Raw genomic sequence first — 72,089 nt, 5'->3', positions numbered from 1 at the left:
AGGAGCTCGGCATTCCGAAGTTCAATATAAATTAATTAAATTGAGTGGAAGAAACACACAGCATTAGCAAAAAAAAAAAAATTATGATAATTTTCCTGTAAATGTCAATTATCAAATTCTGGAGTCAAGCATAACCTCACACTGAATGTTCTAAAATTTTTTCCAAATCGGTGTTACTCAGTGTTGCCACAGTAACGTAAAATTTTAATGCCATTTTATTAAAATTCTAGACTTTCTTGGAAGACTTTATGTTGGAAAACGACTCAAGGACTTTATTTAGTCCTGGTGCGGTCACGTATTGTTGTTCCAAATAAAGGCAAACAGTCAGTGACAATAGAGTTTGAGGGGAAATGTGACACTATTAATAATTGGCCCAACCACCAGCTGATTGTAATCATGTTGTGTTTGTTTGATTAGATTTGAAGGCGAGTTCATGCAGGGGTGGTTCCACGGCCACGGGGTGTTTTGGAGAGCAGATGGAATGAAGTACGAAGGGGAATTCAGAGGAGGGAGGATTTGGGGTCTTGGTAATATTGTCTTTCTTATTTTAAATCTGATAGTTAATCCTTGAAAATTAATCCACATTTAAATCTGACATTGATGTCCAAATTGATAATAATTTACTTATCTATAAAGGATATTATAATCTATCTGTCTGAAATTTGCATAGTGTTTTTGCTGTGATAATTTCTAAGGTTCATTAGGAACTTTCAGCCCGCAAGATCATTCAATCCCAATATAAGCTGTGTAGCTGAGAAATAACCGTTTAAATAAAAAATAAGATGAGACATTATATTTTATATTATTATTCAATATTTTTTCACTGTGCAGTAAGAAAGTATTATGAAAAAGTAGGTTTTAAAACTCCGGCAAAGCCAGGTATCAAATTATTGTTATAAAAATGATTGTTAAGGTCTAAATTAACACATTAAATCTTTTGGATTGCAGGCATAGTCACATTCAGTGACGGAAGCAATGGATTCCCTAGAAACGAAGGTTTCTTCCAAGACTGTCGACTCATGAGAAAGAAACGATGTGCAGAAATAATTCAGCGTGCACAGAAAGTAGCATACATGGCCAGAGCGCAATGCCAACCTATTTAACAAACAAACATCGTATTATTTATATCTGGGATTCGTAAATCATTCCTAACTTATATAAGGTAGTTATAAATTGTTCGTCTGTTCACAAAAAGTATACCCAATTTAAGATACAAAACAAAAATATTAATTAACTATTGTATTGTTAACGAACTTATACCATGGTCTGTTACATTAAAATTTCGTAATAGTATCACCAGGCTTACCTTGCCAGGGCTCCTACCACATAGCAACTTGACGGACGTAAATATCTCGCTAACGAGGATAAAGAGAATCCGACGTACCGGCCCATAATACAGAAAAAAATGGCGAATATTATAGACCTGATGGCCCGGAACAAAGGTATTTTTTGCAATTGTCAAGGGCGTATAGCTGTAGCATTCACGTGGGAGGGTTGTTGGATTAATTTTTGTTGTGTTTTTCAGGAATGTAATCTACGAGCACTATTTTTTTTGCCTCTATATTATTTACTATACTTACTTGGTAATAGTATAACTAGGCTAATGACTTCTACGGGAGAGCACCTCGACGGGCAATATGAATCTTAGCTAGCCAGAGCAACTGACATACCGGCCCATAATAAACGCAAAAACAAGCAGAATATTTTCAGTTGCATAATATGTGATTGTTATACTAAAATCAGAAACAGTACTTGTTTTGAATGTCAGTATTTTATTTAGAAGTATTTTCAAAACATTTCTCTGGAATCGAATGTACCTAAAGCGAGAATGTTTTTTCAATATTTCTGACAGTTTACATATTTATTTATTTTCGAGTTAGCTTTATTTTTTATTTTTCACATCTTCGTGTGTGCTTTTATAAACATATACACAGCATTTTATAAACAATTTATAAACATATACACAGGTAGATTGTTTGGCAAACATAATCTTTCTTTAAATATTTCAATAAAGTGACAAAAAAGAAACATTAATAATTAATGTTTTATTCCACAGCAAATTCCGGCCTAAAGAAATATGTTTTTGAATATTCTTATTTCATTACTTATAATTGCAGCACTTTTCAAAATTATTCAAAAGGTTATAGAATTTAATAAAAATAAAAATAAAAAAACTGAAATATTGAGAAAGAATGCATCAAAAATGATCAGAACCATTGGTGTAAGTAAATCGTTTTGTAACAAGTTTATCGATTTATTTATACATGTTATCGTTTTAATTTTTTGTTACTACTATTGTTTTCAGCTATCTTTCCACAACCATGATCAAAAAGAACACTGTTTATACCACATTGGAACATGTCCAGAGACAATTAATTTTAAAATCGGAGGCAGCACGCCATTCCTGGTAAAAAAATAATATTTATTTTACAAAATTTAATAATATTTAGATATGTTGTGTTACTCATTTGCCACATCCTAGGACTAATTGATTATTATTTTGTTTTATTTGTTTACTGACATGTTATTTTTCAGAAAGCATGCGCCTCCGGGTGCAAAGAAATAGTGCTGTTAATGCTTAAAAAAGGTAAAGGAATAAAAATTTCTTATCTGGTATTTAAAAATATTTCCCTTGTGAAAATATTTTGCAGAGTTTCACAATAAGTTCTAATAGGTACGTAAATGTTGTGCTTAGATGCAGGCAATGTTTATCACTTAAATATTTTTAGGTGCGGATATAAATACCACGACATCGAGAGGAGACACGCCATTATATCTTGCTGCGTGTGCCGTGATGACCAAAAATTTGATCGATTTTTCCATTTTGGATTTTCTGGTTGTAGCCGGTTAGTACTTATATTTACTTAACGTTAATTATAATTTACCGACTTGCAAACTTATCTGAGGGCATTTTAGGTCCACGGTGTAAGCTCAAGGTTCGAAAGAATATTAAACAAGGTTCGCTCATACATGGTGTAGATCGCTGATTGGTTAGAAAGTCGTAGCTTGAAGTCCGCATTTTACCGGGAGATTTGAATTGACTGCTGTATGACTTATTTATGTATTTACTAACTTACGGGAAGTTAATTGCAAGGAGAAATGTTACAATACAGCATAGGGCACCAAAACACTTATAATAATTAAAGAGAATGTCAAGTGAAGGTTTTGATGGATATGAGTCAATCATACTGTTAATAATTTACAAAATGCAGATGAGATCAAAGTCCGTCCTAAGTTTTTTCTGAAGAAGAAATAATTAATTTTACTACAAGTTCATCGTAAGAGTAATCGCCTCCTTCTAGGCCTAATTTCCATGCAATTCCCGTTAAGAAGCTATGCGGATTGTAATGATTTAGCAAACTATTTCAATATTTACCAAACTATAATGATCTGGATATGAGACAGGGAAAGTAATTTTATTCGTACGAAGAGTCTCAAAAGATGGTAGATAGAAAACGAATTTTATAAAATATATTATGATAAAACTATACTAACAGACCGAGCGATTAGTCATAATAGACCCGATATATTAAAATAGAAAATAAAACATTTTTTAACTTATTTCCACTTGTTTATTTTACCAGTACCGGTTTCATCCTATTATGGACATCTTCAGGCTGGCAATTGAAATTCTTTTGTTACAGAATTTATACAAAATTAGGTACACAATGTCAAGGTAGGTACATATGATTGGGTTATTAAATTACAATGGTTCTTTAAGGTTAATATGTCATAAATAAGAAATAATAATATAACAATGGTCACTTTCAAAAATAATAAAAAATGCTATAATTAATAATAAGTTTTCAAATGAAGCTCATACAATAAAATCAATTAAAAATAAAATTAAAGACAATAATTTAATTATCTCAAAAGCTGATAAAGGGAATAGCACAGTAATTCTACCAAAAAATATTTATATTGAAAAAGTGCAAAATGTACTAAACTCTAGTGATGTAATTTTATTGAATAAAGATCCAACCCCAAAATTTACCGCAGAAATAAATTCAATTCTTAGTACATGCAAAACACTTGTTAAAGATAAATTCCAAAAATCCTACCTCACTGTCATGAACCCCCAATGTCCACGATTGTATGGACAACCTAAAGTTCACAAATTAGATATACCAGTGAGACCCGTCGTAGCTTATAACTCAGCACCAGCCTACAAACTAGCAAAATACGCCAATAGAATCATTAAAAATACTTTAAATTTCAAACCAAAATATGGTATTAAAAATTGTTTACAACTAATACACCTGATAAAAGATATAAATATACCAAACAACGCCTCTCTAGTGTCATTTGACGTTGTTAGTCTATTCACAAGTGTACCTACAGATGAATTAAAAATAATAATCAATAACTACATGGAGAAATCCAACATAAATATTATAAAAAAGAGAGAAATTAATCAAATAATAAATGTGTGCATAAAACAAAACTTTTTTAGATTTGATAATAAATTCTATTTACAATCGAAAGGGTTGGCAATGGGTAGCCCAATCTCTCCAATTTTAGCAGAGATCATGATGGACCACTTAGAAGAGACCATTGAGAGGTTAGTGTCCTTTAAGAATGTTGTTTTCTATCGGAGATACGTGGATGACATTTTGATCGTATGGACTGGTACACAGAGGCAGCTGGATATCTTCATCAAGGAGATAAATCAAATCAATAGGTCGATTCAATTCACTATGGAGATAGGAGGAGATAGAATCAACTTTTTAGATGTAGGAATTAGGATTGTTAATAACAAGTTGGAATTTTCAATATACAGGAAGCCTACATATAGTGATAATATCATCCACAGCTCTTCGAGACATCACATCTCACACAAAATGTCGATATTCCATTGTCTAATCCATAGACTGTTACATGTACCATTGAATGATATAGATTACAATAATGAATTGAATGTTATCAAAGCTATTGCGGTGAATAATGGTTACGATAGCGGAATAATAGATAATTTAATAAAAAAGAAAAATAAAAAACTCACTATAACTTCAATTACATATGGCCTTACACCAGAAAATGAAATTGAAACAAAACAATGGTGTAAAATACCATACCTTGGGAAAGTATCAAATAAAGTTTCGAAATTGATAGACAGTGACAAGAAGTGTAAGACATCTTTTTGTAGCGTGAATTCTTTGGGTAAGATATTAATAAACAATAAGGATAAGAGAGATAAATTGGAGAACTCTGGAATTTACCAAGTGAATTGCTCGAATTGCCCTGCATGTTACGTGGGACAGACAGGAAGAGCAGTATCGACCCGTATAAAGGAGCATTTCGCATGTTGGGTAAATCGAAAGGGAGATTTATCGAACGTAGCCTTGCATTTGCTAGAGAACCAACATACTTTTGACAAGGATAGAGATGTCAAGGTTCTTCACGTTTGTGAAAAGGGACAGAAATTAGACAGATTAGAATTACTAGAAATTAATCGCCTAACGAAGAAAATTGATCGTAAATATGTCATGAATAAACAGTTGGAACATGGTGCTCAGTCACCATTAATATATCCATTGTAATTAATTTTAATAATGTTACCTTAGACTCTGAGGTAACATTTTATTCTAAGTAATTTGCGATGTATGTATTGATGATTATTGAACATTTTGATATTCATGACTTATTTACCTTAAATAACAGTTGTGTAATTTAATTATGTAATCTTCTGATCCTTTGTTACAAACGTTAAGAGTTTTGACATCTCTATCTTGATAGAAATAATTTTTGTTTTCTGGTAAATGCAAAATTATGTTCAATAGATCATAATCCCCCCCCCCCACTTTTTGATTTGCTCAACTAAGGAGGTGTTCTTTTGTACAGTTTGATTCTTCTCTTCCGGATTGTCCTGCATGGTATGCAGGAAAATTCATTATTTTATTTACTAAATTATCGATTATTCTGCTATAGTGACCATTGTTATATTATTATTTCTTAAAATTAAACAGTAACTTTGTGTTTACAAAGTTACTGTTTAATTTTAAATTATAATGTCACATCACAAAGTAACAGCTTCATATGAAGAAATATTATTTCTTATTTATGACATATTAACCTTAAAGAACCATTGTAATTTAATAACCCAATCATATGTACCTACCTTGACATTGTGTACCTAATTTTGTATAAATTCTGTAACAAAAGAATTTCAATTGCCAGCCTGAAGATGTCCATAATAGGATGAAACCGGTAGTGGTAAAATAAACAAGTGGAAATAAGTTAAAAAATGTTTTATTTTCTATTTTAATAATATATAATTCCACCAAGTATAACAGTATAATAAATAAAGTCATAAAAGACCCGATATAGTTTTACATGACAAAATTAAAAAAATAACTTATATCATTGATGTCGCTATACCAAATTCCTGTAATATTCAAAAATCTGTTAGCGAAAAATTAAGAAAATACACAGATTTAGGAAATGAAATAAAAAGAATTTGGCATTCTCAGACTATAAAAATATTACCATTCGTTATTTCGGCTACTGGCATTATACCTAGCTCTCTAATTAAAAATTTAGGCGTATTAGATCTTTCAAAAAATTATATATAAAGATGCAAAAGTCGGTCATTTTGAATACATGTAGGATAACAAAAGATTTTTTAAATATTTATGTTGAGGGATCAGTAGGATTTATAGGCCCTGTTAGAATTTCTACCGAGCCGAACCCTCTGATATGAAAATATCTGGAGTCGGTGAATTATTTTCCCATTTGATCTCTTGTGAGTTGACGTGTTGTTCTTGTATTTATTTTGCTTATATAATGCACTTACATAATGTTGATTGACTAGATCAGGGCTGTCCAAACCACGGCCCGCGGGCCGCGGTTTAGATTATTGCGGCCCATTGAACCTTTTTTTAACCGACTTCAAAAAAAAGTCCGGTTCGGTTACACCGACTACAAAGAGGTCTGTAGGTGTACCCACTGCATATAATAATACTTTATTAACTTCACTTGTATGTATGTTTGTTTGCTTGCTTGCTTGCTTGTTTGCTTGCTTGTATGTAACTCTCCTGCTGCCTTCCTCGGCCCTAGTGGTAGCCGTTTCTCAGGCTCCCTCTCCGGAATAAAAGTTACCTGTTAGAACCATAGTCGGTAATAAAGAAACTACCATTAAATAAATATAGTTTAAAGAAACTAAAAAAACACGCTTTTGTAGCATACGAAACTAAAAAGTGAAAAATAAATATAGTTTAAAAAAACTAAAAAACACGCTTTTAAATAATATCGAACTAAAAACTTCAAAATTATTTTTAAAATAAGCTTAAAGCAATAATGAATGAAAAATGATAGTATTATTGTGAAAAAGCGTCGGGCGCACGATATACGAAAAATATGGCACAAAGCGCCCACGCTTTTTAACAATAATACTATCATTTTTCATTCATTATTGCTTTAAGCTTATTTTAAAAATTATTTTGAAGTTTTTAGTTCGATATTATTTAAAAGCGTGTTTTTTAGTTTTTTTAAACTATATTTATTTTAATTAATAATTGCTTTAACTTAGTCCTTTATTTATTTCGGTAATTTTTGGATAGGGCCTGACATGCTTATTACGAATATTTTTTAGAAAAAAACTTTATATTCGCCTTAATTACTATAAAAGAACACTTTTTGCATTTCGGGCGGCGGAAAATTATGAATTTAAATTTTCAATTGCGTTAACCAAAATTCACTTCGCGAATCGATGCAGCGGCAATCAGCTGCCATTAGGTACGTCACTGTTATGTTGGTATCCCTGATACATTGATTTGTATCACAAACCATGTTACACAAACCTAGCGTAGCCGGTAAACTAGTTGAAAACTGGGATGTTTTTCTTGCCTTGACGCGAGCAGGCGTTATTAAGGGGCACTTTCCTTTGTATCACAAACCATATTGAAGATAGCAACGGTCGTATTTAGCTCTTGAATGCATCAGTGATACCAACATAACAGTGCGTTCCTAATGGCGTCGCGTTGTCGCCACATCGATTCGCGAAGTGAATTTTGGTTTTATGCAATTGAAAATCAAAATGCATAATTTTCCGCCGCCCGAAATGCAAAAAGTGTTCTTTTATAGTAATTAAGGCGAATATAAAGTTTTTTTCTAAAAATTATTCGTAATAAGCGTGTCAGGCCCTATCCAAAATTTACCTTTATTTCTTGTCACATTTTGTATGAAAGCAATTATTATTCAGATTTTAGTTCATTATCTTCTTTGTTCGAAGTTTTAAATACATTAATGAGCAAACTATTTTTCTCGCGACGAAATTCAAACGTTTTGGGTATGTTCGATCACGTCGCTCACATCACTATTGACTCGAGAATTCGGGGAATTCCCCGAACTCAAAATAGGTACCTACCGCGCATCGTTCATTGGGCATTTGTTTGTCACTTGTCATTCAACGCAATGAAAGTTTTGATTGCGCAAGGTTACTCTCAGGTTATTAAAGACTTTTACATTATTTTAAAGTTTGGTATTACGTTGTTCGCTTTGTGTTTGAGTATATTGAACTTTTCATCATGTCTACAAAGAAGAGGAAGTTAAGTGAAGAAAATCGTACATTCAATGCGAAATGGGAGTTAGACTACTTTATCTCCAACAATAACAATAAAATTCAGTGTTTGATTTGTATGCAAGTTTTATCTGTAAGTAAAGAATATAATGTTAAGCGACACTATACTTCTTTACATGAAGAAAAGTATAAAAAACATGTCGGTGAAGCAAGAAAAGTTATGGTGGCTGAGTACAAAAAAAAACTAATACAGCAAACAAGTATGTTTTCAAAAGTAAGTACTGAGAATGAACAAAGCTTGGCTGCCTCATATGAAGTTTCATTACAATTAGCCAGAGCAAAAAAACCATTTAGTGATGGAGTTTTAATAAAAAAATGCGCAGTTGAAATGGCTAAACGCTTTATGCAGCCGAAATTAGCGGAAAAGTTTGAATCTGTTGCATTATCTCATCAAACGGTGGCGCGACGAATAGAGGACATGGGTAATTATATTACAAAAAAAATATGTGATTACTTTGTAGATTGCGAATACTATTCAATATGTTTGGATGAAAGTACCGACCAGACCGATGTCAGTCAATTAATAATCTTTATACGTTGCATTTCCAAAGATTTTACAATCACGGAAGAAATGCTGGATTTAATACCATTTCATGGAACAACTAAAGGCAGTGATATATTTGAAGCGGTTAACAAAACTATAGTAGAATATGGAGGATTTCGTAAGTGTTCTTGTATTGTGACCGATGGGGCAAAAGCTATGACCGGGACAGTGACAGGATTCGCGGGACTTCTAACACAAAATGGCATTGATTGCCCGTTGTTGCATTGTATTATACATCAGGAAGCCTTGTGTGGAAAATCTTTGCGTCAAATGAATGCTATGAAAGTTGTTATAAGGATAACCAATTTGATTAGAGGTGGAAACAGGGCATTGACACATAGAAAATTTAGAGACTTTTTAAGTGAAATCGATGCAAACTATGGAGATTTACTATTGCATTCGGAAATCAGATGGCTAAGTGCTGGCCAGTGCTTGCAACGCTTTTTCGCCTTAAGAAAAGAAATACCTTTATTTCTAAAAAATGAGATATCATCTGACACTTCTGAACTACAAGATAAAATGCAAGATCCTCAGTTTCTGGCTGATCTTGCGTTTTTAACTGATATGACGCAACACTTGAATGAATTTAATTTAAAATTGCAAGGTAAAAACCTCAATATAGCCAACATGTACGGAAATGTGAATGGATTCAGAAGTAAACTGAAATTGTTCAAAACGTCTCTACAACAGCCGGCCAACTACCGCCCCATAGCGATCACATCAGTTCTGTCCAAAGTGATGGAACGTGTGATCAACGACAAACTGCTCACATACCTCGAGAAGAACAAAATTATCAACGACCGTCAATACGGATTCCGGCGGAACCGCTCGTGCGGTGATCTTCTCGCGTATGTGACGCATGTTTGGGGGCGGTGCCTGGAACGTCACGGTGAGACCCAAACGGTCGCACTAGACATATCCAAGGCCTTTGACCGGGTCTGGCACCGAGGACTTGTCAACAAATTGCATTCTTACGGACTTCCCGCATCCCTGTGTACGTGGATTGCTGACTTTTTAAGGGATAGGTCGATTCAGGCGGTTGCTGACGGTTTCACCTCTTCCTCGCACTCCATAAATGCTGGCGTCCCACAGGGATCGGTTCTGTCTCCGACTTTGTTTTTGTTGCACATCAATGACCTTTTGACATGTGCACCGATTCATTGTTACGCGGATGACAGTACAGTTCATGATAGCTTTTTGTTTGACAAGCCCCCAAAGGGCACACAAACTCCAACGGCTCGGAGGGCTTTGAAGCAGAGAATGGACGGTTATCTCGAGAGTATTTCCTCCTGGGGTAAAAATAATCTCGTCGAATTTAATGTTTCAAAGACCCAATCCTGTCTGATTACGTCTAAAAGGGATCCAAATGATAATCTAGTCTCCTTCAACGGAAGCAATCTTCCGAACAGGCCTTCCATTGATATGCTTGGTGTAACTATAAGTGACCAGCTCAGGTACGGGGGCTCCATCGAAGCCAGAGTAAAGTTGGCCTCTCAGAAGCTGGGCGTACTGTACAGGGCCCGCAGATACTTTAATAGTACACAACTGCTCACCCTGTACAAATCGCAAGTGCGCCCTACTGTCGAATTTGGCAGCCATCTCTGGTCTGGAGCCCCAAAATACCTGAAAAAAACCCTTGACTCTGTGCAGAAACGGGCGGTCCGTTTGATAGATTCCCCAATCTTAACAAACGGACTCTTTAGAGCACAGGCGTCAGGTAGGTATGCTGTCCTTGTTCTATCGGTATTACAATGGAAGATGCTCTGAGGAACTAGCGTCATTGATCCCTTCGGCACCGGTGCGTAGCCGGGATACACGCCAAACGCGCGCCCAACATTTGTACACAGTTGACACTTGTCACATGAGAACGGGTCGCTTCTACGATTCGTTCTTAAGTTCAACAGCTCGGCTGTGGAACGAACTGCCGGCCTCTGTGTTTCCTCCCTCCTACAACATGGGACTCTTCAAGACCCATGTTCACTCCTTCCTCTCCACAAAAAGACCCTCCACACAGCATCCCCAAAGATGACATAGGCCCTGAGGGAAATTATTTTCTTCAGGGCCTCCTGTGTGGAGTAAATATAAAAAAAAAAAAAAAAAAAAAAAAAAAAAAATGATTTTTCTTTTTTTTCAAGTTGTAAAGAACATTATTTAGAGATGAAAAATTTTGAAGAATGTAATTTTTTGGACCACCTCAAATACATGGACGAAATAATCGTCGAATTTGAGCGGCGTTTTGCAGATTTTAAAAAAATTGAGAGTGATATAGCTCTCTTTACTCATCCATTAACGATCGCAGTTGCGAGTGTGAAGATTGATTATCAATTGGAACTGTGTGATCTGCAATCAGACCCCTTTTACAAGGGCAGAACAGAAACAGGAATTGATTTTTTTAAGCTCCTCGCTGAACGTTTCCCGAAACTGACGAATTTCGGGCAAAAAATGGGCTCGATGATGGGCAGTACCTACCTTTGTGAAAGTGCATATTCAACAATGAAGTTTATTAAATCGAAATACAGGTCTTCATTGACAGATACTTCACAACCTGTTGAATGCCCGGAAATTCCAAGCTTTTTTGAAAAAAGCCGCGCGCAAATTACTCTCCTGCCTTTTGGTCAAACATCCGTTTAAAAACAAAGAAATTGTTTATTTTGCGATTGTTTTCTGTTTATCAGATAATGTATCTTATTATTCATATATATTACATGATAATATTGTTACAAGTTTTCCCAGAATAGCTAACTTTAACAAAAAAAAAGTGTAAAAATTTTCCCATTCGGCAAACAAATGTAAAAAAAATATATTCATAAGAAAATTAACTGATTTTTTTATTTCTACACAAACCTGAATAAACCCCTCGTGAAAAAAAATAATCCAAAGGTTTTTTCGAAGAAGTAATGCCATTGACACTTCTTTGAAAATGTAAAATATTTTCATTTATTCAAAAAAAAAATCAAACGTCAAGTGTCCACTTAAAAATTTTTTGTGTCGTATTTTATAAGTATATGATAACAATTCTTCCAGATTTCGGTAGTTTATACAACTGTTGTTACTAATAATATTATTTTGTACAAGAAACCTGTAAATAAATAATGCTAATAATAAAATTATTCATTAGGACGTAAAAATTTTGACATTTCTTACGAAGTAAATTTTCATCACTTTTCTTGGGTGAAATATTATAAAAATTACATCAAAATAATGTAGATAAAACTATCTTTCTGATGATACCTCAAATCTATTATTTCCACAATCAATTTATATAAAAAATAATGAAAGAAGTAAGAGGTTACCTTATAAAAATTCGCGACGTTTCTGCATTGTTGTCAATTCGCCCGCTATAAATGGCCGCCGGCATCCGTGTACAGATGTGTTCGAAAGAACAGGGTGACAAAAAAATCATGACTCGAGGAATAAAAATAAAATTTGCTAATATTTTTTTATTAATATTTATTTATTTATTTAAATACGTTTTTTTTTAAATTCAGATACTGTGTGGTTCAAAATAAATAAGAAAAAAAAATCATCATATTTATTTCAGTTTTAGAACAGGTACATGAAACACGTTTTTTTAATCTTTGGTCGAGAGACTGCGAAAAAAATCATTTTTCACATACATAAATTTATTATTATAATATTCAAATTTTTAGACACTGTTTCTGTCCTCCTCAAAAGTGGAAGATACAATGAATGGAAACGAAAATTCAAACAATGCAAAGATGCACAATGCACTTGTTTCAGTAAACATTTTTATTCAAATAATGCACAAATACACCCATTCAATAAATATTTAAAACCATAAATAACAACAACCAGTACCAAATTACAATCACAGATAACAAAATCCAAGTAACAAATGATAACACACATTCAACAAATAACAACCGCAACCAACATTCAAAGAACAATAACATTATAACAAACAATAACATTATGACAAACAATAACATTATAACAAACAATAACATTATAACAAACAATAACATTATAACAAACAACAACACTAATGCAAGAAATAGCGATACAATTCCTGAACTGTAATTATGGGACTGCCACTATTAGGTATGATGAATTTCCTCTTCATGGCAATTTTTAAAATTTTGTATAAAAAAAAGAATCTAAATGGAAAAAAACGATTTGAAAAAATAAATTATAAATGTTCTAGAGTGTGGTATTGTTTAAAACACCCCCCAATGCAAAGGAAAACATCGCACGCTACGCAAATCGTAGAAACATCCTTGCGTATTTTACGATGTGAACATAGTAAGCACCTTCTGCGAATGCGTCGATTCTTACTGTCCATCTTTGGGGTTTCATCTGGAAAATGGTCAAGAGAACGATTTAATCTAAGAGTGGCTCCGACGATGGAAGCGCTCGGTGCGGGTTTAATCAAAGAGGGATAGTGTCGCTCTACAAGCTCAGATGCCAATTTCATCCTGAATGCGCGGTGCAATATTGGCTTCCCTGGGTCTTCTTGGTGAAGCTGCCTAAATATCACCATGCTATTCAGGATGCTGACATTGAGCAGGCGACGAAATACCTTAATGTACCATTTGTAACCCCGCGTTCTCTCCATGCGGTAAGTGGATAACAGCGAATCTTTGGTATCCACTCCCCCCATGAAGCGATTGTACTGGACCACAGATAGAGGCATTTGGTATTTCTCTAACCCTCTTTTACCCTCAACCGTGTCGCTGTTGTGGTAGGTAGACACCATGGTGACAATTTTAATGTCATTCCAGGCAACGACTGACATGTCACCATAGTGTCTACCAATGATAGTAAGCCGTGGCACACTCTTCTTCATGCTTTTAATGATTTGAGGTACCATCTTTCGGCGGCGATTGAGGGTACCGATAAGATCGGTATTCCTTTGTTTCAGGTACCTAGTCAATGGCATGCTATTATAAAAATTGTCCATGTAGAGGCAGTACCCTTTGTCAAAGAGCCCCTCCATGAGTTTGAGTACAACTTTTGAAGTTTTACCCGAAAACCCAAGATGGTTCTCTTCGACTTCTGTATTCTTCCCCGCATACATAATAAAGCGGTACAAGTACCCTGTTGACGATTCGCACAGCTCATAGGTTTTAATGCCGAACCGAGCCGCCTTAGTGCGAATGCACTGCTTGAAACCTAGGCGACCCTTCCAGAGCAACAGGGACTCGTCTATGCTAATATCTTCGTAGGGAGTATACAGACTGGAAAACTTTTCATTCATTATATCCAATAGTGGTTTAACTTTTGCAAGCTTGTTTTGGTAACCGACTTTAGAAATTGTGTTATTGTCAACAAAGTGTAGGAACCGAATTATCAGAAGAAACCTATTACGCGACATTAGAGTCCTAAATTTAGGCATCTCTAAAATGTCTGTTGTCCAGTATTCTGATAACTGAGCTCTGTAACAAATGGACATGTATATAAGCATCGCGAAGAATACATACAGTTCAGCGACTGTAACATCTTGCCAGTCCTTCAGCCTGGAATAAGTTGTTAAATCCAACAGTCCATCCTCAGTGTTCACCTCGTCCAGTGCGCTCCATGCTTGCCTATTGGTCTCCTCCACGATATAGGACATTGTTTCCAAGTCCCATATTTTGGAGAAGATGTCATATGGAGATGTAGCGACTGTCGGAGGGAACACGTCGGGTGATGGGCCAGGTTGAAGGACGGCAAAATGCTCACGCTGACCCGTGAAGGTGGAGAAATCCTCGGACCAGGTGAAGGTCTGCTCCTCTGGATTCTCCTCCTCCCCCTCCTCCAAAGGCTCCAACTCATCCTCAGGAACATCCATATCCACCATTGACGGAAGTTCTACATCACCGGCGAGGGATTCATCCTCGCTATCAGTGAATCCGTAGAACTCCGCAACGATGTGGTCGGTTTCCTATAGACAGAAAGAAAAGAAAAAAAAATATATATACAGCTATGTAAAGCGTCCTTGAGGTAATACAAGACAAAAATGGCGCTGTAAAAGTTAGCCAAGTGTTATTATAATTACCTGAGTATTTGGAGCCCGATGCGTAGAGGAGGTTGATGGTCTCGGGTCAGCCTGCCATCCCGGAATCTGAAACTGTAAACATTAATTGTTACACGAATGTCTTTCAATTTTGGAAAGGATGAAGCGTACAACCACTATAGAACTACTACTAATACACAACATACCGTCGCAATGACTGCAAATCTTTCTTCTGTAGTGTCTTCCTCCGTTGACACGCTTGGAATCTCCATTCTATAACAATAGAAACAATCATGTATATCATTATATAATATAATCATCAATACGCCTGTATTTATAAATATTTTATACCTAAACAAAAAAAAGTTTGTTAGTACTTTTTTGCACACCCTATATAACTGATCTAATTTTGTGATATTTATCACTATTTTTATAAATAAAAAATAATATTTCTAATAAAAATTATTCGAAATAAATATTTCTAATAAATCATGTATTTTTTAAGAACCCTGTACGTCCCATACAAAATTTGAATTTGTAAAAAACGTTGATATCTGCGCGCGCAGCTAGGCGCACGCGCAAATGTCATTTCAAGATGGCCTCTCACACATACATATAAACAGTTCACGTGTATTTGTGCAGGTTTCCGATGTCTCGTATTTATTTAATTAAAAAATATTAACTAAATATTGACGAAACTAGGGCTTTTATACACAATCTCAATAGTTTTCGTTACATAATAATGTACAATCCTTATTAGATTATGCAATATTTACGTAAATATCGATAGAGAAACATAAAAATATTTGTTGGCAGATTTTTAGCGGTCGGAGACATCGGAATATCATTTTTAGTAAAATATTTACTAAATATGGACAAATCGAAGGCTGTGTTATATGTTCTCAATTGATTTATCTGCAAAATGAGATACGAAACAAAGCAAATCACACAATATATGATCCAACATAGCTAGAAATAAAACGAACATTTTTATCACGAAAACATGGCTTATACTTTGACGTAATATTTTGTCGGTTATTTTGAGTTTTCGTATTTTAAATTTACCGAAACACATGCCGTGAACAATAAACTATGTATAAAAAAAACATTACTTACGTTTTATTGATCAATTACTTCGTTTTGGCACTTTAAAATAGAACCGCGATGCGACACCTGCGACCATAAATATACCACTCTCTAGATCGATATCTTCCGGCTTTTTGTATCCAACAGAATTATACAGTACTTAACCACAGATATACAAGCAGTACCTACCGTGCGGAGCAAAACAGTAGACAAGGTAGAGGAAACTCAAGGCCATTTAAAAAAAGATGCGACCATAGACAACATAATTGCTCTCAGCCTACTCTATTCATTCACTAGCCCAAAAAAACTATTATAAAAATAAAAATGTCCTTGAAGCAGAAAAATGTCGAAATGTTTTCCAAGGGCAAGGTTCATCTGACTAAGAAAATAAACTTTTACAATGCATTTCCTTAAGATGAAACTTGTTAATCTGAGAAGAAGAAACCCAAAATGACAAGAAATTTGCAAAAACACTGAAGAAAATTTCCAAAATATGATTGTCCGACAGTACGACGAAAAATTCCGACATTTTTCAGCCTCATGAACTCATGGTTACATATGTTTAAAAATCTTTAATTTCACCAAAACAATAAGATAATACAGGATAACACTAATCAATAACATGAATAAGTTTATCGATATAATAAATAACATTTATACGTTGTGGAGGAAGACATAATGTCAAGTATGAAGCATTGTTCAAAAAACCGAACGAATAACCTAAAACTGTTAATTCACTTTAAACTTGAACTTACGTAGGTAGGTTGAATATAATATGTTTGTAACTCGCTAACACTATACTGGCTTATATTGTATTTTTATCACGAACAACTTTAACACGCAATATTTTCGACGGAAATGATAGTATTTCGGCAGAAAATGACAACCCGCGTGTATAAATAAACCACTGTCATTTTGTTTGAATGAACTGTCAAACGTCAAAATTCCGTCATCTCTTTCTGTTACACGAGTCATTATGGTAGAGAGCGAGAGATCAAACCAATCCTTCTGTTCTCACCAATGAGATCTGAGCTTTTAGCCATATTATTCGTTTTCTATAAGAATTTTGAGGTGGGCGTGGCGGTTTCAAATGAGTTTCGAGGCCAAAGCTTAGTTAAATGCCCCTGCCTGCGACAGTTATTATTTGTTGAGTGGCATCCCATAGAAAATTTAAAATGTAGATGTCGAAGGAGCTACAAGTGTTTCCAGAATATGATGCTTAAAGAACGAGAATAGCCCAAGCGATTGAGACCTTGTTTTCCATACAAATTCTTTGTACATAAGGGTTAAAATCGCATATAATTTTTTTTTTTTTTTTTTTTTAAGTTGTATGGGCCGCGCATATGCGGTCCCGGCATACGAGGTACATGCACTGCGCCTAGCTACCACTAGTATTGAGGTTGATGTTGACAGAATTGTAAAAGACAAATTAATGAAAAAGTAGATAATAAAATAACGATATTACGTATTATTACCAGTATTTTATTTTTATAAATATTTTGCGGCCCACCAATGTATTTAGTCTTTTTTATTGGCCCTGGGTCCCATCTAGTTTGGACACCCCTGGACTAGATGATCATTTGTGGAAAAGTGAGTGGAAGGGTTTAGTTTTTCCTATGGGGAAGATTTAACCCGGACAACAAAATCGGAAGCATAAAAAAAATAAACCTTAACTAATTATTATATACCGTTCCTGTTTATAAATGATATTGTAAATATATTTGATGAAGATATTATTGCGTTACTTTTCGCAGATGATCTAAAAATATTTAAAATAATCAAAAGCGCTGAAGATTGTATCTGTCTACAAAATAATTTGAACAGGTTAATTAATTGGTGTTCTCTTAACAAACTTCATCTGAACATAAATAAGTGTTATTCAATAATATTTTACAGAATAAATCAACCACAGACATAGGAATTAATAGACGAGAAGATAATGGCGAGGGGTAAAATCAACTGTTGAAGAACGAAGGGGGTAAAGCTGACTGTGATTCGTCAATAAATCAATCTGACAGTAAATAGGCATCTCGCATTATAATATCACCATTTAGTTCTTAAAATTAAAATCTGCTTTTGAATGAATAGACATTTTTACATGGGAGCGCAAATTACTCGCCACGTTATGAACAAATTTGCGAAGTCCAAATTCGGCAAAAAATTTCTTCTATTTTCAGAGTCGAATATTTCGTTTAAGTATTTAGTTAAGACACTTTTATAAATGTTCATAATTTACTTCTCAGCAACCAACCAGCTTTGTGTTTCGCGTCCAGACGTTTCTCGATGTGATAGTATATGTTTCTACAACTGATCCATATTATACGATGTGAATATGCTTAAAATAAAGTAAAATAATGCTTATATATGGAATGTAATACGACAATTGGGTTTATTCTCTTTTTCACATCTATTTTTACAAGTTTTCATATCACAAGTCAACATTTTGCCGTGTTATTTCGTAAAATGAACCGATGATGCCTCGACCATAGTTCGCACAAGAATGATGACGTCACGTTTTCAAATTTCACTTGAGGCCATACGCGAGCACAGCCGGCTCCAATGGAACCGGTATGGGGAGTGGGGATAATACGCTTTTAATCACTTAGGGCAGGTCTACTAATATTCATATGTCTATGAAATCAACCAATTATTCATTCATATAAACTCAATAACTCAATCCTTAACTCTGTCGAACAAATTAACGACCTGGGGATAACTTTCGACTCTAAATTAAACTTAATATCGCATATAAATAATATTAATAATAAAGGAATGAAAATGCTAGGCTTCATTCTTCGAAATTCCAGAGGTTTCAAGAATATTTCAACATTAAAAATTTTGTATACATCCCTGGTTCGTAGTCAAGTCGAATATAACTCCTCGATCTGGTCCCCCCACTACAAATTACATTCAGATTCAATCGAAAAAAATCAACATAAATTCCTAAGACACATTAATTTTAAACTCGGTATTCTCATTGAAAAATTGATGAAAAATCTAAATTTATTAAAACTCTCAGATCGAAGAATTATATCCGACTTAATATTTATGTTCAAAATTGTAAATGGTAGTATAGACAGTCCTGATTTAATTAACCTCATTGAATTTCATATACCCACGAGAGCTACTCGTTCTAAAATTTTGTTTAAATGCAACAATATCAGGACTGAGTATTCCAAACACTCGCTTGTACCTAGGTTGCATGAAGTTAGTAATAGATACGCAGATGTGGCAGATCTATTTAACTGCACGCAGGATGGAATCATATGGTTGCAGCCAAATTTGCAGCATCGAGACGCGACTTTCTTTCATGGCTCGAGGCCGGAAAACCCACTCTCAGGGCCGGCTGCCGAAGGCAGGAAGAAGTACCGATCGATTTTCAAAGTAGCTCTGAAAAAATGCCAACAAAGAGAAATTTAACAGCGAATGGATGGTATTGCCACCTCACTAATAAATAAAGATTTCTATAAATTTTGGCAAAAAACCTCTTCGAATCAATGAATTTCGTAACTTCCCCTCCATGGCAGGTGAAGAAGTAGCAGAAAAATCTCTGAATGTAAATTTTAGTTTGAAAACCGAAGGTAATATTACCACTAACAGCATTACTCCACATATGGTAGAAAGAGCTGTAAGAGAAATGGCTGCAGGAAAAGCCACAGGACATGACTCAATAGCTCTTGAGCACATTAAGTATGCTGGGCCAGCGATACATATTATCCTAGCAAAACTATTTTCAAATATTATGCGTTATAGGTACATCCCGAACGAAATGACAAAAACGGTAATTATACCCATAATTAAATCTAATAAACTTGATCCATCCGTTATCAATAACTACCGACCGATTTCACTCTCGACCGCACTGGCAAGAATATTTGAAAAAATTTTATCGACGGTCGTAACAGACCATCTAAAGACAGAGGATAACCAGTTCGGATTTAAATCTGCACTGTCAACATCTATGGCAATATATTCCAAGAAACCATCAGCTATTATAAACAAAGGAAAAAGCCAATCTATACCTGCTTTCTAGATCTAAGCAAAGCGTTTGGTCGTGTTTGTCACAATAAACTCTGGGAAAAACTCAGGAAACGAGCAGTTTCGGAAGATATAATAGCGATTCTTTCAATTTGTCACACGCAGCAAGAAAATGTGGTGAAATGGTCTGGCGAATTATCCAACCCATTTTATTTGAAAAGTGGCGTAATGCAAGGAGGAAGCATGTCTCCAACACTGTTTAATATATATACTGATGAATTAATTCAAAGACAGTAAGATAGGTTGCCATGTTCAAGGAGTATGTGTAAACAATATTAATTACGCAGATGATATGGTTATTCTAGCACCGTCACTTAGGGCAGTGTTCCGCAAACTTTTTATGTTCACGGTACACCTAACTAATCAAGAAATTTTAACGGTACACCAAAGAAAAAAAAACAAGGTTAATTTTGGATAGGATTGGCTAGGCTTATTACGAATTACGGCGAACTTTGAGGTTAAACTACGAAAGCTGCATGTCATCATAATTTAAAAAAACATCCCAGGTTTTGAATGGTTTGTTTGGCAAAGCAGGGTTTGTCTAGCCGGGTTTGTGTAATTATGATTGATGTTTATCACATAACAGTGACAGAATGACCGCGAACTGTCACCGAATCGGTTCGAGAAGTGAATTTTAATTTTACGCAATTGATAATTAAAATGCATCTTTTTCCGCCGCCACCAAGCCAAAAAGTTTCCTTTTATAGTAATTACGGCATATCTAATTTTTTTTTCTAAAAATTATTCGTAATTAACGTGGCCACTCCGAACCAAAATTTACCAAAAAAAATATTTTATTAATATTTATTATTAAAATCAATATAACATGAAAAGATGTTTAATGCGAAATGTGAGCCTGTTTAACTGAACACAGACGATCAAAATTTGGAACAATCGTTGATAAAGCTGCTCGCATCTCTTCGTCGATCGTCCTCAGGCGTTCTCTTTTTTTTTACTTTATCGTTGTGAGAGTTGAAAACCCCAATTCGCATAAATAGGTCGTGGCAAATGGTAATAGAATTGCAATAGCTCGCTTTGACAGCAGTGGATACTCATTTTTTACGTGGAGCCAAAAATGTGCTAACTCTGTTTCAGAAAATTTTAATTTTAGTGTCCGATCAGTTTTAAGCTCCATGAATTCTTCCTGCTCGTTTATTGGTAAATGTCCAAGGGAAATGTTTTCCGAAAATGGATTTCTTTTCCAGTCCATAGGTTGCAGGTCACACTCTCTATCAAAGCCTGCACTTTTTTTTCTGAATCGGCAGCCATGACATTTGGAAACATTTCGTTACTACCATTGGTAGCGTGGCTGATCCATAGCAGCTAAAATGTTACAATTTCTTCCTTGCATTTTTTTGTTCAGCTCATTTAATTGAGCGAATATGTCCGCCAGATATGCAAGTTTTGCTACCCATTCTTCTTTTTTAAATAGAGAAGCAAAGTCTGAACCCTGGGTTTCTTGAAATGTCTGGGTCTCATTTTTCAGCTCGTAAATCCGAGAAAGCACTTTTCCGCGAGTAAGCCATCGTACTTCTGTATGAAACAGAAGTGACTGATGATCTGCTCCCATTTCCTGACACAATGCATTAAACAGACGAGAGTTAAGCGGTCGTGACTTGATGTAATTGACAATTTTGATGACTTCTTGTAAGACAGACAACAATTCATCAGGCAGAGACTTCGTCATCAGTGCCTCTCTATGTAAAAAGCAATGTAAATTTTTAATATTAGGATTTTTTCAAAAGCCCTGGTTATAAATCCCCTATTTTTTCCTGTATAGCTGCTGCTCCGTCTGTGCAAATGCTTAAGCAGTTGCGCCATTCCAAATTATGTTCACTGAAGTACTGGTTTGTTACTCTGAATATTTCTTCTCCGGTGGTATAACCAGGTAGTGGCAGACAAAAAAAACTCCTCTTTTATTTCATATCCATCCGTGTACCTCACATTTGTGATGAGATGCGCGTAACCACTGATATCAGTAGACTCGTCGACTTGTAGCGCGAAAACTCCACTTAGCCTTAATTTTTCAATTAACGTTGATTGAATGTCGGTGGATATTTCATTAATGCGACGTGAGATCGTATCTGCTGACGCAGGTATTTTTTCGATTTTGTTAGCGGCTTCTTTGCTAATCATAATTTTGACAATTTCTTTGCAGACAGGTAAAATTAAAGTATCAGCGAGAGAATGAGGTTTCTTCGATTTAACCAGCATATTAGCGATCACGTAGCTTGCTTTTTGCGCTTTGCTTGATGTATTGAAAGACGAACTCATGAGAGTTACCCGTTTCTTAGACTGGTCTTTCATACGTTGAAAGAAGGCTTTATCTTTGTGAGCCACCGATGGGTGTTTAGTTGTTAAATGTCGTGAAAGTTTACTTGGCACCATCGAATTATTAGCCAAAGTTTCTCCACAAACAAGACATTTTGGGATTGGGCACGATTCGCCACCGCAATATATAAAGCCATAACGCACATAGCTCTCATCGTATTTCCGATCAAAAAGCTTAGGTTTTTTCTTTTTTCACTCTGCTTCTTCTTGGGAATCATTAGTTTCACTTGACAAACTTGCGGTACGTTTAACGAATTTATCCATTATAAACACGTAATATGGGATATTTTTTTGCAATTAAAAAATTCATTAAAGTTCGCGACGACACAACCAAACACTAGCATTAACGAATGACTACTAAACAAGCGGGCGTAACGTTGCCGTCGTAATTCGTAATGTTATGTTGTCACGCGCATGCACCCCGATAGCTCGTGCGCAATCACGTGATAATGTAGCAATAGCACCCCATTTATGTAGTGTAGCACACGTGATAATGTAGCGTAGCGGCGTAGCACACGGCCACTTCGCAGCGATCGAGTCCCACCCACGTCACCTCCGGCCGCCGCGCCGCACAGAAAAGTATAGACCGATTTACAGAGCACTTTGTGAGAAGTGACGCGGGACTCGCGGCACACTTACAAATGGCCACCGCACACCAGTGTGCCGCGGAGCACACTTTGCGGAACACTGACTTAGGGCACTGATGAAACTACTCCAAATGTGCGAAGATTTTCCATAAAATCATAACCTGGTATATAATACGTCCAAATCAATAGTTATGGTTTTCAAATGCAAAAACGAAAACATGCTAACACCTTCAGTATGGCTAGATGGAAGGAAAATGGATGTTAGTCGTAGCGTCAAATACCTGGGACATGTTATCACAGACGACCTGAAAGACATCGAGGATATGGAAAGGCAAAGAAGAGCGATATCCGTTAGAGCAGGTATGCTGTCAAGGTGTTTTCACTTTTGCAGTACAAACGTGAAAAATATACTTTTCAACGCATTTTGCACTTCGTTGTACACGTCAGAACTGTGGGTGGATTTCACTGCATCCCAATGGCATAAGCTAAAAGTCGCCTACAATAATGCTTATCGCCAACTATTCAGCCTACCGAGATACTGCAGCGCCACGGAAATGTTCCTGGAGGGACGAGTACACTCTTTCAGAGCGCTTCTCCGCCATCAAATGGGAAGCTTATGGCACAGACTACGCCAATCAAGTAACAGAATCATCACTGCCATGGTTGCCTGTATGGAGTCCCCTCTGATGGCCCTCTTTAGACGGGATATGTGCAAATATCCCCCATAAACGGCTGTTCACACTCATTTTTGTGTTTATATTTTTTCACTTAAATTCCGCATTTTGTGCCTGTCTGAATCACCTATGTTATTACCTCCCTTATTATTATTTTTATTACTTATTTTGTATATTATTTCAAATATGGAATGTATTGCATTGCACTACCCCTGCATACATTCTGGAATAAATTCTTATTATTATTAAATGTGTTCAGTTATCATGGAACCATTGTTTTATGTTTGTAGTAATTCAAATTATTTTCCATACCCTTTAGTTTGTTATCTTTTGAAGGTTGTAAAGTAAACGAGCAACATAACATAGACTACTCCACTCTGCACCTCGCCGCCCGCGCTGGCAACCACCGGCTGGTGCAGTGGTTACTAGAGCATGGGGCAGACCCAAATCCCAGGTCCTGTTCTGTCTCCCCCTACATCCTGGCCAGAAGGAATGGTAACATTCATTTTCATATCAGCTCTCCTAACCTAACCTAACCCAACCTTAGTTCCTTGCCCGTCTCCCCCATATGCTGGTCAACTGGAATGAATTTTCATACCATGTTTTCTGAATTCGGCTTATCAAAAATTATTATAAACAAAAAAAATTAATGTAAAATTTTGCGCTTCCATTTATTCATCGCTGTTGGTAAGTAAAAATGCAGTACTTTTTTTTTCTATAAGTAAAAACATAGTTTCTTAAAATTTAATGTGCCGTGTTGTTATCTATCATCTTCTCTATTTCTATATTTAAGCGATTAAATATGGACTTAAAAAGCCCTGGCCAGAGCATTATAATTATTATTAAAAAAGTTTTTTATTTGATCTTTCCAAATGCTAAAGAATATTACACTGTAAAATGTCACTGGAGACAAAATGCAATACACATTTTTTGGTTATACCGTATAACTCGTCAAAATGACAATTTAACAAACCTTTATTGAAAAGTGAAAAAAAATTAGTTAAGGTTTATGTTAGTTTTTTTCATCGCTTGACTTTATATCACTTAAGGTGTGTTGAGTTGTAAATGATAATATTATTATATATAATATATATGTAAAAGCACCCAATGACAAACTACTTTAAAGTAGTTTATTGGGACTTTTTGATTTTTGTATATTATTTTGATATTTAATAAAAAAAAATTTAGAAAACGAATTATTATTATTTTTATTATTTATTTTTAGAAAACGAATTTTATAAAATATATTATGATAAAATTTTTAGAAAACGAATTTTATAAAATATATTATGATAAAACTATACTAACAGACCGAGCGATATGAAAATATCTGGAGTCGGTGAATTATTTTGCCATTTGATCTCTTGTGAGTTGACGTGTTGTTCTTGTATTGTTTTGTATTTATTTTGCTTATATAATGCACTTACATAATGTTGATTGACTAGATGATCATTTGTGGAAAAGTGAGTGGAAGGGTTTAGTTTTTCCTATGGGGAAGATTTAACCCCGTCAACAAAATCGGAAGCATAAAAAAAAATAAACCTTAACTAATTATTATATACTATTCTTACTGTTTATAAATGATATTGTAAATATATTTGATGAAGATATTATTGCGTTACTTTTCGCAGATGATCTAAAAATATTTAAAATAATCAAAAGCGCTGAAGATTGTATCTGTCTACAAAATAATTTGAACAGGTTAATTAATTGGTGTTCTCTTAACAAACTTCATCTGAACATAAATGTGTTATTCAATAATATTTTACAGAATAAATCAACCACAGACATAGGAATTAATATGTGCTTTTTATTGACTCTTCTTGGCTCTCCTAATCTCTTCCTGCATCTTCTTGCGTCGTCCTGCCCTATATTTGTATTTCTTGATTATATGCATGTAAATATCTACAAAATATATTTTTTCCAGAAAAATAAATAAATCATGCATTTAAGGGTTAAGCGCCCGCATTCCCATTTTCTATCGATATATAACAAGTTTCCAATTTATAACTCTTTAAGTTATAATTTAAATATATGTTATTTTTTAATATATGTAATATCTATACATTTGTTATACTGAAACGTTAATTATATGAAATTCCCTCGATAGAGAAAAATCGCAAAGTAAGCTCTGAAAACTATTAAAAACACATTTTGTTTTCTTATTTAATATGTTATAGGCCTGAAAAAATTTACTGAAACTAAAGCATTTGTCGAGAAATTTTGGCAACGAGTCGTGCTTTCATATGTTTACCATTTTTGCTTAATTGTTTTAATTTTTTTTATATTAGCGGGGTCCCAATAAAATTCGTATTTACATATCTCCCTTTCAAACCGTTTCAGGTCATGAAGAAGTTGCTGCTCTGCTCGCCGTTTTTAATACAGTGAAATGAATTTTTTATCGTTCCAAAATTTTTATTTATATTTATTATATAATAAATTTATTTCTATTCAAAAAAATTATTTTTTTCTTTATTTAATTTTATCCTAATTGTTTGGATAAAAAATTGGCCTTCACATCCGAAGACTTTAGACGATACTTTTTTCATACCGATTCCCAAATCAGGACCTATTCGGGAAATTTTCGCTTTACACCATAAATAAATTACTCACTTTACACGATGACCATTTTCGTATTTTAGAATTTCATGGATAAATAGTAAAAGAATTTTTTGTACAAGTATATATTTTATTACATTATACACAATACAATTATTTTCAATATTTGTATTATAATATATGGATAGGAACATTGGAGGGGACCCACCATACAAATTCCGAGTCCATAAAAATAAAGAAACAAAACACAGGTTACATAAAATGTTACAAAAGTAGGTAACATAGAATATAAATTATTAAGTAAGCAAAATAGATCAACTGCTATATCTTTCAAATCAACAATAATATTGATAAAAAATAAAGATGAACACTAAGGACGGGTTGTTTCGGAGAATTTGAACAATTCATCAAATTTCAACGTTCATTTTCAAGTTTTGTGAAAGATTTTTTCAAGTTCTGTATTTATTTCAGTTTTGTCAAACAACTAGCCTACAAAGATATAATAACAGAACTTGAATAGGACTTTCACAGAACCCGAAAATGAACGTTGAAATTTGATGAATTGTTCAAATTCTCCGAAACAACCCGTCCTAACTATAATATTAACTAATTACAATATGTTATAAGTTTTCTTGTATTACTTTTTTTATTTGAAGAGATACGATTGTTTTGCATTTTTAATTAATCTGTAACATGTAGGAGACCTCGAGTAAATCATGAAAGCAAAGATTAAAGTGGTAGTACCATATCGTCTCCTTTTTGATGTTAATAAACTAACCTGATCTAAAAGTAGTTCTAAAGAGTTTTTAAATTCATATTCAAGACTACTGGCAGCGTCTAGTGCGGACTTTAAATAAATATGAGCTTTTAATAAATGATTATTTACAGTATTCTGACTCTTGTCTTCATAATTAACATTGTCATCTATATTAATATTATGATATCGTACCAACAAATTTTCTAATTGTGACCATAAACTCAATATCATAGTTTTGGGGAATAATCACTTCAATTCACTATGAGAAAGTTCATTTGTTCCGACAAATACTTTGATATTCAGATTATGGTCAACTACAACTTGAGAACTTAAATATAAATGTTTATCTACATTATCAAAGTTTGTGGCGTATAAATATGTTATGTCATTTATAGTTTTTACATTCCACTCACCGAGTTTAATTTTTATTTGCATATTTATAACAAAATCACTATAATTCACTATTGTGTCACTTTGAAAGAAAAGTTCAACTTCTTCCTCGTGTCGGTGTTTTATTTTTAACTTCATATTTTCGGGATTCACTCTATCCAGTGCCTTTTTCTTTGTTAAATAACTTGGCAAACCTTTAAAAATACTTGGTGTAGATCCGATGGCCAATTTTGGTTTTTTAGGGTGCGATATAATATCCTTTTTGTCAAAATGATTGATGCAAATGGCAGCGAAAGCACCTGGAATCCAATGTTTGCGAGGAATGGCCCTGATCCATGACTGTCTGCGTTCTTCCTCTGCTGGAAATTTGAAGATGGTAACCGCTCCTTCCTTCTTCAGAGAACTGGTGTAATTTGCTTTGCATCCGGGAACACAGCACTTATGAGGCATCTGAAAATAATATCCATTAGTAAATATATTACGTATTTTCAAAACAAATCAAATTTCACTTTGAAAACAAATCAACAATCGAGTTGAAACGAAGTATCATTTCCAAGTGCCTACTAAAAACGTGGCGGCTTATGAATTGCCCTATTATTCTCTCAGAAAGCTCTACACATGTTATTACATAGTACTATTATGTAGATTATATTATATTATCTAGTAAATTACACCATTTCTAATGATAATCTGTACAGATCCAAAGCTAAGCGTCATCCGCCATTATGAAAGTTATTGAAAACATCATTTACTACGTTCAAATTGTAAATATATTTAAAATGTCTTACCTTGACGATCGTATATAACCACCAACGTATTGTTTTACAAAAATGAAGTATAAATATTGCAGAAACGTGATGTAAAATGTAAAATAACTACTTCAATCAGTTCCAGTTGCACACACTTTCCAGACGCCTACAAAATCCATACTGGCGCATAGAAAAAAGCTACCACGAAGTCCCAAAAACAGGACTCTTTGAATGTCAGTTGGTTTTCTACAGCACGGCCTTCTATAGAGATGGCAGTGCTCGAACCGATTTTGTTAATCAAGATGGCGTCAAGCGAAGTTATTGCTGCGCGCGTCCCTATGATTTCGGACCTTTTACGGAACGAACTTTAGAATATGAAAAAGCACAAAAACCTTCTTATGTGGGCTAAAAAATGGAATATAAGGATTTAATTATACGGCGTTAGAAGATACCGAAGGCTATCGCAATCATTTACGAACTTTGGAAGAACAATTTGATGTACTGTTGTCTAAGATTCAAGAAAATATCCAAAAACAGGACACAGGCGCGCGGCTGTCCCAGCAAAAACTAAGTTACAAATTCAACGGGGGATTCTTCTTCAGGTCTGATGTATGCACGGAGTTCCAAAAAATACGATATGATTGTTTATAAAAGAAGTGTTCGTTGCAGTAGTTGATGCCCTAAAATTTGTTATGAAGGTAAAAAAAATATAATTTTTTGAAACATTCAGATATTTGTTATTTAATAATAATAACTACTAAGTTACAGTGACATTACAAAAATAATATTATTAATTGGAGTGTCACGGGCATTCTTATTTTTGTAAAATTCTTGCTATTGATCCCAAATACAGGGATGGCTTTGATATAGATCGATAAATCTAAACATCATGTCATCCGACCACTTAATACATTTTTTCATGACCGGAAGGGAAATAAAAATCGCAAGCGACTTGAAACATATGTTCACACGTTTCGATTCGGCGGGAAAATCGAACGATGACTCATACTTGAACAACAAAAGTAGACGGGCTTTCAATTTTTGTCGTGCAACTAAAAACTTGATCAACTCTGATAAAAGGCTGTTCACACTTGTCGATTAGCTTTCAAGTGTCATTCAACTCCGACTTGATCAACTAAAATCGCCCTGAGAGAAAGGGGTATTAGACAAACTGGATGAAAAAAGGTGTGGTCTAAAACGATCATAAGGCACGATTAATTTTTATTAAAAAAAAACGATTTATTAGATAACAATGAGAAACAAGTTTTTCAGTAACCGAAAATGGAAAATAATAAATTTCAATAGCTATTATGTTAAAAAAACGCATAACCTGATGTCTTTTCTCTGCGCCATGTTTTGACATAACAATTTTAAATAGAGGTTGTTAATTAAAAAAAAAAAAACAAATGAAAAAGCAATTTTTAATTCTAAGATTTATGTTTTTGGTTAAATAAGCGAAGAAATAATACTAACCTTAAAACATTCCCAGCAATAACAATGGCCGCCAAGTGCACAATCGTAAACATTAAAATGCCTTGTTTTCCATTCCCGGAAACTGAAATACTTACTTCTCATAATTATCTAACTGAGACAAAGTATTTTTTTCAATGTGCTTATTAACCATGTACCATACCTTTTTCGTATGACAATATATTTTTTTGCAAAAATAGTACCTAAAAAAAAAAAAACTTTCACCTGAAAGGGGTACCTGCTTACCGGAGTAAATTATAATACTTCTATATAAGGCAACTATTTTGATCTTATTTTGATCATTTTCATTTTAGCTTGACAGTTGGAATTCTATGATGATTTTGTGTGGCTTTTCAATTTGCGCTGGACATGTGTAAAAAATATTTACGGAAACTATAACCACCGTTTAAAGTGGCATTTTTGTCTAATCGGAAGTGCGGCATATATGGAATAACATTTTTTCATCCGTTTATGAAGGAAAATGTATAATTGGGTGTTACATGTTACAGCTACATTCTGAAAACGATTATGGCCTCTGGAGGGAGCGATCGCCAAACAGGCACGGTGCCTAAAACAAAGGCTCGAAATAATTCCAATGTTCCTCAAGAAGTTGTCACACCTACCCGTAGAGATATTCACTCTACAAATATTATGACGGTAAGCAAAATATTTGTAGACACTTTAGAATCATCAAAATTGCATACTGAACTTGCAGTGGTGGCATTTCGTATAATTGTGTGCAATTCATATTCCACCGGTGCAATTTGTATATCAGATTGAAAAGGCGGTAACTGTTTGAATTTTGCTGACTTAATGCCAAACTCTCTTACACGCTTTTGCCACACGAGACTTCTAAATTTAGATAAGTTTGCTTACGATGTTCCAAAATTAGTAGGCAGTGCATAGAACACAGTGTAACTATGGCCAGGTTCTAGAATTCGAAGTTACCATTTTGATATAAAAAGGACCTTCTTGAAGGTACGGTATTTGATAAAATGTTGTTAAAAAGAAGCCTTAGATATGGTGGATTTCACAATGACAGTAATTTATAAATACTCCCAACTTGTATTTTTAACAAAATTGCTCACCCTGAGATATGTTCTCAGTGTTAAGTTCTGTTCTTATTCGTGTTAGCAATTTGTTTGACAAATTACAATTACGTGTCTTCCTACGTGTTAAAATATTTTGTGAATGTTGTTATTAATAGGTATATCAAGTGTCTCGCCATAACACATTTACATAAATTCACATGAATGATTCACATTCTGCTCTCAGCAACATTGTGTTTATAATTGGGTGTTTAATAACATTGTATTTCCAATAACAGACATCTGTGGATTGGCTGTCAGTATCCGAACATAATACGAGATCATCACAGAACAAATCCCGCAAGCCGACCAACATACCAACAGACAATGATTTCGCTGAATTAGGTTGGTATTCAAGTCTATATAATATTTCCCATGATTACTCAATTAATGTTATCACATGTATAAAATAGTGTATTAGTATTACATTTTGTATTACAACCATATTATGTTAACTGAATTATTTACAAGTAGATTGTACTTGGAATAATTTTGAATAAAGTTTCCGAATTCCGCCTCACGCTTATTATGCAAAAAAATTAATAACAGCACTTGGTTTCAACTTAGTTTATGTCTGGGGAGATGGTAAAAGATGCATTGCATTCCATTTTTTCTCAATCGAAGTTATGTTTGAAGGTTAGGAAATACGCATAAATTATTAAAATAACCAAAAAATTTACAACCTAAAAACCTTTTTTGTTGTTTGTTTTTGGGGTGTTATGCCGTGTTGCGCTAACTCCTTCTTTAGCCGACGTTTCGGACAGCGTTGCAGTGTCCATCATCAGGGCAGATCCGGTAGATCCGAAGATGTGTGATGTGACACATCTTCGGATCTACCGGATCTGCCCTGATGATGGACACTGCAACGCTGTCCGAAACGTCGGCTAAAGAAGGAGTTAGCGCAACACAGCATAACACCCCAAAAACAAACAACAAAAATGCTTTTGGCCGTGAGAATCTAAAAACTAACCAACCTAAAAACCTATTTTGTTTATGTTTTACATCTCCACTGACTTAAATAGTTATTCCCAGTAGTAAGTAAGTTGAAATCTAGTGTTATTTTTTTTTTAATTGCATGTTGAGGCGGAATTCAGCAACTTACCTAATTTTGTATTGAACGTTGCAGTTCTCTTTGTCTACTTTAAATTTGTTTATTGTTAATTGACACTGCATGGAAAAAATATTGATAGACTGTGAATTGATTATTAATTAAGTAGGTAGGTATTTAAGGTACTTAAATAGTTACAAATATTATGATTTTACAGGAAATTTTGCTTTCGATTTATATAAGAGAAGACTAGAAACATAATTTGGACATGAGGTCCGGTTCTTTGAACTGCCTGTAACCAGTGAGAATATGGCATCCCCAGTTGTAGTGTGTTGTGGGGCTGAAAGTACTGGGGAGGGGAAGGAGTGAGGAAGAAAAAGCTTTAAAAAAAGTTTTCAAAATGTTTCTTTAAATTGGTATGAAATTTTTTGAAGACATGACTCATGTGCAGTATTCACATAAAAAAAAACTTTAAATATTTATGCAGAGTGGATGCTATGCCCAGTATTGCCCTGGAGAAAGACCACCAATCAGAATAGATACTTTGCTTGAACTGGCTTTTGGCCTTGTTTGGTGACTAAATCTGAATAGCCAAGTACTTTCCCACCTTCCTCTACCCTTCTCCTTCCTCTGCTCACTATCCATTGGGATGCTGTAATTCCACTGTCTCCAGATGGTTGGGAGCAGTGTGGACTGTTGTGCTGTATTCACATAACAAAATGATGCATGCATTATGTTGACGTGTCTCCACCTATTATTGTGGTCTAATCAATGTATCCACCTAGATTCTTCCACGACTCACGAAGGCGGCAGCAGGTTCGTGCCAGTCCGCCCGCAGCCCCGCACTCTGGTGCTCCGCCAGCGCGACCTGCTGGACAGTGCCGAGGAAAGCGCCCCCTACGGCAGCATCCTAGGGGGACACAGCCCCCACACCAGTCACACGGCTATCATGATAGTGAACCCCACCACGCCAAACTCTAATCAGAATATGGTATGAGCAAGATCAACATTCCCAGATCACAAATAACCTGAAAATATTTGAAAAACTCCTACTACCATCATTACAAGAGGAAGATGTGGCTTGTACAATGATGGAGGACTTAGGTAGCGGCGGAATTGAACCCACCACACCTGCGTGGGAACCTGATCCATTTTTTTACTCGGCTACTTATAACTGGTCAATTGTTTGTTATATTTTTTTTATTTTTTTTATTTATTATTTAACATTATAAATGATTACAATATGCAGACTTATAAATAATTTTTTCGTTATTATTCTATTTCTCCATAAGTTGAGCTCCAGGAGCTCGTGTTTATGGGAGGAGTCTTTACATTTAGTTCTAATGATTTTTTAAACAATAATCAAAAACTTTTGAAATAAATACAAACATAATATTAACATGGGTACACAAATTAGAAAATTGTTTTTTTAAAGATAATTAAAATAATACATCTTTTTACAGATTAAGTAAGCGTGAGGAAATTAAGGGTACAATATATCAAGAAAATTTTTGAAAAATAGTTTTTTTTTAAAGACAATCAAATTAATATATATTTTTTACAGATTGAGTAAGTGTAAGAAAATTAGGGGTACAATATATCATTATCCAATTTGAGGGACTTAATTAACTTTTTGAATTGTTCATAATTCACAGTTTCGGTTACACTAATTTTATTTTTGGACAATAATATATTGTACCATCTCACACCTAAATATGAATAGTGGTGCTGAGCCGTGGTCGTTCTAAGCATAGGAATGGCTATTAAGCCATTAGTTTTGAATCTATTGCTTATGCTATCTGAGGGGTGCATTTTATAAATAAAATATTCTTTATAAATTTGATATAAAGCGATTCTCTTATACAATTCTGTTATAGATGGTACATTGAATTCCTGAAATATCTCTAAAGTAGGGAGTCATATGGTTTTCTAAGGATGATTTTTATAATTATTCTTTGAATTGTAATTATTGGCTGTAAAGAAGCCTTAAAAGCCCCTCCCCACCCAATAATCCCGTACTGCAATAAGGACTGAATTAATGCATAATAAACAATTTTGATAGTTTTCTTATTTAAAATATTTTGTATATTATAGAAAATATAGATAAGTTTTCTTATTCTTTCAACAGTGAGATTAATATGGTCTTTCCATTTAACATTTTTATCTAGATACCAAGATATTTTATATTGGATTTATGATTTAGTTTCGCGCAGTCCGTATTACATGTACCGTCATTTACACAATTTTTAGAATGAATTGTTATGTTAATTAGGTTATTTGGCACATCTTCTTGTAGAGTGAAAGGAATACAATATGTTTTTTCTGTGTTAAGTGATAATAAATTGCCATCGAACCAATTTTTTATAACCTTCATATCCTGATTCGCTGCATTGGTAATTTCGATCCATGTCTTTTTTTCGATAATTATTGCAGTGTCGTCAGCAAAGGATATAAGTTTACCATTAAGTGATAATTTAAACATATGGTTAACGTAAATTATAAATAAAATTGGTCCAATAACAGTCCCTTGGGGAATTCCAAATTCTAAAGTTTCATCTACGCTAAGTGAGTTATTTAATTTTACTTTTTGGTTTCTTTTACTTTTTTTCTTAGATGGCTTTGCAGCCAATACCTTACCTTACCAATAATACCGATATCATTTAATTTATTAATTAGTTTTGTATGGGAGATACTATCAAAAGCCTTACGTAAATCAATGAAAATGCCAAGGCATTTATTTTGAAGTGAAACTTCTTTACGCGCGTCATGCAATTTCGAGGAGTAAAACCAACTCATGACCGAAACGAAAATGCGGGACCGATTAAAGTTCATTTGATGTAGTAAAAGTTTTGAAGTAAAATATAAATGCTTCTTAGCTCATCTCGACAACTGGCGTTGGTGGTGTAATGGTCAGCATAGTTGCTTTCGAAGCAGTTGATCCGAGTTCGATTCTCGGCCATGGAATATTATTTTTTTGTTTTTAAGGAATTTTTTTTTTTTAATGGTTGACCATAATATCAATCCACTAAGTAATATTTTAGGCCTGTAGCATAATTGAAAAGTTAAAGAATGATATAAAATTTTTTATGATGTTAACGATAAAAAAATGAAAAAAAACATAAAATTAAAATAAAAAATGGGCCAACGGCACGCGGTGTTCCCAAGCGGTCACCCATCCAAGTACTGACCGCGCCCAATGTTGCTTAACTTCGGTGATCGGACGAGAACCGGTGTGTTCAAAATGGTATGGTCGTTGGCAAAAGTTAAACAATATTAATTTCTATTCTACCTGCCAATAAATATATGAAAATTAGTATAAAAAAGCCCTAATAATATTGAAAAAATTAGCAAGGTGTGTGCGAGGTTGATAAAAATAATCATTACATACGCGCTTGAAAAAGATCGTAATTACATTAATAAGTTTGTAGGAATTTTTTTTTTCAATGGTTGACCATAATATCAATCCACTAAGTAATATTTTAGGCCTGTAGCATACTTGAAAAGTTAAAGAATTTTATGATATTATTAATTATAGTAATGATAAAAAAATAAAAAAAACATGAAATTAAAATAAAAAATAGGCCAACGGCACGCGGTGTTCCCAAGCGGTCACCCATCCAAGTACTGACCGCGCCCAATGTTGCTTAACTTCGGTGATCGGACGAGAACCGGTGTGTTCAACATGGTATGGTCGTTGGCAAACGCTAAACAATATTAATTTCTACTCTACCTGCCAATAAATATATGAAAATTAGTATAAAAAAGCCCTAATAATACTGAAAACATTAGCAAGGTGTAAATATTATATACCTAGTTTAACTCACTCTCCTAACTCATCTTCGCTGTCTACAGGCAGAGCGCACGACTGTGGTCGTGAAGAACCGAGGTTCGATCCCCGCTTTAACTAATTTTTTTTTTCTTTTTTTATAACTTTTAATTTTTTTTATCACATGCTACTTATAAATATGTCAATAGACAGAAAAAAAGAGAGAATGAAATGAAAAGAGAGAGAGAGAAGAATACTAGAAGTTTCACTTCTGTCTTGCGTAGGCTTGACACACCCATTTTTTTTTTTTATCTAATGCACGGTATATAGTTGAAGTTAGTTCTGCAATGGCATCATGAGTGCCTAGTTTCTCTCTAAATCCAAATTGGCTAGGACTAATTATTTTATTGTTTTCAATATAGTATAAAAGTTGCTTTTTTACGATCTTTTCGAAAATTTTTGCAATGTTTGAGACAACAGATATGGGTCGATAATTTGATATTTCTTCAGGGCTGCCAGATTTAAAAACGGGTGTTACAATAGATTTTTTATAAACGGAGGGGAATATTCCACTATTTAAACTAATATTTATAATGTGTGTAATTGGAATGCTTAATAATTCATTATAATTTTTCAATATTTCTACTGTGACTCCATCAAACCCTGGTGCAGATGCACCTTTTAATTCACTAATAATATTTTTTATGTCATCTGTTGTTACCGGTTTGAAAACTGACAGATTATTTTGTTTGTGACAGTCCTTTTCGAAATTATCTATTTTATAATTTTCATCGATTCGTGTAGCTAAATTTTGTCCGACGTTAGCGAAATATTTATTGAAGGCATTAGCACATTTTGTCGGTTCCATTAGGGCATTAATAGAATTTTTTCCGATATTAATTTTTTTAATTTGAGTTTTTTTGTTTTTTCTACTATTTATTTCATTTATTGTTTTCCATATATGTTTTACATTTTGTTTAGCCACATAAATTTCATTTTTGTAAAAGTTCTCTTTAGTTGTTTTTAGTAAACAGGTTAATTTGTTCCTAAATTTTTTATAATCTGTGTATATTTTTTTATCTAAATGAAATTTCTTTGTCAAGCGATATAACTCTTCTTTTTTTCTAATAGACACGATTAAGCCATGTGAAATCCATGGTTTTATTTTTTTGAATTTTGATTTAATTTTTATGGTTTTAATATCTGTTGATGCTGTAATATAATTGCATAGTATATTATCAAAAATATTTGCGCATGTTTCAGCACATGTTGATTCTAATACGGAACGCCATGTTTCTGTTTTTATTTTTAGGTTTAATTTATGATGGTTTAGTGAATTTTTTGTAAAAGTATTGCATTTTAAATCAATATGATTATTAATATTAAGTTTTTGTATATAGATGCAAGTGTGATGATCAGTAATATTATTTTTTAATATTATCGTGTGTAATTTGTCGGTATCTTTAGTGTTACTCCATATGTGATCGATACAAGATGGACGTTGACCCGTAATTTCTCTAGTATATTTATTATGTCATTCTCGAATTGAATATGGAATCATAGGATGGGGATCTGCTACACATACGTACCTACACAACCTGAATACGATTCAAAAAGGAATCATAAAGACCATATTGAAAGTACCAATTAGAACGCCTTCAATTGAAATATTCAATTCCTTTGACGTACCAAATGTACAGCAAATATATGCCAAAAATATATTATTGAAGCTCTTCAAAAATAACAAATCCTCTACTAGACTGTGTATGCATAACACTAGATCGAACAAAAATGATATAAAAAATATTCCAAGTTATAAAACCACATTCGGACAAAGAAACTATACATACTTTGCAACAAAACTCCATAACATCCTTCCCCAAGACATAAAACTAATAAAAAATCCTAATGAATACAAATCATTAATAAAAATATGGCTGAAAGAGGTCAATGAAAAAACCCTAATGAAAACACTAAAAACGATATAGAAGACACTAAAAACGACATAGAAGACACTAAAAACGACATAGAAGACAAATAAACCATATTTAAATAACTTTAGTCCGCCTCGGCACAGGACCCCCTAGTGAGGAGGACTAAGAAATACAATATTTTATACTTAATTTCACCATTATATTTTGTATGTAACAATTATCTTATATAGTCGCTAAAATTAAAAAAAAAAAAAAAAAAAATTTATACACAATATGAAATTCATTTCCGTCATATAATTGATAAATTCAGTTTTTATTCTGTTACTATTTTCGTTTGAAACATCTATGTTGAAATCGCCGATTATTGTTATGTTCTGTTTATTTTTTTTTGATAAGATAATGCTTCTCAATTCATCCATAAATGTGTACTCGTTTGATCCGTGTGTTCGGTAAATTGCAATAATATTAAAACACATTTTATTTACATTTAGATTAATATCTAAGCAATTAACTCGCTGCATAGGTACTTCTTCCACTGCGATGTTTGAATGGCAAAATTTAACAAATACAACAATACCACTATTTCTATTAATAGCACAAGATGTTGCGAAGTAGGTATATTCTGGTATGCAAAATTTATTGTATACGTTGGTGAATGCTTCAGTTAAAACTATAACGTCCGGTTTATGATTTAGTAAATTAATTGAGAGTAAAAATTCATTGAAATTTTGTTTCATTGATCTGATATTTAAATGGAGTACAGAGAATGAATTTGTTATTTTATCCACGATTTTATTACAATCTTTTAAAGTATGACAAATATATTCCGAAATATTAAGCGTTTTATCTAATTCCTCAGTGAAGAAATTATTCATTTTTAAAGAAATAAGGAAATAATATTGTTATAACTAATTGTCAAAAATGAATTTGATTTTGATGACAAACTATAAATTAGCAGCATATGTTCACGGATAATATCAAGGTTGACTTGAAATAGATTTGGTGACAATATTGAACAACTTAGCATTATATTACTAGTGATGATATTATAAAGATGATACATACTATGTAGTATATTAATTTTGTTTTGTATAAATAATATTTTACAAACATTAACACTTTGAGAGTAGGCTAATATTTTAATGCTTTGTTTTTGTCTTAAAATTTTACAGAAATAGTTAATTAAATATTTTTTGGATATTACTGATAAATCGTTATCTCTTCGATGGTAGATTAATAACATTGAAATGTTTCTCAATTGTTTTAAAGTTTTAGTATTAATAGCTAAATTGTGCGAAAAGTCAGAAAAGTGTGAAAAGTCAGAAAACAAGCGTATTTGAAACAAAAATATAAATTTTGGTATTGAGTTTTTAATCTCGTTAAGAATTTTAAAGTTAGTTATTAAGAATGTTAAAGTAGGTACATACCTATTCATAATTTATACGCCCTTGGGCAATAGTCATCATTTTTTTTAAATACATACAATTTTTGCTATTTGCTTTATGATTTGTATCGTTTGTTGACTTGAAAGTGTTGTTTTGGAAATCACAATTTTTGCATTTCTCTTCTTTGTTTTTATTGGGACAGTCTTTCCAAGGATGGTCCATGGCGCAGTGCAGGCACGAAGCATTCTTGTCCTTATTAAAACAGTTGACAGCTGAATTTCCAAATCTCAGGCAATGGAAGCATTGCATTATTGGATTAGCATCCTCCACCCGCACTCTGTGGTATCCAATATTAATTTTCTCTTTAGAAATGAGATATTTCCTAAGTTTTCCACTTGTTTCGACTATATAGTTTGTAAGATTGTTTTGTCCTTTTGGTTTAAGCATTTTTACTAATTTTACTGAGTTTTTCGGATTTTCATCCATGATGATTTTAATTCCATCATTTTGGGTTTTTAATGATTCTATTATTTCTTCTTCTGATAGGTCGATAGGTAGGTTTCTGATGAATAGTTTAGGATTTTTTTTTTCTAATTCTTTCGCGATCAAATTATTTTTGAAGACTATATTTATTTCTTCTGTTAGTTTTTTTGCGTGATCATTTTTGGGGCAAGAGATGATTAGTTTCTTATTTGATGCTTTTTGTACTCCATTTACTGCAATCCCCAAATGCGATGTTTTAATTTTTTTAACTATCATGTCTCGAATATCATCAGAAGTTGTATTAGTATTTTCACTTGCAATTATTAATGAGTATTTGGCCTCTGGTATAGGTATTGAGAGGGTTGACTTGTTGTACGTTGTATTAATTGATTCCTTTTTTTCCTTAAATAATTTTCAATTTTTTCTGAATGTTTTTCTTCATTTAATATAAGTTTATTTTGTAGCTCAATTATTTTTTCTTGTAGTTGAAGTTTTTCCTTGCACCATATTTCCTCTAGCTGGTGTATATCTTGTTCTATGTTACTTCTTTGTTTTGCCTCTTTGACAGATGAGCATTTTCCAATTTCAATTTTAATTGAGTCAATTAATGATTGGACACTTCGGTCCATAATGAGTTATTTTTTTGCGGGCTGTCTGGTGACTAAACGCAGCCAGCCTGCTTTATTTTTGCAACAACAATATGTTAAACTGGGTATCACTGTGGTTTGTGGTTACTGAGTTTATCGAAATTTCTGTCCGTGCGAGCTGCACGGCAGCAGAAACTAGACTGAGTTAGTAACTTATGTATATAGTTAGCTATTATTCATGTATTATGTTACACTTACACACATAAATTGTCAATTTCCTTTGTAAAAGCCTGATAGGGCGCCAATGAATAATAAATAAATAAATATTAATCCTTGGTGTGCGCAGACTCGAATTTGAATCCTGGATTGTGTACTTTTTAATAAACACAACTTTCATAAACAATAGCTCTGTATAATAATACTAGGTTATCCATGTCTATTTCTCTTTATGTACGTAATATAAATATTCATAAATTCTTATTTTATTGAAGCACTATAGACAGCGCCGCAATTAGCTTGCGTACACCAAGGGTTAAAGGATTTAAGAAACTAAAATACATTTAGCCCTTTTTGATACAGTTTGATATAGGCTTTGAACTCTGAAACAACTTTCACAAGTCACAATAATAAACTCCTCCCAACCGTCTGGAGCCAGTGAGACTATGGTATCCCCAATTGAGTTATGTTGTGATGCTGAAGGTAGTGGGAAGATGAAGGAGATGGGAAGAGGAAGGTGGGGAAGTACCTTAATTCCAGGGAGATACTGAAAGTATCTACCGCCTTGGAACGTGCCGCTAACATACTATGTATTATTTTTAAATTAATAAATTATTATGAAATAACCCTAAATAAGTTAATTTGAATGAATTTACTTCGTATCCACTCAACCACAGAGGCCATCAAATAGCCAACAAATGGATGATAATTATTAAATTACAAGACATTTACAAATAAATATTTTATCTTATATTAATTATAGTCTAAATTGTATATTTCGTCATTCAGAATAGTTCGGGTTCGGGCGCGAGGAACAACGTGCGGGGCTCCTCGTCGAGCCGCGAGGGCTCCTACAGTAACACAGCCCCCGTGTGTCCCCACCCGGCCGGCGGCGGCCCAAAGCCCACCAACACCGCCCACGATCCCCATGATTCTGTCTACCAGAATGGCGGCAACGGCCAGACACACGGCAATGAGAATATGGTGCAGAATCAACAGGAACATAACATGGTATAATATTTTAACTTTTTGTGAAAATTTAGACAAAGAGCGTTGTCAAATGTGGTGGATAACAATGATATTGATGAGCTTGTGGAAGAGCACACTCAAGAGCTGACCACAGAAGAGCTTATGGAGTTGCATTGGTTTCACACCAAGAAGTTATGGAGGTGAGTTTGTTAGTGGAGGAGGAGGAAGTAGCAGAGCAACAGTTTTCTGGCGCAATAAGAGAAATGCTAAAAGCATGGGAAACTGTTGCAACGTAATTATTTAAATAAATGTAAAAAAAATTGGGTATTTTTGGCATGGAATGCATTATAGTATTTTACATCTCTAAATAGTATAAACAAAGTCACTATCCGCTTCTCTGTTTGTGAGCTTAGTCCTTCTAAACTATGCAACGGAGTGTGATAGGGTTTTTAGTATCATTTAGAGTTTTAGAGAATTTCTTCCGGAAGGTTTATATATATAATACAAGGATATTTTATTTATTGAAAGTAGAGAAAAGTCGAGCATCACCGACTACATGTCAGCTAGTTGATTTATATGGGAAAAATTGTTTGGTTTAATGAGTGTTTCACATAACGAACGAATGAAGCTCATTATGAGAGGTTCTACTGTATATCATCACTTTAATTTGACAAGGTTGTAACTGAACATTACCTTATTCTGAGTTATGGGGTTCCAAACATTACAATGTCAATTTCTCATAACAATTGCTAAATTTATGGTTTGATCTAATGTGTTAATAGTATTTTAGTTCTTCACTACAAACAAAGAAAATAAATGTACAAATTGGATGTATATTTTTATTCTTGAACATACCTACTTGTGAAGTTAGAACCAAGTTCGACCAGCAAGGACACAATACGAGGGTGGTCTGAAAAGTTTCCGACCTAACAATGAAACAAGAATTTTTTTCTTTATTTTTCTACATGGTCTCCTTGTAACTCTACACACTTCTCCCAGCGATTCTCCTATCTCTCTAACCCGTCCAAATAGTAGTCGGCGTTTTTCTCTGCAAAATAATTGTTCACAAAGGTGATTGCCTCCTCATCTGGCGTATAATGGTGTATCCAAGTTTCATCTACAGTAATTAATCGGCACCAAAACTCGGATTTATTGCGCCTAAACTGCGCCAACAGAGCGTTGGAAATGTTCATTCGAACACGTTTTTGGTCTAACGTGAACAAACTCGGCACCCAACAGCTTTCTGTACAGCTTTCTCATGTCTAAATCTTGATTTAATATGTGACAGACATGTTCTTTGGACATTTTCATAACCTCTGCTATCTCTCTCACTTTAATTCGGCGGTTGTCTAACACTATTTGGTGAAGTTTAGCAATGTTATCGTTAGTAGTTGCAGTTTTTGGACGTCCTGAACGTTCATCGTCTCCCATGCTCTTACGGCCACTTTTAAATTCAGCTTACTAAAATTTCACTGTGGTAAATGATGTCCCCATACACAGAGTCCAACTCATCTTTGATTTGCGTAGGCGTATTGCCTTCAAAAACAAAAATTTAATAACAGCTTTATACTCAATTTTTTCCATTTTCACGAAAACACACACATCGACTCACTCAAACGACTGTAAACTAAAAACTGCACGTCCAAAATGGCCGAAACTTTGGTGAGTAACTGTCAAAAGATGCACAACTACATTCACTAACTTTTATTGACGAGTACCGCCATCTTTGCGTTGAGGTCGGAAACTTTTCAGATCACCCTCGTATATAATTTTACAAGGTTATAACGTCCTTTTTGATCCTTGTTCAACTGACATTTTGTTCCTAACTCACAGTTAGAAACAAAATGGTTTGTTTCAAAGTTTTGTTGTGTCTTTATTTTCATTATTATTAACCCTTCAGGCATCTGACATATTGCCCGTTATATTTCTTAAAGATGATGTCAGAAAGTTGGAGAACAGATCTTTGTCAAAATAAATTAAAAATAAAAGTCTGATATTAGAACTCTGGCACATTACTAACTTTGTTAATACTCAACAGAATTACTTTTGGACATAGATATGAGCTAAAGAAACGGTTTCCCATTCAAAGGTTATTTTGGTCCAAATTGTCAGTTAGAACCTTGTCAAACCATAGTGACGATGTGTATTTATTAATGTTATTTGCATAGAATTAATATTAAAATTGTATGATACCAATTTAAGTCGGCAGATTTCCAAAATAATTGGATTGCCACAACTAATAAAATCAAATTGTCAACAATTCCAATGATAATGAGTTCTTTCTGCAATATTTTCGGGAACCGGATAAAACAGAACGATGGCAAAACAGAACAGATAAAATAATAGAACAGAACAAACAGAATATGAACAGAACAGATAAAATGACCGGTCAGTGGTTGAGTGGGCATAGCGCTTGGGTCTCACCCGAGCGTCGCGTGTTCGATTCCTCGGCTGGCTAAGTCCTCCATCACAACACAAGCAACATTTTCGGCTTTCTGTGGTGGTAGTAGGAGATTTTCAAACATTGTTGGGTTATTCGTAACCCGGGAATGTTTGTCTTTCTTTAAAAAAAAAAAAAAAATAGGTTAGGGGTTAAATTAGTTTAGTTAGGTATTTTTTTTTCACTTCTCCTAACTTTTCTGTTTTTTGATGGAATCGATATTTTCAACGAGATGTTTTCCATGATCAGCTCCCGCGGACGGAGGCTGCGCGTTCCACCGGAGACAGCATGGTGGCCGCCTGCCCTGACACGGCTCGTGTGGAGCAGCGTCTCGGACAGATCCGAGAGTACATCCGTGTCACCTCCACCCTCGTGGACAGCATGAGGAACTCGGAGGATGAGGTGAGCCATTCCCCCATCAGATTTACTGAAGCTCATCCGTGCAGATTGCCCAACAAACTTATAGTAGCGTGCAGGGGGGCTTTATTCAAACTTAAAGTATTACTTTGAAGAGATGCGCCAGTGCCATATCTTGCCATGAATTCTCAAGAATGTTATGAGTCGGATTGGGTTATCTAACTAACTAACCATCACACTGTTTCTCTGCAAGGGAGGCAGAGAGGAAGGACCGCCAAACAACTCGGTCTTGGCACACACTCCTTGCCCCATTCACATTCTTTCTCTTCTATTATTCTGACTCTTGACATGGCCCAACTCAAGTATCTGGGCGTCCCTGACTTCTTCTACCATTCACATTTGAGTCATATATTCTCCTTACACTCCTTTCTTCGTTTATTCCCTCTACATGCCCAAACTAGTGATGCAACGGAAGTGTCTGAACGGAAGCAGAAACGGAAACAGATGTCAAAAGTAAATCTTAGTGGAAGCGGAAGCGGAAGTGAAAAACTTGCGGAACTTCTGCAGAAGCGGAAGCAGAGCTCTGTTGCATCACTAGCCCAAACCATCTGAATGTCCCTTTCTTAATCTTACTCATTTCTCACACTATCATACGTGGTTTTACCACACATACACCTCTGCCAGTTCCATGCCTCACTGCCATACATCAGGGTAGGTACCCACACTCCATTGTTGTTCAGTCCTCTATTAATGGAGTTATGTACCTACTCTTACCCTTCTTTCATTATCACTATCAGCCTTTCCACTTCTTCTCTCCAAATACACAAACCCTTTCGCCTGCTCCATGTATTCATCATTCACAACTTCTCAATATAAATATAAAATAAGCATAAAAAGCCAACTACTGAAATACTAGAGCTATGGCTACCAAAATTGTTATTATATTATATTACTAACCTGACCCAAGTTATTGTATTCTTATCACTACCTAACCCCGATAATTCGAACCCCAGTGATTCGAAAAAATGCGTAATTGAAATTTTCGCCAGAAAATTATTTTAATACATAATGTTTTTTAAATTCGAAGTACGACTTTTTTTTAAATTTCGATTTATGATCAAATATATTGTATTTTTACGATTTTACTTTGAAAATTTGAATCTGCGAAAAACTGGATATATTTCGTTTTAGTATGAATTTACTTTGAATAACTGAACTTGAAGGGCCGACCGCGACGGAAATCAGTTGCGAATATTCGATTTACACGGGAATAAGTCGTATTATTACGAATTTACACCAAAGAACCTATTCCGAATTTAAAGAGACGGCCGCGAAACTTGGTTTTCGCCACTTTTTTTGTTTTCTTAAAATTTCAAATTACATGAAAATTCATTAAGTCTCCTGGATTTCGAATTAACGGGGTTCTACTGTAATAGGAAATATTATCATGTTATTATAATGTTATCTATAGAATTAAACAACTTCCTTACTTCAACCAGTTGAATAATGTACGTCGTGAAATAAATTTGATGTTGTACAGTTACGAACAAGACTGATCTCGTTGAGGCGCTGTAACGATTTGCTAATGGGGACGGTTGGGAGTGTTTGCCAGGAGCCTGAAAGAGGTGAAAGGGAAGAGGTCGACAGCGACGTCGCAGACCTGATGGCAACCCTGAGCCACCTCAAAGACAGCGAGAAAAAGCTGGAAGACATACTAACAGCATATGGTGATAAATGGTCAGACGATGAAGATGAAGGCATCCTGGAGACTAAGGCTGTATGCCACGAACCTGAAACAGCAAAGACTTCGGAGTCTTCTCAAAATCAAGATTCTGAAGTGTCCATTCTGAAGGATTGGACTCCTGTGAGGTCCAACGATAGTGTGACTATCACCGATGTAACGGAAGCCAGTGAATCTAGCTTGAAAGACCAGGTGAATTATTGATGGAGCTGTACTCAAAGCTTGGACAATTCCCGCTACCGATGTTTGATTTGTTTTGCTGTTTGGTTGCTGTGTTTTTGCATGATACAATGATACAATAACCCTTATAAATGCGCAAACATTACTTTTGGATAGTTAAGGTTTCATTTGTAGGTGTTTTTAGATTCACTAATTCAAGTTAGAGGTATGTTGATCTTTAACCGTAACCGTTGTTAGCACAAAAAATAATTGTTCTTCAATGACCAACAATATTGACTGAAAAGTCAGAAGGAAAGTAGCCTCACGTAAATCACCTTCTTGGTATTCTGACAAAAGGAAATACGCATTATATAAGTGATAGTGATAAATTAAAAAAATATTTAATTTCACCTTAATTTTAAAATCTTATCAAGGTAGATGTAACTGGATGTGCCGGGTGACATTTAAATGCTAGAAATCATTTTCAAGGTGCATTTAACAACAAAAGAGCAAGGACACCTACCAATTTGTTTATGACTTATTTATAATGCAATGAAGAGAGAACAAGCCGAATATCTTAAGTTAAGAGTCCATTCGATTTTAACAGATTAATTAACATATTATAATCCTTATTCTCTTTATAAAAAGTGTTACATATTCCCTTCTGCCCTTTTACAGTTGGTATATAATGTGCTATATTATTGTCATAGATACTAAAAACAAATTGATATTATTTGAAATAACAAATGTAATTTGATTTTCTTATCATTATCAACGCTTAATAGATATCACTTCTGCATTACTGAAATGTTTGATAATTTCATTGCTATACCAATGCAGGCTGACATGTTCAACAAAGCAAAGATGTTCTTGTCAGCTGTTTTATTCTAAAATATTTGTGTATAATTGTTTTCTTAACCTTGATGTCTTGCAAACCTAACGTTTTGGCCTCTTTTTGAAAGTGTATATACAAATAATGTTGGTTTTACACAAGATGTGTGTTTTCGTGTCACCAATTGTGTGATGACCTGATTGTATGATTGGATTGGATTAAATCTTTTTAACATACTCAAATAACACGCAAGATAAAACATTGAATGTATTTTTGATATAAGTTTGGTGCCATGTTCGACAAACAATGCAATGTACAGTCTCAGTTTTAAATATATAGTACTTTAATTAGTTCAGATTTATAATTCGCAGAGAGATGCAAGAAATTCAGAGACGGTGTTGATGTATTTTGTTTGTGTTGGGACATGTTCAATGTTGTGAAACCCTATCCTTTCTTCCTATCAAACTGGAATCAGTGTTGACCCCTTTATTGTGATAATTATATTTGTGGTAACCCTGACGTTGCATGCCTTATAGGAGGCTATCCCTCGCCCCCCCTCCGCTCAGAGCAGCGTGTCGGCGTACAGCGACAATGACCTGTGGCAGAACGAACTAAAGGCGAACATGGAGATATCGCAACTGCGGCTGGCAGCTGCTTTACAAGAGCAGAAGAGACTGCTTAAGTATCAGGTATGTGTTCTTATATATTTCGTGTAAGTATAATACTGTAAAAAAATTTTCAGGCAGGAAAAATACTATCTTGGGATATTTGCGCTCTTGCTTGCTTATGTACTGGGGATGGTTCATTTGTGTTTTGACTTTAAGAGTACAAGCAGCCTATTGGTCAATTTAAAAAATTGAAAGCACCAATCAATGCGGCTTGTGCTGTTCAACTAAAAATGCCAAAAAAAACGTATTTTGAAATTATTGGCTCATACGCTGTATTTATTTATTTATTGCATATCACTATACATAAAACACTTTTTTTTTCTCATAAAAATCAACAATATTGAACTTACAACTTATCCAGCTCTCTGTCCCAACAGCTAATCAGGTTGTGAGCATTTTTTTTTGTTTTTTATGTACCACCCCCCCCCTGTAATTACACAGCATTTATTATGTTCTTCTTTATTCTACGTTTAATTACAATGAATTTATCCTTCCAGGCCGATGCTAAGGAGCAACTTGCTGAGATGCATCTCTCCCGCAACGGCCATCAGGAGCATCACGCGGGGTCCTCGGGGGGTGACCTGCACGAGCATCAACAGCACCAGGGCTCCTCGGGACCTTCCAACTACCATCACCAGCCCCTAGCCCATCAAGGTCAGGCTGCCAGGGTTTACGGCTCTAACCAGATCGGAGTGGCAACCACGCTGCCTCACGTGACCGATGGAAATCAGCACAACAATAATGTAACCATTATTTCATTTTAAAGCTAGATGATCACAAATTTCCTACTATTTAATATGAAATTTTTCCCATAAAAATCTATGTAAAATACGATAATGCATTCCACGGCAAAAAATACTCAATTTTCTTTGTTTTTATGTTTATTCAAATAAAACTACATACTTATAAATTGTTAAGGAGCAACCTGGAATTCAATGTCGATTTGCAAAAACAATTAAAAAAATCGTATTAATATTCAACATAAATAATTTACCATTGTTTTTGCCGACGCTTCAAACTTTGGTGAAAATGTGACATAGCATTATAATTGAATAAATTTGCCACCTCCTGGCCAAAGTTTCATCCAAGCCGAAGTGAGGGTCCTCTTGGTAACCCCTTCCCACGCCTTGTCAATCATCTTGAGACAAGTAACGATGTGAAAGTAATCTTTCCAAAACTCTCTGACAGTGAGTTTTTTTTGTCTTGATTGACTTGTCCCAGTCATCTCAAAACAACGCTCGAACAACAGCAAGTTGATACTATGTATACAGACTTCTCTGAGGCTTTCGATCGCGTAATACACTCAATTCTTTTAAAAAAGCTCGTCCTACTTGGTATACACAGTGACCTGCTTAGATGGATTAAATCTTACATTAGTAACCGTAATCAGGTAATCTTAATCAACGGTGTCTTCTCAAAATCTATCGAGGTAAAATCTGGTGTCCCCCAAGGGTCCTACCTAGGTCCGCTAATGTTCAACATTTATATAAATTACATTGAACTATATGCCGATGACATGAAAATATTCAAAGTTATTCGATCTCTTTCGGACTGCGAAGCGTTACAAAGTGTCTAGATATCAATGTTTCTAAATATCACACTATGACATTCACCAGAAATAAACACGTAATTAAGTACTCATATTCACTCAACAATGAACCTGTCATCTCTAAAACGGAATGTAAAGACCTCGGCGTTTACCTTGATAGCAAACTTATATATAATAAGCACATTGACTATATCGTTAATAGGTCGTATAAATATATTATGTACCTACAAATTCAACAATAACTTTGAGTGTACATCTGAAACTTTGCAGCAAAGACGAGTGGTAGCCGACTCAAAATTTATACACAGATTTATAAACAATGACATCGACTGTACCGAACTTCTGTCCCTTATTAACTTCAACATACCTTTGAGACGTACACGACATACAGTGCTATTCCACACGCTTAATTATAAAACAAATGCAGCATCTAATTCGCCAATTAACCGAGCTCTTCATACTCTAAATAATATTTGTCTAAACTCTAACATTGACATTGTTTCGGATTCACTGCCCAAATTCAAATGTGGCATCATGTCGATAATTTAAACTGTTCAATGCGCATACATACAGACACACACACACACACACACACACACACACACACACACACACACACACACACACACAAACACTCACACATACATTACACACACTCCTATATACTACACACGTCAGCTGGTAATTAAGGAATAAACATACCACTTATCAAACATTACAAGGAAACATATCATAGGTACTCAACATGAAGTATCTTATTCCTGTATATTGTTTCATCTCTGTAAATCATGTACTGTTTGTTTCTATAATATAAAAAAAATAACATTAATTATGATAATGAAGAGCATTCAAAACATCCAAAAGTATTCCGAAGAAGGTTTTGAACAGGATAGTAATGTTCCTTGTGTAAAAAGCAACAAGGAATCAACAGGTATACGGTTATGGGATTCAGGGAACCATTACATTAATTATGACATTAATTTTTTTAAACGATCAAATTTGATCTTTTGGTGGGAAGGAGCTTATTAAAAAATTCCTGATTTTAATACAAGGGTGATTTGAGGTCTTCGCTCAGCAAAAAGACAGACGAAATGATCTTCTCTATTACAGTAGAACCTCGTTAATTCGAAATCCACGGGACAAGAAAATCAAATTTCGAAATAACAAATTCCCATGTAATTCGAAATTTTATAAAACATATTAAAAAAGACGCCAAAAATCGATTTCCTCAGCCTCCCCTTCAAATTCGGGTAGTATCTTTCGAGTAAATTCGTATTAATATGAATTATTTCCGTGTAAATCGAATTTTCGCAGCCGAAAACAGCAGCGGCTCAGTTATTTAAAGCAAATTCGTAAAAATACCACACATTTTTGATAAATCAAATTTTCACACCCTTTAAATTCATAAAAATACTATAGTATGTATCGCGAAATCTCTATTTCCGTGTAAATAGAGATTTCGCAACCAAACCCTTTAAATTCTGATATTTGGTGTAAAATTGTAAAAAATACGAAATTTTTCCGCGTAAAACGAATTTTCTCGGCCCTTCAAACTCAGATAATCTAAATAATTTCTAAAAATATGACATTCCAGTGTAAATTGATTCAGATCTACAAAATAACAATACTAATTAGGATGATGTAAAACCACTTAAAAATAAATTTTTCGGCATTTTACCGCCACGGCTGTCTTTCAAATTCAGACTTACGAAATTTTATGATTTATTTTCGCAAAAATCGAATTTTTTCGAATGACGGACAAAAATAAATTAACAAAAATTATTATTAGTTACTACGTTACCACTTTATGAATGCTCAGTGAACCATATTATTGTGTTCAATTCAAACTGAAGAATTAATCAGATAGTTAGATCAGTTAGGTTAGATTGGGTTGGGTTGGGTTGGGTTGGGTTGGGTTGGGTTGGGTTGGGTTGGGTTGGGTTGGGTTGGGTTGGGTTGGGTTGGGTTGGGTTGGGTTGGGTTGGGTTGGGTTGGGTTGGGTTAGGTTAGGTTAGGTTAGGTTAGGTTAGGTTAAGAAAATAGGTTTTTATTTAAATTTGAATGATGTGTCCATATAACAAGTACCCTATAATTCTATAATATATTTCCCCAGTATAATTGGAACAACCAGGGAGCCCGCAAACGAGCATCGAGTTCTCGAGAGCGTGAGCTGAATGAGCGAACTCTCTCCACTGTGCGCGAACCCTCGGAGGGTCGCAGCAGTAAAGGCGGGGTGGCTGTGGCGGTGGTGTCCTCGGACCAGGCGGAGATTGACATGCTGCGGGACCTGCAGATGAGGCGACAGCATCTGGAGAGCCAGGTATGCACACTTGAGAATACTCTTCACATATGAGTACTAATGATTTAAGTCATATACTGCTGATATTTCCGTTGAAACGCCTCCATTTTTCTAATAAAAGCATGTATCGGAAAGTAAGGTTACAAACCTTTTAACGGCAGGACCATTGTTATCACGACTCATTATAAATAAATTAATATCTTTCGTTGGTAATTCAATATTTTAAATTTTGGAAAATAACTGATATTTATTTGTATTTGGTTTATACCCCCATCAGTACATTAGCAACATTATCCGCTTATAGTGATGGTAGTAGGAGTTTTTCTAAATATTTTCAAGTTATTCGTTACTCGGGAATCTTTGTCTTTTTTGTTAGAAAATGTAATGATATATTTTGTATTCTTATCCTGACACGATTCTAACTAGTTTCAGAGTTCGCAGGTGGCAAAAATCCAGAATCTTCACGCGGCGACTTCTTCACTGGCTGACGCCGTCTCTATGCCCCAGACCATAGACAACGTTGGGGCCCTGGGTGGACAGGGGGGACGTGGGGAGGGGGGTAGCCAGGAGGGTGGCCGCGGAGGGTGGGGGGGCTCCGAAGCCAGCGAGGAGGAGGGGGGCACAATTGAGAACACCATCAGACACAAGGTGGCCGCCGTCAATGTGATGAAAGTGGAACTGGAAAGACTGAAAAGTGAGTAAATTAAAGTAATTCACGACGTAGAATCATTCCTATTAGTGTTTAAAAATGCTTGTTCAAGGCATGAAGTCCATAGAGATTATGGTTAATCTGTGGTAGCCTTAAGTAATTAAAAAAAAGTGTTTTCTTAAAATTTTATGTGTACATGGCAAAATGCCGTAGCTTCACTACTATATGCTCCACTTCAAAAACAGAATTGTATTATTAATGGTTTATTTATTTTATGTGTACATGGCAAAATCCCGTAGCTTCACTATTAAATGCTCCACTTCAAAAACAGAATTATATTTTTAATGGTTAATTAATTTTAATTCTTTTTCAGATATGCTAAGGACTGTGGATTCTATCCAAAACAATTTCGGAATCAATTCAACTTTTGATGAAGAACATGTGTTTCACAATACTCCTCATATTCCTCAAGAAAACCATAATAGAAATCAAAATAGGTACATATTTATCCATTACTCGTGACTGCCGAGATTTTGTTTACCTCTTTCATAAAAATACAATTTAAACACACATTTCCTAGTGGAGACAGGCAACCATTGTTTTGACAAGACAACCTCAGGTGTCCCTATCTTGCTCTACTTTGGCGGCCTCAGTCCATCACTGGCCCAGTCTCTCCTCGCACAGCTTCTGCATCTAAAAAGAGTTTTTTTTTTCCAGAGTTTCTGAATCATCCGTGAACAATGCTCCTCTCTGCAGAACAGACTCATCTTCATCTTCTAAAATAATGAAAGACGGCCAGTCGGGGGCCCAGAACAGTGGCGCCAACTCCAAGAGTCAGAACACTCCTCTGGGATTGTCCAGACTTCAGAATTGCATATCGTCAGGATCCAATAAGTGCACCAATGTCAGTGAGCAAAACCAAACTACAGGCACTGGTGACAGTGTTGGTTCTGGTCTGGCAGTCATCCAGCAGTTGACCCACGAGCTGAAGCAGGCAGCCCAGGGACTGAGCGAAGAGAGAAGGCGCCTGAAACACGCCACCAACAGAGGTACTAATCATTACTATCAGCACAGAAACCTGCATTGCTTTTAAACCATCCCATCTGAAATTATTTACACTGAAACTGACCACAGCAACTGAATTAATTGTTGTAAGAACTTTTACTGAATTTATTGATGTAGTAAAAATAACATAACTCTTTGTTTTTGTATTTATTTAATATAAATTAATTTTTTTTATAAATTTTTATAATATAAAAATAAATGCTTAAGATTTTTGTTGTTTGTTTTTGGGGTGTTATGCCGTGTTGCGCTAACTCCTTCTTTAGCCGACGTTTCGGACAGCGTTGCAGTGTCCATCATCATCTTCGGATCTACCGGATCTGCCCTGATGATGGACACTGCAACGCTGTCCGAAACGTCGGCTAAAGAAGGAGTTAGCGCAACACGGCATAACACCCCAAAAACAAACAACAAAAATGCTTTTGGCCGTGAAAATCTAAAAACTTAATTGTGGCGGTTCGGACAAAATGGATTAACCTTTGATATGCCGTGCTCCAGCTCAAAATCCCACTCACAGAAAGTATTGTTTTCAGATTAACAATTACCAGTTCTCAAAATTTTACAAATTATTTGTATCCGATCCTGCGCAGGGTTCGCAGCATTCGGTTTATGTTGATTGCTTACTGACTCGTGGGACGATGGGCTAAAACTTTTCATGTGCAGTAATGGGGAACTGCACTCTTTTAATTTATTTTTATCAATGATCTTCTAACTTAAATACCATAGAGAAGGAGACTTAAATACCATAGATAAGACTTATATACCAAGGGGAAGAGTTTGTCAAGACAGCAGACTTGTTTATACAAAACATATTAAAAACTTTTCTAATCGTCTTAAACTAACAACAAATATAGGTAGAGTTAATGTCTTGTCATAAAATGGGAGTGGGAAGTAGTATGAGGGGAAGGGTTTGCCAAGACTGCAGACTTGTTATACAAAACATATTAAAAACTCTTCTAATCGTCTTAAACTAACAACAAACATAGGTAGAGTTAATGTCTTGTCAAAAAATAAAAGGGTCTTTTTACAGGTATACACATGATTCTATTCAGCTGTATACATTACCCATTTACGATTGGTTGTGCTTTTTGCTCTGTTTTTCATACATAACAATTTAACATAACACATTCATTTTATTTGAATATTTTTACTGGGCAATAAATATTCTCACTCCATCAGAGACCAGGCCAATGGGAACCTCCATATTTTAAGAAAAGGTTCCAAGCGGGACTGTGTGGTCTGCTCGAAAAGGGAAGTAAAAGGCGGCAGACGGGAAACCAGTGAGTACTGTGACACGTGTCCTAACAAGCCACGTATGCATTTGGGCTACTGATTTCTAAAATACCACATGTTGAAAAATTATAAAGATTAGAATATGAAAATTTTTCTTTTATTAACAATCTTATATGATAATAAATATATATTTCTTAACATAACTATATCATTTTATTTGCTGCCTTACCAAAAAACATTTCTTTCTAATTTTTTAAAGATATTGTAATTTTTACTCATATTTTTACATTACACTCTATGGAGTAGCTGGTATACCATATAAAAAATATTAGTAGTACAAAGGGTTAAAAAACATTTTCAAGACAGAATGGAGATATTTCTTTAAGTATGTACCGAATGTATTTTAAATGAATGAAAAATAATTTCCAGACACATGTATGTCCAGTGGCTCCTCCATCAAGTCGGAGGACAAGAAGCGCACCAATAGTCTGAGCGGGGGCAACACCTCCTCCAACACGGTGGTGGGCTACCCGCCCTATGGGGGCCCGGTGGAGCGTCGCCAGCTGGCGCTTAAGGCTGAGCTGGAGGCCAAAAAGAAACAGCTGGAGCGCCTCATGAGCAAGGATGTAAGTCACCCGCACAGATTATAAAACAACAGATTTGGTCTTTATCTACAGTGTTGACTGTCACAGTGTTGAGAACACTTTATACTGAATGTTAAATAATTAAATTAATTGTTGCCTTATGTTAATTGACCAGCATACATCACTCATTCTTTTTTAGTTTCAAATGATCTGTGTGGTAACAATTTCATCATGAAATTCATGTCAAGGGTTCTTAAATATGTAATAATTTTGAAAAGTTAACTCTGTTCAGGAATGGGTTGTGGGTATTGAGGAGACACAAGTTATTAACAATTATTATTAAAACATACACAAAGGAATTTATTATGTCGCCTCACAAGAGCGGCCCTGTCTGTTCTGTACAGTGTAAAGGCAGGGGAACTATGTCGCTACCCGGTTGCTCAGCGTTTTGAGGCCGGTGAATATATATTACAACTTCTTCATTTAGATAGATTGATTTAGATCCATTGCCAATTTTAGTAAGAATAGAAGCAAATATACCGCACAGAGTTTTGGCCGTCGGGCGGAAAGAGCCGACGAGTCATGAGGCTAGCCGAATGAAGCGTCGGTCCATGCTAGTGCGTTGTCCTGTCTTAACGTACTGTGCTACGCAATAGTCAGTTTTACCTCCCCTAGGAGTGCCAAAAGATGTTTCAAATAAAATAAAAACAAAAGCTAACTGGTTATTGTGGAACTTTGCTATTGATAAGGATTCATAAAAACAACCCATTCTCATTTGGCAAATGTCAACACTTTTATCAATGTATGTTACTTGGGGCAATGACCCCATACAACAACAATCCACCTCCTCCCATAGGGGTTTTTATTAGCAACTGGAGCGCCAAGATGTTTACGATAAAATGCATTGAGCGCTGGAGATTTTCATATGTGTGGATTTGAATTTACCTGTGTTCATCAAAAAAATCATATCTCCAAATACTGATCTGTTAACTGTCGTTTAAAGCCAATGAATTTACCTATATTTCTATATTTATCTTAAGTTTGTAGGTTTCATTAAAAAAAAATCATCAAGTTCATAAACGCGTGAATTTCGTCTGATTGTTAACAAAAATGGTTCAAAACTGTACTTCTTACAGCATGTTTGTAAATGTATGTTTACAGTTTAATAATAAAAAAATAATTTTTCAAAAGAAGCAAACACATTGTGACTTGACATTTTAAATAATAAAAAGGGAAACACTTTGTTTACAGTCACTTTATTGAAATTTTTAACGTCTACCGGTTTCGGTACCTCCGTACCATCATCAGGACAGTTATAAAAATACTAACAAATACAGAATAATACACATATATATAAACAAATAGTTGAGAGAGAAAGAGATAAAAAACAGAGAGAGACAGTATCAGTTGTGGGCGGGAAGTGGGGGAGGGGAGTTAGGGATAACAGGAAACATATTTATTATAGGGCTGAACGTTAAATTTAGTTGATTATTGATAATTTCAGCCTTTGAATTGACTGATTTTTTTATTTCCAACGCTTCCAAGTTGTTAAGTCGTAAACCTATCTCATTTTTGTGAAGGACTTTAATACCCGTGTCACGGTTGAAAGTATGATCTTTATTAATTAGATGTTCTGCAAATTCTGAAAATCCCGAACTGGTTAGACATCTTAGGTGTTCTTTTATTCTAGTTTCTATATTGCGTGATGTTTGCCCTATGTAGAATGCTGGGCAATCATTACAACTAATTTTATATACGCCTGAGTGGCTAAGAACATCTTCTTTATCTTTGGCATTAATTAAAAATTTTCCTAGATTATTATTAGTATAATACGCTGGTTTAATTTCTGGGGGGAATTTAACTGTACATGTAGAGGAAAGGTTATTAATATACAAAATTCTTCTCCACTGCTGGTTGGAGTTATTATTGTTGAGAGTTGGTGGACTACTGTAGACGTATTTATTTATGGCAATACATCTTAATTTTTTTGTAAGGATTCTATCAATAAGGCCTATTTCATATCCATTATTAAGTGCTATTAGTTTAATTGTACTTAACTCATTAGCGTAATTAACATTTGATAAAGGAGTAGTGACTAAACGGTGGATCATAGAGTGGAATGCCGAATGTTTGTGGGAAATAGGGTGGTTAGACGTATTATGGATTGTAGTGTCTGTGAAGGTAGGTTTTCTAAAAATATTAAACTGAATTTTATTATCAATAATCGATAATGTGAGATCTAAAAAGTTGAGTGTCGAATTTATGCCTACTTCTAGTGTGAATTGGATCTGTTTATGTAAGGAGTTGAGGAGTAATAGGAAGGAATTAACTTAAAACTAAACGAAAACTAACTTACAACTTAAAACTAACTTACAACTTAAAACTAGGAATTTAGCTGACGCTCTGTACCCGCCCAAATACATATGATATCGTCTACATAGCGTCTCCATAGTAAAATATTTTTTAACAAAGGTGTTTTAAGTTCAAAAATATTGTTTTCAAAATTATTCATAAAAATATCGGCAATAAGTGGACTTGTGGGAGACCCCATCGGTAATCCATCTCGTTGACGGTACATTATATTATTATATTTAAAACTGTTTTGGTTCAAGCAAACATCGATAAGTTGGTTAATATCTTTTGTAAAATCCTTATGTAAGTTAGAACTATTGACTAAATTGCTTATAATATTTTTACATTCTACTACCGGAATACTGGGAAACAAATTCACTACATCAAAAGAAATGAGTTTACAGTTGCTAGGGAGGGTTAAATCTTTCAAGTGGTTGATTAATTCATGGGAATTTTTAATTGTATATTTTGGTTGAAATATATTGGAATCTTTAATTACCTTAGTAAGAAAAGAAGCAATTTTATAATTAGGTGCATTACAACAAGTCACAACCGGCCTAATTGGCCTATTAGCTTTATGTATTTTGACAAACCCATATAACCTGGGGATTTTCGGGTTTTTAGTTAAGAATTTAACCTGGTGATAAGTATCATCTTTGAATATTGGGGTTTTACACTCGTTGAATGTACTTTTAAGGGTTCTCTGGTATTTATTAGTCGGATCTACTTTTAAAATTTCAAAGTTATCAGATTCTAGGAAGTCATTAATTTTATGATTATATTCTATCTTGTTCATAATTACAACTGTATTGCCTTTATCAGCTCTGGTTAATATTAAATCTTCTTTCTTCAGTTTTTCACGGATATTTTTGGCGTGTAAGTTTTCTTGATTCTGCTTCGGCTGGAATCTTGGGATAAGGTTTTGTAAGACCTCGGCACTTTTGTAGAGGTAAGGTTTCGGAGATTTATATAACGCTGTTTCCATGTCTACTGCAACGTTTTCCACAGCACTATTGTAATTTTTATTAGTATATTTTAGGTTATATTTTAAACCTTTGGAGAGTAATTCCATTTCTTGTTGGGTAAACTGTGCCGAGGAGAGATTCTGTACACGTTCGTAGAATTTTTGAGATGATGATGTCTCCGGGTTATTGATGTGGGTATTTGATTGGCACAATTTTTTGAGTTTATTTTCCAGGGTTATCCTCTTTTTATAAGCTTTCACTGACGCAAAACTTCTAATTTTGTCATCAAAAAGATCCCATTCTACTGGGTGGAGTTCATGGACTAATTCGGTATGCAATATTTTAATATTTAGTTTTAAGTTATTTCGTTGTAGGTTAGTTTTAAGTTGTAAGTTAGTTTTAAGTTGTAAGTTAGTTTTCGTTTAGTTTTAAGTTAATTCCTTCCTATTACTCCTCAACTCCTTACATAAACAGATCCAATTCACACTAGAAGTAGGTATAAATTCGACACTCAACTTTTTAGATCTCACATTATCGATTATTGATAATAAAATTCAGTTTAATATTTTTAGAAAACCTACCTTCACAGACACTACAATCCATAATACGTCTAACCACCCTATTTCCCACAAACATTCGGCATTCCACTCTATGATCCACCGTTTAGTCACTACTCCTTTATCAAATGTTAATTACGCTAATGAGTTAAGTACAATTAAACTAATAGCACTTAATAATGGATATGAAATAGGCCTTATTGATAGAATCCTTACAAAAAAATTAAGATGTATTGCCATAAATAAATACGTCTACAGTAGTCCACCAACTCTCAACAATAATAACTCCAACCAGCAGTGGAGAAGAATTTTGTATATTAATAACCTTTCCTCTACATGTACAGTTAAATTCCCCCCAGAAATTAAACCAGCGTATTATACTAATAATAATCTAGGAAAATTTTTAATTAATGCCAAAGATAAAGAAGATGTTCTTAGCCACTCAGGCGTATATAAAATTAGTTGTAATGATTGCCCAGCATTCTACATAGGGCAAACATCACGCAATATAGAAACTAGAATAAAAGAACACCTAAGATGTCTAACCAGTTCGGGATTTTCAGAATTTGCAGAACATCTAATTAATAAAGATCATACTTTCAACCGTGACACGGGTATTAAAGTCCTTCACAAAAATGAGATAGGTTTACGACTTAACAACTTGGAAGCGTTGGAAATAAAAAAATCAGTCAATTCAAAGGCTGAAATTATCAATAATCAACTAAATTTAACGTTCAGCCCTATAATAAATATGTTTCCTGTTATCCCTAACTCCCCTCCCCCACTTCCCGCCCACAACTGATACTGTCTCTCTCTGTTTTTTATCTCTTTCTCTCTCAACTATTTGTTTATATATATGTGTATTATTCTGTATTTGTTAGTATTTTTATAACTGTCCTGATGATGGTACGGAGGTACCGAAACCGGTAGACGTTAAAAATTTCAATAAAGTGACTGTAAACAAAGTGTTTCCCTTTTTATTATTAAATAAAAAAATATATATTTTAACAGTTTTTTTTTAGTATTATTTTTATTTAAATAAAATGTAGAATGTACTTACGAAAACTTCAAAAATTATTTGTTTTTCACTTGACATATTATTTTTCAAACATAATTTATCAGACCAAAGTTTATCCTAGAATAATAAAAATTCTCTATTATCTATTTCTATAATTTTAAATTGGATTAATAATCATATAATTTACAATATTACACCTTTTATTTAAGGACAATGCACATACTGCACCGAAAAAGTAAATTTTTTGTGCAAATTAAAACTCGCTTTCACATTTTTTAAAATTTTAAATAACTTTAAATAAGCAGAGAATTTAATAACAAATACATTGATACATGATACATAACAAAATTTGTGTAAAATAAACATTCACAGGAATTTTTAACGCGACAACATACCGTCAAAAAAAAAAACTCTTCACTGAGATAATTTGTTTAGCTTTATGTATTTACTGGTGACCAGATAACTCATCAAAATGACAATTCAACACACCTATAAAAAGTGTTTTAAAGTCATTAGTGATGAAACAAAAACTAGGTTAAATAGTTACACATATGTAAACTATTTAACCTAGTTTTTGTTTCATCACTTTTCATAACTTTATAACACTTTTTATCGGTGTGTTGAATTGTCATTTTGATGAGTTATCCATGGAACCGTATTTACTAGAGAAACGAGACATCTATTGATAATCTGTGAAACTACTAGCTGTGTAATACTGTTAGCTTTGTGAATATCCAAGTTGCAAACACGTGGGAACTTTTTAAATAATTCCTATAAATGTTTTAATATATCTCTTTAAATTGGCCTTAGGCTAGCGTGCGCTCGCGTGTGTTGCGAATTGGACAAAATATGGCCAAAAACACTCCAGTGGCTAAAAATATTGCCCGATTTGCATTGAGTTGATGGTATTTTTAATCCCAAACTAATATATATTAATTTGATTGGCAGGTGGACCACAGGACCAACCAGCAGTCCCTCGCCTTGGATCAATCCGCTGTGTCCAAGCCGACCCCTTCTGGGGCTGAGGAGGCAGCGTCCATGGGGCTCCCTGGGGGGGCGGGGCTCCCGGGGCCCCCCGCTGCTGAGGATGACTGCGCCTGCTCTGCGCTGACCATGCGAACCGACATTGATAATAGGTACTCGAGGTATGTGGCGTTTAAATACCGGCAATTTTAGCAATTTATGATCTCTGCAGAATTTCTTATGGGGCATGTAAGACTACCATTCAACTAGTATCTGGTAAGTATGTATGCATTCATCCAAAATACAACAACACTAGTTGCCCATCATAACAGAATAGGGGAGAAATAAGAATTTTTAGGTTTTGAAAAATTGTTGAATAATTTCCTGGGATTGATAAAAGTTCTTTCATAAGTTTAGTATCTCACATTTCTATAATTGTCTAAAATCACTTCAAATTTAGCATTAAACTTTTGTTTGTTGTGTCTTTCAACTAATATTCATCAGCGGTTGAGAACCATGCTTTATGGAACTCAGTAAATTTTTAAATTTTAGAAATTAACTCCTCAGGCTAATTTGTTTGCTTTTGGAAACAGCTCATATAAATCGTTTTGTCTCCCTTACTGTCATGGTGAGAAATATGATCTAAACAGTGTTAGAAAGAGAAAACACCTTGCTTTATTTTTAAATCTAGAAGTTAACCATAGAAAACTTAAAATGTGGACCTCAATGGAACCAAAGTTTCCGATCGCAATTCGAAAAAATGTATGAAACTTTGTGAATTTTTCATTCATTATTTTTATATGAACGAAAAAAAAAGTGAGGTGACTGTAACATATATAATACATTTTCCTAGGTGACCGGGTATCTCATCAAAATGACAGGTCAACATACCTACAAAAAGTGATATAAAGTCATGAAAAGTGATGAAACAAAAACTAGGTTACATAGGATAGGTAACTACAATAAGATGTGTTATTTTGATATTCAAAGAAACTTTTCCCGTAAAAGATCAATGGTTTCGTTGCTTGTGTGGCACGTAGCGCCGTCTTGTTGAAATTAAACGTTGTCCAGATCAATACCATCCAATTCCGGTCATAAAAAATCATTAATCATCTCTCGATAGCGCAATCCATTCACCGTAACTGTTGCTCCAGCCTCATTTTCGAAAAAGTAAGATCCAATGACTCCGCCGGACCATAAACCGCACCAAACAGTCACACATTGAGGATAGAGAGGCTTTTCAACAATAACTCTTGGGTTTTCCGAGCCCCAGATGCGACAATTTTGCTTGTTGACGAAGCCACCGAGGTGGAAATGGGCCTCATCACTCAAGATGATTTTTCGATGGAAATCTAATAATTAATAATAGTGAATTTTAATAATTTCAATGCGTTGTTGAAGCGTGTATCGTTCCATTTTTATTAATGGCGTAATTTCTACTTGTCAAATGTCAAAAAATAACAGCTTAAAAGTAACATCTACCGAAATAGCGTGCTATTCAAAATAACACCTCTTATTGGAAAACCCTATATTTAACCTACTTTTTGTTTTATCAATTTTTAAAGGTGTGTTTAATTGTCATTTTGATGAAATATCATGGAACCATTTTCATGTGTGTTTTTATTTTTAATCGTTAACAGTAATTTTAGTTATAAAAAACGTAAGGTGAGCCATTTTTAAAACTTTTTTACTTTTGCGTTATAAATTTTAATATTTCAAAAATTATGTTTGTTTCTAATAACAACATTTGTAAGTGTATTTAATCACCTTTCAAAAACAATATTTAGTTTCAGAAATATTCCATTTAATTGGATTTTATAGCAAAGCGATAATACTCTGACCTTCTGCCAAAATATACCAGAGGCCTGGGGGGTTAATTGTATTGTCATTTAAACTACATAAATTAATATATTCTTACGCTACTTATGTTTGCAGGCCATTAGTATATAAATCGCATTATTGAGTGATTTTAAGAAATCTTAAACAATAATAATTATAGGAATGTTGAGTTAAGTGCCTTTTCACTGAAGAATATGACATATAAGAAGGTTGAGGTATTAATACATATTATGTCATCTGTTAGTCATCCTTTAGCATTGGTATGATATATTTTAATTATAATTAATATGCACCATCATGAGATGTGCAAGTGCAGTTTAGTGGAATAAATGTACATCTTGTCCGTCTTAATCATCTTCTATTTGAAATGTGTTTTTACTAACTAAAATCTTAAGTTCTTTCTCCTTCTGAACTTTAATCTATTAAATCTGGTTTCTTTAGTTAAAAACTTATAAAGTTCAAATTTTTAGTATTTATTGGTTATTCAGTTTATATTTTTAATTCACGTGATGTACCAAGTATTTGCAAGTTGTAAGTTCCACTTTTAAAAATGCCCTGTAAAAGTAAGTCATTATAATGTATGCACATTTCAAATGTAGAAAAAAAACGATATTGTCTGCTTATAATATGTTATATTTTTGGGTTTACAATTGCTTGTCTGGTTTTGAAAAGATTCTTTTTTTTAATTTGTTGATTTCCTCAACACATCAGTTCCAATGTTGAAAAGTTCACTCTCTCCTGACTTACAAAAAAAAAATGTGTTGTTTAATTGACTGAGCGCAGTGAAGTCCTTTTTTAACTCGACCATTTGGCATTTAAAAAATTGTAAATTTGTTTGTTACATTCCGGTTCAAGATGGTTGCCATGCTAGTACTACCATAAAAAAACCACCCATTAGATTGATAACTCCATGCTTTATGCATGAAACAAATTGGCCCTCTATTTAACCATAGATATTCCAATATTTAGACACACTTTATGCGTGCAACTGTTCTATATCATACACCATCGGCGAGGATAGAGGAAACTCGAAAAAAAAGGTGCGGCCATAGACAATAAAATTCTCATTCCAAGCCTATCCTATTCAATAAATAGCCTTACATATTATTTTAAAAATAAAAATATTTGAATTTCAGAATGTTCCCTCACGACAACCAGACTCTATCTGACAAAGTACTGTCCTGCGAAAAAGAGCTTTAAATTATCTTTTTTTTATACCTCATTTACTTAGGACAATCAATCAAATTGTATCAAACCACTCAGCCTCCAACAGTTTTTCCATAGATTTTCAGAGTTGTTCATTGGTGGATGTGGTTAAATTATGTGATGTCACAAGCCATGGAGATTACTGTATCTTTTCTTCGATTCAAATTTTCTATCGGAGTTATACCCTTCTGGATACTGCATGATCGTGGTTCATTCTATGATTATGGTACCTACTTACCTGCCTGAAGAAAGTTGCTAAAAAGAATTGGTGACATTTCTTTGTAAAAATTGTATAATTCCTTATTTGAAATTTAAAAAATATATAAAATATCCATGGTTTGCAATTAAGTAGGTAGGTATTTAAGTATCTACTTACAAATCTTACCCCATTTCAGAGTAAATTTTGGATTTAATTTATAAAATAAACTAGTAAATTAAGTTTAAAAAATTTAGTTTGTTGAAAAGTTCGTCATTTGCAGTGACCAAGATGACGATGAAGCCTACTTGTCTTCATCCCGGAACCAGCTGAACATCAACCAGCTCAGCGGAGAACCTTCTCACAAGCTGCCATCCAGAGGTTCATCTATTGACAACTTCAAGGTACAGATATTGCCTTTTATACTTGATTGAAATTATCATATTGATTAAAACACCCAGTCGTAATAATTTTTATTACTTAATTTAAGTCAAATCGGTTAAAGTAACCAGTTTGGAATCGGTCAAATGTTATAAGAGGGCTGCTGTAAGAATATTATAAAACGATATTAGAATTGTAATATATTATAGTGTATGGCTTGTTTGTGTACTTGCTGTACTTGGGTGGTGCACCCGTCCACTATAAAAATGTATGGACAATTTAACATAAAGTAAGATAAAATTGAGCTTACTTTCTTTTCTAATTGGTTTACCTCTTCACTTATAAGCGGACAATATCGATTTACCAATCACGGTTCCGTCAAAAAACTATCATTAGGATCAGTGGCGGCCGCTGCCCTAAAAGGGTGGTGGTTCACTGACAATCCAAAATAAAAACAATATGACAAAAAGATTATGGGTAAAAATAATTATTCCACCTACCTTATTTGTAGATAAGGTCTATTCTACGTTGTTTGTGAAGAGCAAAAACTTCTATCACTTTCGAAGTGAAATTTGGGATTGTTTGCAAATTTTTTTTTTCAATACTAAGTACAGATAAAGCATTCAAACGGTCTTGACTCATCGTGTTTCGCAAGAATGATTTAATTCGTTTTAGGGTAGAAAAACACCTTTCGCTTTCCACAGATGTCATAGGTATTGTACATATTATTTTTAAAAGCTTCACACACTCCGAAAACGACTCGACTAAATTATTTTTATAAAAAAGTTGCAAGATTGCCACTGCACCATCGGCGTTAGAGAAATCATCTCTCCCGTATATAGCACATAGTTCATTTTTCAATTTAAATTTATCTAAAAAGATGTAGGTACGTGTTCACTGTTTCATTGAAATCACTTTGAGGAAAGTTTTCTTTATATTGAGTAAAGCGTTCACAATCAAATAATTTTGATGCTAATAAATGGTTAGTAAACTCGAATCTGTCTTTGATCTGTTGTAAGAGAATATCACATACTTCGATGCAAGTTGCATAGTTCACCGTTTTATTTCTTTTTGCTTTGGGCTCACCTGTTTGGTCTATGGAATCACGAACTGTCTGAATGCATTTTTCAAATTGATATATATATATTTCTTAATCATGATGGTATCCAAAGAGCGTGATTGTAATTGTTGAAACAAAATGTCACAATGGGGTAAAATCTTGTTGAAGAAACCTAACCAATATATAAACTGTTCATCCTTAAGATAATGCAATAACATACTGGCCTGGTTTATAGTATTCGAATCATTATTATTTTGGTCTAAAATAGTTTCCATACATTGTATCAACAATTCTGAGTACGCCGAAACAGTTCTCACAGTTTTTATGTTGAAATTCCATCTTGTTGGTGGGGCAGAAGGGATTTTCTTTTTCATTACATCGTTTAACACGTTCATTCGTTTAGGAGACCTCGAAAAAAATTGGAAATGCGTGAAGATGTGCGAAAAACGTTTTTATTACATTGCTTTGTGAAACACTTTTTTCGACTATCAAATTCAGCTGATGAGCATAGCAATGAACATAATTAGCAAATGGAAAATCAGCCTTAATTTTTGCTTGAACCCCTCCAACCCTTCCACTCATAACTGAGGCTCCATCAAAGCATTGAGCTATCAATTTATTTGAACTGATGTTCAAACCTTGAAGTTCTTCAGAGATGGCTTTATACAAACCGTCAGCGCAGTGCGAGGTTGGAATTAAATATTTCCAAAAGCGTTCATAAATATGGCCCTTCCATTCATATCCGATGATCAAAACCATTTGCGTCGTCGTAGAGACATCTGTAGTTTCATCTGCTTGAATCGCAATAAATTCACATTCCGTAATTTGTCGTTTCACTTCTGTGCTGTATACTTCCATTATAGAATCCAATATGTCATTTTGAAATAGTCTTTGATGTCCCTTTAAAAACAGTGGCACTATCTAAATGTTGTTTTAATACTGCATCTAATTCTGCTACGAAATCTATTAAGCCGCGAAATACACCAGGATTTATCGAATCAAGGGTTTCGTCGTGACCACGCAATGCCAATTCGAATGCTCCACAAAATATGACACAATCTATTAATTTAGACAATATATATCTATTTTTGTCAACCATTGCATTATGTTGTTAAGTTTGCTCACGGTATCCAGAATCCAACTGTTGACGAATGTCAACTGTACCTAAAACGGCTAAACTCATAACATTTTGTAAATGTAAAGTAGATGAATTGTGCTTTTTCAACTTCTCTGATAGATGCGTTAAATCATTAATCCCACTCAACGTCCAAGTTGAATCTCCACCAAACACAAGACACGGAAAACAAAAAAAGCGATTAACTTTGTCACAACCACACAACCAAAAAGCTTTATCATAAAGTTTTTTGTCAAACACTCGAGTAAAAGCTCTTGATTTGGATTTACAATCTTGCTTAATCACGAGCACTGGACGAGGTGGACCAGAATTTTTAATTAATAATTTATTTTCAAACAAACTGTTATTATTTCTTATATATTCGACACTGATTACACTCATTTTTATTTCTTATAAAGTTACAAATTAAAAGGATTAAGTTCTGTATTTAGCTTGATCAAATTACTCGATAAATCAATACCAAAACAATGACAATAATTACGTCACGGCTCGCGATAACGACGGTAAATTATGATCTGTGACATGTGACATGTGTCATCTGTGATCTATTGTCCAATATCGAGTTCGAAGTTCGACGAACTTCGGATGTCTCCGTGTAACCTCGGGTCAAGGCTCATAAATCGGTAATCTTCGGAAATGATCGGGTTATCTCGGCGCCGTGTGACACACGGGAATTAGCTAACTCCTGGTACAAATGGGTAGATTGAGGCGCTCGCAGTGTTTTAAAAAATACATACAAAAACGTATTTTCATCCGTTTGCAAATCTGTGTACACGGCGCGGCGGATTGGCGCCGCGCAGCGGCCATACTTTATACTTGGAGAGATTAAAATCGCTCTCCTTGATAATATTCATTGCATTGTATTGGTAAGTAATATTTTTAAATGATTTTTATAGATTTTATAGTCTTCAGTAAGATATTATAAATTAATTTTAGCCATTACAATTTAGATAGTGCTGCACACGAACGCACTATGCGACCAGCCGCCACTGATTAGGATCCCACATAAAGACATATAATAATGGTTTAAACCTACACATTTGAAAAGTTGATATAATTTTTTTCTTATATCCAGGACACCAGCTATTTCGGCGATTCCACACAGTCATTGGACGGATCCTTCACTTCCCAGAGCATGAAGCACATCAAGCCCGGCAGCAGCAAGCAGCACAATCGGGAGCCGGCCCTGGCCCGCACGCTGATGGACCTGTCCCAGGAGATGCAGGAGCAGCGGGTCAAGGGGCAGGGGGAGCCGCCGCCCCAACCCATGCCCGACTGCTTCCTGACGCTGCCCGTCAGTAACAACGGGGGCACAGGGAGGAACAAGGTGACGCTTGAGACCAATTCTTCTTTCTTCATTGCCGAGGATTGCGAACACTTCAAATTCCACGGTGGACAAGGCTCCTCCATGGAGCCAATACAGATACCACCAACATTCTGGTGGTATTTGATCATTCCTTGAGATTAATATGGAATACCTACATAATTAATTAATAATTTTCGGAAGTTTTTCTCTTTTTAGTCTTTTTGAGAGATATTTCTATAAAATTCATGCTATCTCATTTTGTTTTACGATGAGATATATGATTTACATGTGGTTAACCTTTCCTCATCTGTGGTGTGTATTTACTACACATTGCTTCTAATATCTTTAATAACTCTATAAATATAATAAATTCTGGGTTCAGATTTTAGGTATTCCTCCGTTATACATTTATGCACTGAATTAAAAAATAATATTTAACATAGTTTTCAAATTCAATTAAAAATCAGAGTTTTTTGTAAGAAATCGGGAGCAAATATACCAATACATTCAACCGTGTGCCATTGCTACGCGAAGAGTGCGCGAGGAAATGACACGCTATTGATGTCCCGCTTTACTTCGCTATGCGTGCACATGAGAAATCCACTTGTCCCCAGTTCTATTTTTCTATTTAGACCATCGATACCTACGGCCGCATTGTGTAGCTTCGTCTCGTGACCAACTTGTGCAGGGGTACTAAAGTGAATCATTATTTCCGTTCGATAATTAAATTAATAATTTTTTGTAAGTACTTTTTCATTTATTTCCGAATACTGTGTTATACTATTACCTTATATTATAGTATTGAAAAGTGTGTATTACGTAACTATTTATTTGTGCGCTTTCGTCATTTAATCATTGATCTAAGATTTATTTTTGAATATTTATTTCACATTTTTTTCTTATTCGTTTTAATATTCAGTTAAGCAATACTGCATTTTACATTATTTACAAAAACCCTTCAATTTTCAGGAAGAATAATGACTGACAGAAATTCAACAGAAGAAGAGATAGCGCAAGAACTTGATTATGATAGTGATATTGAGTTTGAAATGAACAATGACATATCAGATACTGAAGATTTGGTTGAACATTTAGAAGAATCAGACTCGGAATCGACTAGTGAAAATGAAGACGAGGGAGAAATACTAGTTTCAAAACACGGATTCGAATGGAGTGTATTACCACCATCATCATCGAGACGTCGGCAATGCAATATTGTCAATGAAACTTCCGGCCTGAAAAATGGTAGTTTATTATCTAACACAATAAGAGAAATGTTTGCTTTATTTATAAGCGCAGATATGGTGACAGAAATATGCCAAGAAACGAATTGTCAATTGAGGCGTTTACCCGGGAATATGATTGAGCAATTATCCGAAGATGAATTATATGCTTTCATCGGTATAATGCTTGCTTCCGGCAGAAATCGCACCCGAAAACTAAGTTTGAATGAGTTGTGGACAAGTGAAAGTCCATTTTGTCAGCCCTTTTTCACGGCAGCTATGTCTCGAGACAGGTTCATAAATATTTATAGTCAGATCCGTTTTGATAATAGAGATACAAGACGAGAGAGATTTGAAGCTTCTTCAGACAAGCTAGAGCCAATTAAGTCGATTTTCAGTAAATTGGTAGATGCGTGTAAATCAAATTACTCTCCATCGCTTGATATAACCGTGGATGAGCGTTTGGCGGCGTTTAGAGGTAAATGTCCATTTCGGGTATATATGAAGTCAAAGCCAGCCAGGTATGGCATCAAAATATGGATCGCTGCAGATGCTAAAACCGCATATATATGTAACATGCAAATATACAGCGGTATGATAAATAATAAAAGAGAAATAAATCAAGGCAATCGTGTCGTTATGGAATTGGTGGAACCTCAATATGGCACCAATAGAGGCATAACCATAGATAATTTTTTTACGTCAGTACCACTGGCGGACAATCTTTTGTCTAAAAATCTGACCATAACTGGCACTCTTCGCAAAAATAAGAGGGAAATCCCTAAAGAGTTTTTGCCATCAACAGAAAGGCCATTGTATAGTAGCCAGTTTGGTTTATATCAAATAAAACACTTGTATCATATGTGCCTCAGCAAAATAAAGCAGTTTTGCTCTTATCAACTCAATTCCTTGGAAATGAAATAAGCCAAACCGATACAAAAAAAACAGATATTATTTTACATTACAATAAAACCAAAGGTGCTGTTGACACAGGGGACAAAATGACCTCCGAGTATTCGTGTGTAAGGTCGACAAGAAGATGGCCGTTTCGCTTGTTCATGGAAATGTTAGACATTGCTGCACTGAACACATATTTATTATGGATTCAAAAGTATCCGGAGTGGAAAAAAAATAATAGAAGTAAAAGGAAATTATTCATAAGACAGATAGGTTTAGAGTTGGCTAAGCCCAATGTAATGAAAAGAAAAAACAGCACGGTCAAATTTCACAAACAACAACAAGATGCTTTCGAGACAGTTTTGTCATATTATCAAGAAACACCACCCGCAACTGCTGTTACGAATGATATTACGAGTGATTCAAGAAATGTACTAGTGTCCCGAGCACCGTCGAAAACTTGCAGATTTTGCCCATACAACACAAAAAAAAGAAGCACCATAGTTTGTCATATTTGTCAAAAATCTGTATGCAAAAGCCACAGAAAAGAAAAAAAATATATTTCCTGTCACAATTGCGATGCAATTTAGATTAACAATTTTATATATTTGGTTTTAAATTTTTATTATTTTTAATTTCGCTGTATTGTTTTGTTCTTACATAATTTTGCTGTTATATTTAAATATAATGCATGTGGAATTTTTAATGTTTAGTTTCTCAATATAATATTTCTTTTTACACATTGGTTTATTTCATTTAAAAAAAAATTTAAGTTTGAAACCCCTGCAAGACTGGCAGCGTAAACACGCAAAGCTGTGTGCGTATAGTCCAGCGCCCATCAGCGGAATCAGCCGCCATTCGGTCACGGACCGTCGTTAGATAAGCACTCCTCGCACGTTTTTTTAGCATCTGCCGATGGTTTTTTCATGTTTTCAGCTATTAAATTACAATTATTATCACTTTTGACATAAAATATAATAAACATAAGCGATTGGCTATGAATATTCATATTTTTCCGATTTAAAATCGCTTATTTTAAGATGTGTATTGACTACACAGCACCGTAACGGGTGTATTTTTTTAGGACAGTAAGGGAAAGGTTAAATTAAACATTAGAAAGAGAGAACAACATGTTTTGAATTTCTATTTAAAAGTTTTCCATAAACGCATTGAAGTAAAAGATAGGGTTTTTCCGTTCTGTCTTTTCAAACTCAATATAAGATCAATCTGATTATCCTTATTGAAGTTATTCAGTAGTATGTTTTTTAAAATTGAACATAATGATTGTTTTCAGGATCCATGTGACGTGAGTAATGTGTCGAACGCCAGCAGCGGCAGCACTAGCGAGGGGGACCCAATCCCTCCCCCCATGGCCACTCTTCCCCCGCGCCACCCCTCCAGGCATCTCAAGAACAATCACGGTATCTACTCACGTTTCACTACTAAACCAGGCAGAGCTCGTATCGACGTCATCATGGAGCATTCTAAAGTAATGTACGTCATAAATTATTTCGAAATCGGAAGGGGCTCGGCGTTTTATGAAGTATTATAAAATACTTGATGAGACATGAAGTCCGCGCCAAACCTGCAACTCGCAGTTACGCCCTAAAACACACACTGGTAAAATATGACATAAATATAATAAAATAAAAATTTTGGATTATCAAAATACACTGTAAAACTCATACATCGACCTCTTAATTCACATAATGTGTAACCTCCATTTATCAAATTTTAGAGAAATCACAAAAAACTGTTTTTTTATGAAACTGTTATGAATTTTAAAATTTAACAAGTAATTTTATTTTTCTGTGACACCTCATAAGAGTGCCTCTGTCTATACAGTATAAAAACGGTGGAGCTATATCGCTGCGGGTCGCGCAGCGTTGTGGGACGGGTTAAGGAAGGGGCTGTAGGAAAGGATTTATTAATACGGATTTTGAAGATTTTTGTTGTTTGTTTTTGGGGTGTTATGCCGTGTTGCACTAACTCCTTCTTTAGCCGACGTTTTGGACAGCGTTGCAGTGTCCATCATCAGGGCAGATCCGGTAGATCTGAAGATGATCTGAAGACTCCCGAGAAAGATCTACCGGATCTGCCCTGATGATGGACACTGCAACGCTGTCCGAAACGTCGGCTAAAGAAAGAGTTAGCGCAACACGGCATAACACCCCAAAAACAAACAACAAAAATGCTTTTGGCCGTGAGAATCTAAAAACTTAC

At 34.5% G+C, this 72,089-nt stretch overlaps 2 protein-coding genes and 2 non-coding genes across 4 annotated transcripts in view; 2 read left to right on the top strand and 2 right to left on the bottom strand.

Annotated features, from left to right (window-relative positions):
* LOC149409314 (MORN repeat-containing protein 4 homolog) overlaps nucleotides 1-1,103 on the top strand; it is a 2,678-nt gene extending 1,575 nt beyond the window's left edge. Inside the window, exons 3-4 of the mRNA XM_089649770.1 lie at nucleotides 418-527; nucleotides 949-1,103. Of these exons, the coding sequence (XP_089505896.1) occupies nucleotides 418-527; nucleotides 949-1,103 (265 nt within the window). The remainder of the gene's footprint in view (nucleotides 1-417; nucleotides 528-948) is intronic.
* A 28,951-nt stretch (nucleotides 1,104-30,054) lies between these two features.
* On the top strand, nucleotides 30,055-67,902 carry LOC149409311 (uncharacterized). The gene is made up of 16 exons (XM_089649769.1): nucleotides 30,055-30,376; nucleotides 31,047-31,152; nucleotides 32,641-32,846; nucleotides 41,016-41,237; nucleotides 43,885-44,037; nucleotides 45,533-45,925; nucleotides 47,261-47,413; nucleotides 47,890-48,135; nucleotides 51,055-51,261; nucleotides 51,673-51,934; nucleotides 52,263-52,386; nucleotides 52,607-52,938; nucleotides 54,614-54,810; nucleotides 60,609-60,805; nucleotides 64,148-64,268; nucleotides 67,516-67,902. Exons 1-16 carry the CDS (start codon nucleotides 30,248-30,250, stop codon nucleotides 67,900-67,902), a joined length of 3,435 nt encoding a protein of 1,144 aa, XP_089505895.1. The 5' UTR covers nucleotides 30,055-30,247.
* On the bottom strand, nucleotides 34,995-35,113 carry LOC149409313 (5S ribosomal RNA). The gene has a single exon (XR_016305209.1). It is a non-coding gene; the product is annotated as a 5S ribosomal RNA (ribosomal RNA).
* Nucleotides 35,436-35,554, bottom strand: LOC149409312 (5S ribosomal RNA). The gene has a single exon (XR_016305205.1). It is a non-coding gene; the product is annotated as a 5S ribosomal RNA (ribosomal RNA).
* Nucleotides 67,903-72,089: the final 4,187 nt, after the last annotated feature.

Source organism: Hesperophylax consimilis, chromosome 31 (assembly GCF_061612785.1).
Source record: "Hesperophylax consimilis isolate HC1 chromosome 31, BYU_Hcon_1.0, whole genome shotgun sequence".
Classification (NCBI taxonomy): Eukaryota; Metazoa; Arthropoda; class Insecta; order Trichoptera; family Limnephilidae; genus Hesperophylax; species Hesperophylax consimilis.
The sequence above is the reverse complement of the archived record's forward strand: the minus strand, read 5'-3'. Positions and strand labels throughout refer to the sequence as shown.

Bases quoted from the DNA above. Each gene is read 5' to 3' on its own strand.
- LOC149409311 (XM_089649769.1), top strand. From the start codon at position 30,248: ATGGCCTCTGGAGGGAGCGATCGCCAAACAGGCACGGTGCCTAAAACA. The intron at 48,136-51,054 runs GTAACCATTATT...ATATTTCCCCAG, and splicing joins GAAATCAGCACAACAATAAT to TATAATTGGAACAACCAGGG. The intron at 64,269-67,515 runs GTACAGATATTG...TCTTATATCCAG, and splicing joins CATCTATTGACAACTTCAAG to GACACCAGCTATTTCGGCGA.